The following is a 57,738-nucleotide window of genomic DNA, read 5'->3' as shown; positions in this document are numbered from 1 at the left end:
AGAAAAGGCTGGATGCAAATAAAGCAAGAGACACATACTCACCTCCTGTAGTCTGCAGGAGGGTGACTGAGGAGGGACATTCAGAAGGAAAAAGCAAGTCAGGAGCTCTGCGGAAGAGCAGAGACAAGACAAAAGCACAACATGTTGTAAAAAAGAGACTCTTTTAACTGGGGGCAGTTTAGAAAGAAAAGAGAGCCTTGGCTTACAAGCTGGAGCAGGTTCCACAGCTGGTAGGAAGGTCTCAGGCCCCTGAACCCATAGGCTCTCAACTGGCTGCAGCCCGTGTATACAGATGCCAAAGCAACCACACTGCATTTAAGAAAAGCTGAGCTTGGGATGCCAGCCAAGAGACCAAGACGAGGCATGTTTAATCTGTCCCTCCCCAGCGAGCGGGACCTTGAGCCACTGCATGTATGCTTGCATGCATGTGCACATCCCTCCCTGCTGGACCGAAATCCAGATTGAAATCAGACCCTCTGTCAGAGACAAAGCTGCTTTGCTGCAGCGAGGCAGCCAAAAGGGAGAGAGAAAAAAGCCTCAGCAGTGGGACACACAGGTAGGAGCTGCCCAGCTGTTTCATCTGGCCGTTTCTCTTGCTGCATTTTACAAAGGCCCGGTGACCAGTGATGGGTTCCCTGAAAATGCTGTCCTATGTTATCTCAGCACAGACCCACGTCCTGCCCATTAAGGTACAGCCTCCAGAAGATGGAGAGTTGTCTGATGTTACCCATCGCCTCTTGATCATCTCTGATCACCTCAGCGTAATTGGCCTAGGACAGTCCCCCCCTCAAGGAATGGATGGGAGACAGGAGAGAGCAATTGCCAATTTTAATGCGTCCAGTGATAATCAGGCTGGCAAGGATGTACAGAGCACAAAATCCGGCAGCAGGAGCACACAGGCAGGGAGCCGGAAATAATTACCATGATACTGTAACCAGAAAATACAAGGCCAAGCTATTTACCATACTAATTACTGTTTATCCCTGTTTATGGCTCCACATGGCAGTGGGACTGGCGGCCTGATTGGAGGTGTAAATGCTTAAAGGAACAAGCTCTGGATATTAGAATTAGATGCCAGGTCAAGGGAAAGTCTCTGCTGAGCTGAGGACAGGGAGAGATGAGCCGTGCATCCCTCTCTTCCTCTACTGGAAAGTTGGAGTTGCTGAAAGGAAGGCCCAGCTGGTCCTCCCAGGGCACAGTTATGGGGAAGTGCCCAAAGCCTGACACATGCTATTTCTCTGCTAATGCATCTCCTTACCTTCATCCCCCTTAGGTGTTTTTCTCCTACACTATTTCTCTTGGATGCCGCTACTGGAATAAAGATTTCCCCAAAGTGTTCCTTAATGTTCCTCCTTCTAAACTGCATCTGTTCCAACAAAATAAGATAAAGCTTCTCCCATATGAAAGCAGAGTTATTTTTCCAAGGCAGTTTTCCCACATCCTCTCTGCCTCAAAATCTTTTTCTTTTCTTTTTGATTTCTGAACAGGTTTGGAGTAGAGGCACAGGAAAAAGGGAGAGATCTGCTGCAGACTGCCCTGTTGTCACTGGCAAAGGTGAGCATTAGGACGAACATTCAGGAGCTCATAGCAGGAGCACCTGCTCCAAACCCTGGCCCACCGCTCCCTTCTGCATGATCTCTTGCTGGGATGTTCTGCCCAGCAGCAACCAGTCAGCCTCTGCTGCCTGTCCTCACCGCTGCCTGCTACAAAGCTGCCTTCACAACAGTGAAAGGCATCTGAAACACCTCCCTAACCATTTTTAATTTTTTTTTAATACTGTAGGCTACGTCACAGGGAAATACGTCTCTGGAGGTGCTGCCCACGCTAAGGAAGAGTCTGAGCATCCAGGCACCGGGCACTGCTGATGTCCCCAAAGCCTGGGTCCCTCACCCCTTCCTGCAGGGCTGATTCACTCTTACCTTGTACTGCTCCTCACTCACAGAGTCTCCCCACTAGAAGCTGTGCAGCTGGTGGGTCTTGTCTCTGCCCCTTGCACTTTATTCTTCAGCCCAGGGATTAAAACAGTACCTACTCTCATGAAGCCCTCTCTCAAAATAAAATCAGAAAGCCGTGTTGGCCCAAATCTGTTCCTGTACCTTCCCTCCATGCTACATTACCAGATGCTCTTGTGGAGCTGGGCATGTCCTATTCGCTTCCATCGAGGATGTTATATCTGAAAACCCCCCGGGAGACGATGGCTTCCCAGTCTGGAGGATTTGCCTCCCCCACTGCATCAGATGTGTCAGAGCAGCATTTCATTTACCTTTTCCAGTGATTTTTATCTGTCTGGCTATTAATGAGGAAGTTTAACTCACTCCTGGGCAAATTCCTGAAAGTCAAACAAGTCATGGTGAGGTGGAACAGGTCTGTAAAGGAAACAATCATAAAGTGAGACAGACTCCAAGCAGGCACTGACCCTCCAGTACATGAAGAACTATCTCCCCTTGGCTGATACTGTCCCTTGCAAAGGACCGTGGGCAACCTGCCTGCCACCAGCATGGGTTTCTGAGCACTAGCCATGTCACTCTCCCCAGCTTTCCCAGTATCAAGCACCCTGCTCCACTATGCTGAGAAGCCAACACAGCCACAGCCACCTCACCACAGTTTCTAAGCACAGACATAACCAAGTCACTGGTGCCTATCTGGGAAAGACATTTAATTTCCTTCAGATAAAAATTAACTCTTAAATTCCATTTGAGTCTGTTCCTCTGGTAATCTGCTTCTCCCCTCAATCCTCCTCCAGGATGATGCCCATGTTCATCCAGCACTCAGACTTTCACCTCTCGCATACTGCCCCCACCATCACCACTGCACAGAAGGATACCACCACACACCCTTCACAATCCAGACACTTGAGAAAGTGCCGTCATGAAAGTAAAATAATCTTCTCAAGGGGAAAAAAGACTACATCAAGACCTCACTCTCATCCTTCTCCCTCTTCAAAGGGGGCTGCTCTAAGCCATCCGAATTCCAGCGTTTCTAAACTTTCCCTCCTCTGTCACTGTGACAGACACAGCCATTCCCATAGCGCTTCCCCCACACCACTGTTCCCAGCCCTTCCAAACACTGCTCTCATAATGCCAGAAGATACCACAAGTGCATCTGCATTTACATTTTGGCCACAGGTAGGGGGAACTCAGAGCTGCTCATACAGTGTTTATGCTGGGGACGGACTTACCCTGGCTCTTGTACAACTGCATGTGGGAGCCGGGCAACTCCTCCATTCCCACTAGTCTGTACATAATTTACATTGACACAGAGTGGCTGTTGACCCCATGGACTATATAAGAAAGTCACATGCCCATACGTTGACAGTTCAAGCAGTACAGACTCACATCTTGGCTTGTAGGATGCAAGGGATAGCTCATGAAAGACTTAAGGGTAATCACACCCCTTGTACATGTGTTGTTCCCACACTCTCCTGGCACACACACACACTCTCTGGCATGATGCTCCTCATGGAGATTCGTGCTGCCTACTGCTGCAACAGAGGCAAGTGTCCAATGTCATTTGTTCCTAATGCTTGTGTGTATCTCGCAGCCTCAGCACAGTTGGCTGGATAGCCAATCTCTGCTCAGAGGTAGCTTAAGGAGGAGAGGGAGAAAGAAAGAGAGGAACAAAGGGGAAAGCAAGCAAAAAGAAAAGAGAGCAAGGTGAACAGGAGCCCGTAGAACAGAAAATAACAGTCAGGCAGAGCAGCAGCTGAATTGGCTGTGACAGGCAGATCCTCTCTGCACCTGGGATTCAAATGCGAGCTTATTTTCCTGGTTTCTTCAAGAGACGACAAGTCCTGACTACCTGTCAGCGTGCACCCAAGAGTTGTCACCAGCAGAAAAGGGGCCCCAGGTGCTCCCGGCCCACATGGCTGATGCAGGTATGATGGCTGAGGTCACAAGTGGCATTTCCCAGAGACAAGCAGTGAGGAGCAGAAGGGGGAAAAAAAGAAAAATTGAGCAAAAATGGAAACTAGAGACCTGAGACGACACTCTTGCCAGGACGCCTGGTGTTTCCAGAGGATGCAGTACAGCTTTGCTGCCTGCACAGCTCCTGTCCTGCTAATATGAGGGGCAGGGGAGCAGCCAAACACTCTATGTCTTCAGGCAGACACACTTCTCCACCAAGTCCGAGTAGATGCACAAGTGAAGACATTCACTGTCTTTCCTCAGCTTGCCAACTTGCTGTGGGGCTGTGAAGGACGTACTCCCAGAGACGTAACATCAGGCTGTGTCAGATCTCCTAACAGGCAAGCTACACCCTTAGCAGCCCATCAGAACAAGGGTATCCAAATCATCAAGTCATGCCCAAGCATGAGGGATCCACAGCGGATGCCTGAACAAGACTACTTTCACCCTTTAGCATGGCCCCCCTCCCCAGGACTGACAACTGGTGGGCAACGCAAAAGGTTGGGGCCACCAGTTGGTATTTTTAGCCTCCCTTCTTGGGAAGGAGCAGAGCATGTCACCTCACATTTCCCAGTGAGGCACCCAGCCAGGAGCCTTCTCCTCTGCCCTCCTGCTTGGCCACGCAAAGGTGCCACCCACAACTCACTACCTTCCCCTGCCTCCTCCTCCTCACCAAAGCACGCACACGTGCCCTTCCCTGCTGCAACAGGCTAAGTAACTCCTGTCAATTAAAAAAACTGTTTCCACTGGGTTTTTTAATATGAAAAAAAGTAATTGAAATTTAATGTAGTCAATCACTGAGCAACAGGGGAGGGTGTGTGAAAATGAGCTGGCATTGGCTCAGGTTCCAGCAGGAAAGAGCTTTACACAAGAGGGGACTAAGGGGATGCCTGGGGCAGCTGAGGGGGATCCGTACAGGAGGTTTCGAATCAGGGGATCTCAAATCACCAGACCTCCCAACAGATTTCTCCCCCATCCCATCCCAAGCATTACGTGTAAAGCCTCCAGGCATCCTCCTTCGATTACACACATACTCCAGTGAAAACCTCCCTTCCCATCCCATCCCATCCCATCCCATCCCATCCCATCCCATCCCATCCCATCCCATCCCAACCCATCCCATCCCATCCCATCCTATCCCATCCCACAGCTTGTAAGGAACAGGGCGCCTCTTTCCTGCCCTCTCCTCTCTGCTGCCAGTGATGCTGTGACCAGAGCCCCATCATGAGTTGGCAGCCACTGGCCTACTGGCACAAGGGAGAGAAGCAGAGGAGTCCTGGGGGCCAGAGAACAAGACGAGGCTCGTGAGTCATCGCCTCCGCAACCGCGTACCCACAGCCCCCGCTGGCTACCTCCACACTCCGGGAAGATGCTGAATATTCGATGAAGTGGGGTTTTTTTAGATCTGCTGAAAATGGCAAGGGAAACTCCACTGTCAATTTAAAAAAAAAAAAAAAAAAGAAAGAGAAAGATCACAATCTCATCGCCACAGCCGGTCTTACACCTTCCCTGAGGATATGTTAGAACAGCCAAGGGTGTGAGAAGAAAGCAGCCCATAGAGATCTGTTTCTGGCAGGCTGGGGGGAGGACAAGGGAACGGCTGTGGGAGGGTGCGCATTTTGCCATCTCCATCAGTTTGAATGGGTGTGGGTGCACAGGCAGCCTGGGTTTGCAGGTGAAGGGATGGAGCGAATGCCATGCTGGGGGAAAGTATCATCCAGCTACAGGTCTCAGCATCTCTGCTGTGGTTGCCACTAGAGGACCTCACTTGGGAAATGCGAGCTCCAATACAAGATTTTGCAATGCCAACCTGTCAGGCAAGGACAAGGCTCACTGGCTGTTTTCACACAGCGTCACACGAATCACTACAGAGGTATGGGGTGACAAGGGACTACATGGGGTCAGCTAGTCTCTCTGCTCTTCTCCCAAATCAATGAGACAGAAGCCACCTTTCACTGATGTTAGCAAAGCATGTCTTTACTCCTTAGCTTGGAAAGTCCCTTCATACCAGCAGACACAGGGTTAAATCTTCACAGTCAGTAAAACCTCAGCCCAGTAAGAGAGGTGGCACAAGCTCTGTCCCAAAGCAGAGGGCTTGGCTGGGGAGATGGAGGTGGGGGCAGGAGCTTGGAATCGAAGGCAGAGACACGGGGCAGAGGTTCTGGGCCGAAACCCCTCAGGAAACAGTGCCACGAGGACTGTGCAGGGGAATTCGAGTCCCACAGCACAGCTGAGGGAAGGGAACGTACTTGCATGTGCGAGGGAACAGCGAGGGAGCAGGATGGGGAGATTTACTGAAATGATAGAAATTTTCTTTTCGCCCACTCTCCTCCATCCTGTCATTTTCTCTTCACTTTCTCTTCTGGTCTCCGTCTCACCTTCTGTCTCTCCCTCTGTAAGCGCTTATTGGCAAGTTTTCTCCAGAACACAGCTATTTGGAATGTGTGTTCCTCTTCTTCCCTTACAATATTTGCTCTCTCACTCTCGGTATCTTCCTTGCTGGTGAAGCTGATCAGCTTAATGATGATAATATTGAACATGGGGAAATGGCTTCTTTCCCACCAAAGCCAGCTCTTCATTGCTCTGCTTTCAGGTACCAGACATTTCCATGCTCTTCCTTGTCATCTCAGACACAGAAACTCAAATATCACCTTTTTTTTTCCTCCACCATCTTCTCCACTTGGAAGGGAAGGACATTCTTTATCATATATTTTTAACCTGCTCCTTGAGAAAGTCTGAGATGTAAAATGGCTTATTTTTGTCCTATCCCTCATACCCAGTTAGATGTCACTCTTGGGGAACCCAATCTCCTCAAGTTAGTGGCTCGCCTAGTGTGGAAGTAGCAAGTGATATATTCCTTGTCTTCACGGGATCTAGATCTCTGCCCAGCCCCCAGCCCCATCACTTTTGTGCTCATAGCACAGATGTAACTCCCCCAAAGCAGAAGCTGAAGGTCCATGGTAAGGTCCTGCATTTTCCAGCAAAAGAAGCCCAAGATCACTTGTGCTGTGATGCATCCTAGTGGAGAGAACAGTGTGGGCTCCCCATCTTGCTGTGCATCACAGAACCGGCCCCCAGTGCGAGTCCACAGAATAATTGGCGTTGAAATGTATCTCCAGAGGCCTCCGGTCCAAATCTCTGTTAAAAGCAGGGCTAACTTCAAAGCCAAAGCAGGCTGCTCAGTGCCTCATTTGCTCAAGTTTTGAGTATCTCAAAGGATGCAGACTCCAAAATACCTCTGGGCTATCATCTCGCATCTGATCCACCCTCGTGATTGTTTTTTCTTTATATGGAGTTGGAATTTCCCTTGCTGCAACTTGTCTCTGCTGCTTATTGTCCTTGGTGCACACCGCTGCAAAGAGCCCAGCTCCATTTTCTCTACATACACCCCCCCATCACTTTACCAGTCAGATTCCTCTTAAATTGTTCTCCTCCAGGCTTAACAAAGCCAGTACCCTCAGCATCCCCTTGCATGTTACGTGCTCCAACTCCCTGATCATCTTCATGGCCCTCCACTAAACTCACTCCAGTTTGCCACTTTCTGTCTTATAATGGCTGGGGTAAGGCCTGACCTTACCCCACTTTGCTTGAGACCTTGCTAGGCTGAACTAAAGCCTGCTCTGAATGTTTTCTCTTTTCTTTATTTCACTGTTAAATGGATGGAAAACAGCCTCCAAGCTATCCAAGTCAATTCTATTCAACAGAAACCGCAATTCGGACCACCAGCTTCATAAGACTGTATCTAGATTTTACTATCAGCAAATCATATTCCCAGTCCAGAGGAAAAAACAATCCCCTGGCAACATCACAATGAGGAATCAAATGATTCTGTGAACCTCTTAACAGGGATGGGGAGCCAGAAAACAGACTTAGTCCTGTCTTCCCTGCCCAGCTGTCAGTGTGGTTTGGGAATTAACTCATCATGCTTTATTTATCAACAAATTTTCAGTAAACAGCCAAAACAGAAAGGCACATTTTTCCCCTGTAAAATGTACTCAGCCATATCCCAATCTCTCTCAGCATTTGTTTCCACCCAGCATCCTAAAACCCCTTCACCTGATTCTTAAACAGGAGGGAGACAAGCTCCAGGAGTCACAGCTGTATTTGGTAAAAGAAGGAAGAAGACACAGAGTCACACCATCTTGCCATGCAAAACATACAGAGAAAGGAGCAGGGCCTCAAGACCATATTGGGAAGACTCTACTCGCTCTGTGCCAAGGATAATTGATCAGAGGAACTCACTGCTGCAGGACATTGCCAACACAGACAGCTTGGCTGGGTGATTAACTGGAGGTGCATGGTTTTAAAAGCACAGATGGAACTTAGATCTTCCAGCAAGTGTGTCAACATCTAAGAGCTTCCACGTGGAAGTCTGTGAAGCCATTAGGGATTGCCTCCTTCCCAGCCAGACACCTCAAAAGAAGCATGTCATGGGGAGTAAAATGAGAAGGATTCACATCCTGAAAGACCTGTGCACTAGCTCTTCCATTTTGCCAGGAGTTACCCAGTGACCTACACACATGGTGGCTTGCCCTGTTAAAACAACTCCAAGGAGAACTTCAGTGATGCCCCAAATTCACTGGCGGGAAAGTGCCACGATTCCCAGAGAAGGGCACTATGATTTCAATTACCTGGAGGTATTTAAAAGGGATTCAGAGAGATGCATGGTCCCACCTATTCCAATTCCCCACCCTGAAGCTCCAGTTGCCATGGCAATGGTACTGACAATTTCAATGCATAAACCCAAATTTGCATTTTAATGGAACATAATTAGAATGCTGAGATAAACGATTCTTCCTCGCTAAAAGGTAACATACACGCCACATCTCACAAATATGCTCTACCAAGCAAGTATTGCACATACACGCACAAACACAGAGCCCATACATCACTGGGTTGTGGGAGCTGGGAAGTTGCTTTCCGTACCTTTGTGCCTAACTGGAAAGTTTTATATCTGCAGCACAAAACCACAATTTCCATATTAAAACAACAGATTTACCAGATGTCTGCTGCAAACTGACTATAGCACCTCCTGGCCGCTATCCTGCCATGCCATGCCATGCTTCCCCTCCCAGGTCCAAGCAGTGTCAGGCCATATCTGCTGTCCCAACACTGAACACTGAGATGCTCTGTATGACAGCAGCTCCCAGGGGCTCAGCAGCAGGGATGATTTCCCAGAGATGATGAAAAACCTGACCCTCTCCAACTATCCTAATATCTATATTCATTTCGTTTTGTAGCTAGATTTGTAGTGAGATGTGCTCTCCCTTGGTTATCTGCAATGTGCCCAAGTGTTTATTCTCCAGCTCTGGGATCAGGAAAGGAGTACTGTGTTAGCACCTGTCCCATGCTGTCGGCACAGAGACCAAGTAGTTACAAGAGGGCAGAAGGAGATTTTAAAAAGAAATATTTCCAAGACATCTCTCTTTACTTCATCAACAGGCAGGGAAGGGGAATGGAGGGGGGGAGAACCCATTCTGCACCAAATAGGAAAGCAGAAAATGAATTTCTCCTGCCCTTGATAAAAACTACATTCAAAGCAGGCAGCTGGCAGAAGTGAATAGAGAAAGAAAAAAAAAAAAAAAAAAATAAAAAAGGATAGAAGGGGAGAAAAGGAAATAAGCGTATCATAAAAGCTGCAAACTGCCTGGAAATTTCATTTGGCTTTTCAATTGGGAAGTGACATGACGCCTACTTGGGAAGGGGCAATCGCATATGGAAGAGGCTTACAGTAGCCGCAGCCCAGACCAGCTTCCCCCTGTCCTGCTGAACCCCGCTGGGCCTCCCAGCCCTCAGGGGACTGGAGGCAGCTCAACGAAAAAGGGGAGGAAGAAAAAGGGGAGGGCACAGGATCCAGCTCAGCCCATCTACCTCATCCCACCTGCCTGGGATATGGAAGCAAAGCTACAAGTCCTGCTGAGCAGCACTGACAGGGCACCACCAACACTGATCTGCTATCTGCCAATGCTTCGAGTAAATGACACAGAAGTTGCTCCCCAGGACCTCTATGGCCTGGATCTGCACTTTTATTCCTGCACAGAGCTTTCCAAGGGGTCCCCTTCAAGTGCTGCATCTTCCAATCAGCGCTGGCTAACCAGCCATGCCCGCTCCATTACATCTGCATGATTAGGCCTCAGAGGATTCCAGTAATCTCCTACTCTTCCTCCACCACCAGACCCAGCAATCAGCCCAGAGCTCAGCAGAAATCCAGTGGTGAAAAGCTCCATATCCCACACCTAGAGCCACCTGATCTCAGGACAGCTTCATAGAATCACAGAATCTTAGAATCATTAGGTTGGAAAAGACCTCTAAGATCATCAAGCCCAACCGTCAACCAACCATTATGCTCACTAAACCATGTCCCACCATGCCCACTAAATCATGTCCAATAGGCACCTGGGAAGACCGTTCAGAACTACTGCTTGTGGAAGGGAGATCCTGATTCCTCCACCAGGAAAGTCTTTTAGTCCTGTTCCTCTGGGCTGCACAAAAAAGAGCATGCCTTCCCCTCGCCACTCCCATCACCCCAGCTGGCAACCCCATTTAATCTCTCTGCCCTCCTTCATTTGCTAGAATCAAATATTAATTGGGCTGCGCTGTGATGGAGCGAATGTTAATGTGCCTTGGCATGCAATCAAGTGGAGTTGGATTCAGCCTCCAGCACGGCACGTGGCTAGAAGAGCACGGCAAGGCGAGCCTCCAGAAAAGGAGTCTCTGGGGCTCCCAACTGCTTTGGCCAGCCACAAAGGCTGAATGTCTTCGGGGTTCGCATCCAATCTCTTTCACGTCCTCTTTAGTACTGATGCACATGCACATGTAAATGCGCACACCCGGGTTGGACACAAACACACACATTTGCTGAGAGCCGTCCAACCCCCACGCAGTGAATCGGCTGTACAAAATCAGTGTAGACGGATGCTGAGGAGCTCACACACTGTACATCCCATGGCACCGCTTCCATTGCTCTAAGTACACTCAGGTAGAAACTCATATGGATGTTAACACATAGATGAGGTGTGCTTTTATACCAATGTAGATCATGGTGTACCCAGTAGGACAGGAGGCTGTATACCTACGCGCCACCAAACTGAAACACTTTCCCGGAGTTGATGGCTTTCCACATAACCATCATTCCCTTGTTTCTGGCTTGTAGTTGCTTCAAAATAAAATCACATAATTCTCCTAAAGACCACCTATGCCACAGATACAGTGGTTCATGGGGTATTTAGTAGCCAGTTCCTCTCCCTTAGGATATAGCTTACAAGTACTGCACAGTAGGGACCCCACAGAGGATGGAAACATGATCACAAGGTCCAGTTCACAATACAAAATTTTAGGACAAACAGTGGAGCAAGGGAGTTATCATAGAATCATAGAATCGTTTACGTTGGAAAAGACCTTTAAGATCATCGAGTCCAACTGTTCACCCAACACTGCCAAGTCCACCATTAAACCATGCCCCTAAATGCCACATCTACACGTCTTTTAAATGCCTTCAGGGATGGTGACTCCACCACTTCCCTGGGCAGCCTGTTCCAATGCTTGACAATCCTTTCAGTGAAGAAATTCTTCCTAATGCCCAATGTAAACCTCCCATGGCACAACTTGAGGCTATTTCCTCTTGTCCTATCACTCGCTACTTGGGAGAAGAGACCAACACCCCCCTCACTACAACCTCCTTTCATGTAGTTGTAGAGTGCGATGTCTCCCCTCGGCCCCCTTTTCTCCAGACTAAACAACCCCAGTTCCCTCAGCCACTCCTGATAAGACTTGTGCTCTAGACCCCTCACCAGCTTCACTGCCCTTCTCTGGACACGCTCCAGCACCTCAGTGTCCTTCTTGTAGTGAGGGGCCCAAAACTGCACACAGCATTCGAGGTGTGGCCTCACCAGCGCTGAGTACAGGGAGAGGATCACTTCCCTACTCCTGCTGGCCACACTATTGCTGATACAGGCCAGGATGCTGTTGGCCTTCTTGGCCACCTGGGCACACCACCGGCTCATGTTCAGCGGGCTGCCGATCAACACCCCCAGGTCCTTTTCCACTGGGGAAATTTCCAGCCACTCTTCCCCAAGCTTGTAGCACTGCATGGGGTTGTTTTGACTCAGATGCAGGACCTGGCACTTGGCCTTGTGAACCTCATGCAATTGGCCTCAGCCCATCAATCCAGCCTGTCCAGATCCCTCTGAAGAGCCTTTCTACTTTCACCCAGCTTGGTTTGATCTGCAAACTTACTGAGGGTGCACTCAATCCCTTTGTCTAGATCATGGATAGAGATATTAAACAGGACTGGCCTCTATACTGAGCCCTGGGGAACACCGCTTGTGACTGACCACCAACTGGATTGAACTCCGTTCACCAGAACACTTTGGGCACAGCCAGGCAGTTTTTTATGCACCGAAGGGTACACCCATACAAGCCATGAGCAGCCAGTTTCTCCAGGAGAATGCTGTGGGAAACGGTGTCAAAGGCTTTACAACATCCACAGCCTTTCCCTCATCCACTATGCAGGTCACCTTGTCATAGAAAGAGATCAGGTTAGTCAAGCAGGACCTGCCTTTCATAAACCCATACTGACTGGGCCTGATCGCCTGGTTGTCCCGTACACACCACGTGATGGCTCTCAAGATGATCTGTTCCATAACCTTCCTCAGCACCGAGGTCAGACTGACAGGCCTGCAGTTTCCCTGATACTCCTTCCGGCCCTTCCTGTAGATGGGCGTCACATTTGCTAACCTCCAGTCAACTGGGACCTCCCCAGTTAGCCAGGACTGCTGGTAAATGATTGAAGACAAGAAAGGAGAAAGGAGAAAGAAGAAAAGAGCTGGCCTTATAATTTAGAGGGACTCAAGTGCTGGGAGTCAAGATTAAGAGATAAAAGGTCAGGTTGAACGGTCATCCTCCCAGGAACTGCTGATCCTGGTTGAAGAAACAAGGGGCAGAAGGAGAGGACAAGGAGAGAGGGGAATACGCAACACAAGTCAAAAGACAGCTATCAAAAGAGAGAGGGAGTGAAAAAAGGAAAGAAAAAGAAGGAAAGCCCCACAAAATTAAGCAAGTAAAAGAAATGATAAAAGCATCTGCCACCATGTTGAGAAATGTGCATGCCGACTGTGGGACAGAAGGTCTTCTCACACACTGCACAGGGAGGCCTCATGTGAGCCAGACTCCCCACGGGCACTTGGATCTGCCAGCTCCCACCCTGCAGTCATGCCCCACATCTTCGGTAACAGGGACCACGTGGCTGGCTTGCCACTTGGTTTCCTCGGTGAGAGAAAAGGCCAGCTCCTGGCAAGCCTCCTTACACCACTCACCAGAGCTCCCCAGCTCCCACCTCGGCTTTGGGGGCTATCATGGTGCCTCCCCAAAGGTCCTCTCCACTGTAGCCCTGCCAGGGAGGCAGCGACGTGGCCACGTACTGCATGGAGGTGTGCTGCAGCCAGGGCTACAGATGGGTGATGGCAGATGGGGACAGTGAACAGTGATCCAGGACTGAGAATTAGCAAGGGACTTGCTGCCAAACCGGTATCGCTACTGGCAGGAGATGAGCACTATTCAGACAAAAGTCATGGTGGCAAATTCACACTAAGGCCCTGATGACTACCAGATACAGGCTGGGGTGTTCAAAGGTGGTGGTATGGAGTTGCACCCCAAGAACCTCCTGCATCTTGCTGGTTCTGTGCCTAAAACTTGCCAGGGCTGGGTAAAACTTACAGCAACTCAGTGTTTGCCCTGCAAACTTCTTCCATGCCCTGCCCCTGCTCCTGGCAGAGCCTTCCTAAAGCTCAGCACCCACCTCTCCTGGCTGCTGTGCTTGTGGCGGGTAAAACCCAGCCTCACAGTGACATCTAGTGAGGAGAGCCCTTGTGGCACCACACACCCATGCTAGAAATGGCAGCCTGGCCTCCTCTCCCGCTGGCGTTTGCTCCCCGGACATCAGAAGACAGAGGCAGAGCAGGAGATGTGGCCCTGGAGGAGAAAACAGCCCCACCTGGGGAGATTCATGTGGTGAGCATATGGGTGCCTGGTACTCAGCGCTTCCAGCGCTGCCCCTGCACCCCAAAAGAGTGGAGGTCCCCCAATCATATGCCAGTGGATTTTCATTGTTTTCTAAAAGAGTGTTTTCTCCACTGTGCTGAGGAGAGATGGATGGAAAGGGACAGAAAGGAAGAGAAGAGAAGAGAGAGCCAGATGTATAATTTAAAGGGTCTCAACTGCTGGAAGTCAAGAACAAATGGTAAAAGGTCAGGTTGAACTGTCACCCTCCCACAGCCTCAGAAATTGCGGATCCTGGTTGGAGAGGCAAGGGCTAGTCAAGGAAACGGGGAATAAGACAAGGAAAGACAAAATACAGCTATTAGAGAGAGCAAGGAAAGGAAGGAAAAAAAAAAAAAAGGGGGGAAAAAATCACAGAAGCTGAGTGCAGGGAGAGAGGTCTGGCACCACACTGACAAATGCAACATGCCAGCCACAGGACAGAACATCTCCTTGATCTGGGCAAGCCTCACATGCTATTCTGTACGCTTCTGAGCAATTCTGAAAAAAAAAATATCCCACAAATCAGGAAAAAGTGTGCATTGTGGCAACAAGCATCCAGCCTCCCTGCTGCTTGCAGCTAAATCCACAATGCTGCCTTGCTTCCAATTCCCACATCAGAAACAAATGGGGAGGGGATCAGCTGATCTGACCCACTCCTTTCCGATGTGGCCTGGCCATCCCCTGCCCTGCAACACCTTCGTGATCTCATCCCTCCTCCGCTTTCCCCTGTTTTTCTGTCTCCAAATGGCTCCCTCCCAAGCCTGAAGGGACTGAGGAACAGGAGGGGACACGATGCACCTTTAGCCACTGAACCAGGGGACATGACACACCATTAGCCTTGGGAAGATCGGGCCGGTGAAAGCATGGGATGGAGCAAGCAGGAGCTGCAGCAGCAGGCAATGCTGCCTCCAGCTCCAACAGCTCTGCTCTGCACCAAGCAGCAGAGACATCCACTAACAAGGCCTGCCTAAGGCAGCAAAAGCTCGTGACAGTCCCAGCCCATCTCCTGTCTGTCTCCAAACCCTTAATGGTTGGTGACAAGCATAACTAGCTAAACTTTGCTGCATCCTGAGCCAGCTCTGGGGCTTGTAAACACTTTAAGGCCCTGGAGCAGAGAGGCTGGGAACAAAACACAGAGCCTTCCGCCTCTTTGTCACTGCTTTGAAAGAAGCCATGTTCAACAATGACTGACATTTCCCAATTTCACATGTGCACAGCATGAGGATACTTAAGGTCTCAGCTCTAATACAGCTTCTCCTCTGTTTATTCCAAGCTCTTTACATGAGAAATCATTATTTCTATTGTTATCAGACAAAATAGATCCTTTCTGAAAGAAACAAGACTTTATTTCATCAAAGGCCACAATATTTGCAGAACTGAGAACCACCATTGCCTTTTTACAAACACCTCTAGCTAAAGTATGTTACACTCAGAACCTTGTCTCAAAATCCCCATTTCAATTTCTGTCCATTTTCTGTGCATTCAGCAGGGGAATATTTTTAGGGGTGAATTTCTGTTTCTGGCATGGAACTTCTATAGTTCTGACTGAAACACAAAAACAAGCTACAAAGAGCAAATCAAACAACAGAAGGGAGGAATAAAGACTAAGTTGAAAGCCAAAGGTGAAACAAAAGAAGAAGGTCAAGCGTCACACCAGGGAGGCCAGTCTGCAGTCAAGGGAAAGACCAATTCTAGAAGCACAAAAGGAAAAAAAAAAAAAAGATAGGCTGAAATCCAGAGGGAAGTAAAGAAAAAAACTAAAGTCAACAGGTAACAGTCCAGCTGCTTGAAGCTGATCTTAAAGGAAAACAAAGCTCCTGGTAAGCTCGGAGGCTCAGATGCTGGTAATTGAGGTGTAAGTCTTGTCAAGCCCATCACTAACTGTAAGCTTCCAAAGTAACAAAGGAAGATGTTCTGGAAGATTCTTCAAGGGCTTCCATCAAACAGCTTGTTAACTCCTGGAAACTGTGCTGATCCAGCCCTGGGATCCTTCTACTTCCTCTCTCTCCTGACAGTTAAAGGATAGTGGTGGGAAACAGAAGGAAATCGTTCCCCTCCAGCTGCAGACCTGCTTGCCTGCTCCACTCTAGGAGGCACACGAGAGCAGCAGATGCCCTTCTGAAGAGATTTTTCCCTTCAGGCAAAGACAGAAAGTATGAGGGCACTGGAAGTTCAGGCATTTTTTGCGAGTCTGGATGCAAAGCCCTATCATTTCTGACCATCAAAAACCTTGTGACACCAACTCTGTATTAGAGGCAAAATATTACTAGCAAAGTGCTTCTAAGCCCTGAAGAAGGACTTGTTTGTTTTTTTCCCAAATATAACATTTATGTTCTTAAAAATATTACCTCTCTCTACAAAGCGGGCTCTTACAGCTTCCGCAAAGCTACAGATGCTTGCCCTCTTCCCATCTGGAGCCAAAAAACAGCAGGCAGAGAACAAGGATATGTTTTGGGCTGAGCCTCCACACTGCCACTCAGAAGATCTAGTTTGAGCATTCATCCTGTCTCGGTTACTTCGCAAGCTACTTAATCATTGTGCCTCCTTATCTCATCTGTATAGGAGGACAATAACTCTCGTATTGTTCAGGGGCAAAGTTGAGTTCTTACTACAGCATCTAGTATGGTGGGAAGCTGATTTAATCTTAACCTGCGCCAACATTATCTGTAGAAGCTGTGCAAGGCATAGCCAGCTTCTCGGTGACCTGGAACAGGCTGAAAAGTGCATGGAAGAGGTAGGTATCTGCACTGGATTGAAAAAAAAAAAAAAGCACAATAAAAGGCTTTCTGTCAGTCCAAAGTAACTACACACTTACCCATACAAGTCTATGAATCAAAGCATTGTCCAGCCCTTGTTCGAATTCAGTAGGCCAGAAAGTCAAATCGCTTTTCAAAGGCATGTCACACAGTTAAAGGACAAAGGTTCCTATGTACTTGAGGTACAGAGCAGGCAGTGATCCATGGTTCTTTGTCAGAACAGTGACCACAACACAAACTGCTTCAAGTCGGCAAACACAGCTAAATATTAATGACAGCACCTTTGAATACTGCTGTTCAAGAGAAAATACAGAATATGGGATGTGGTGAAACTGGACAGCTGTCTAAAGCAAAGCATGGACCACAATCCACATGTGAAGAACCATGCAGAGGTGAAAATCTGTTACAAATCAGCTTGAAAATTGGTCAGATTCATTTTGGAAGAGAAAATACAGATATATGTCAGTGTGGACAATACCAAGTGTTCAAACATCAGGATCCCATTTCCCAAAATCATCAGACTGTTTTTTAAAAAAGCCCTAAACTAAATAAATGCTAGTGATTGTTGTATTTCACTTCTTATGCTGCCCTTAGCTTCTGTTTTCTAACATTCTTCATAATACTCCTTCAGACCAAGACTCCTACGAAACCCCCTAAATCCAGAAGCTGGAATATAAAGTAAGAGCAAACAAACAGCTATTATGAACTGCCACAGACAGCAATATGATTAACCGTGAATATCAATAACATCTTTGTTAGCATGTAGTACAGAATAACAAGGTGGAACAGGCCAAATGCACAATAATCTCAGACATCTTCCATAGCCTAGAATAACAGGGAGAAGAATAGCCACTCCAAGATGAACCAGAAACTTTATCAACATATTCAAACAGGGAAAATTTCCATTTTCCCAATGCTATAAGAAAGCAAGCAGAAAGTGAACTGATAATAGTCACATATGGAAGTTAATTAAAACTTAAACTGATCTGTACGCTGGGTTATTTGTAACTGAAAAGCCAGCTAGCTCATGGGTACCCACTGAGGCATGAGATTTAAAGAAAGCTATAAAACATGAACATTACTGTCAGAAATCTTTCAAAGATGGCTTAACTCTCAGAAACAAAGACATTCTCAACCTGAAACGCCGTGCCTGTAGTTTTCGCCATCCAAAGTTAGATTATTCAGGCTCTAAGACAGCAATTTATTTGGATGTTATACATTTAAATGAACACCATTTGACATTCATTCTGTCCCCAAAGCGCTTCAAAGAGCTAACTGCACTGATTTTTGAGGGATTACAAAGTGATGAAGTTTTCTTGGATGAAATTTTAATTTGAGCAGAGGCCTTAAAACCGTACAATGAAATACTGAGACTTTTTTTTTTTTTTTACTGACACAGGCACAAAGTCTCCTAACATTAAATTTTTAATAGTACATACTAGTTTGGAAAAAGCTATTTGTAGGGTCTGCTCAACTGCTTTCAACAGTGACTCAGGTAAAAGAAATTGATAGTTAAATGTATATATCATGATGAAATAAGGAGCACATCATCACTGTGGGAGTGATAAAGCCATGGAAGGTCCAGCAAAGAGAAATACAGCATTTTATATGCTGTGCTCAGCATAAAGCAGATTTATCAAAGACAGGGTAGTTGACTTAAGCTAAGGTCAGCAGAGGATATTTTGCGGTTTATGACATGTAGAAGAGATTATATGAACCAAACGCCTACATTCTATATATATAGATTTAAAGTAACATATAACACACAGGCAAAATCCAGTTCCTATTAAAAGATGATCATACATTCCTAATAGAAGTCAATAACCTGATCTTGTTTAGCACTGCAAGGAAAAGATGTAAGAGTAATTCTCTACTAAAATAAAGAGCAAGGGAAGATTCTGCACCTGTGTCTGCAGGAGCGTGACAGGTATTAGTTGTACCAAAGTCACCCAGACAGAGACATGACAGATGCTATTATCACCGTGTCTGGCAAGACCAAGCACAGCTGAAGCCAGAACGCAGTCAGAAGAAACATCAATGATCATGTCCTGAGAAAAGCTGCCAGATCCTGTTACAAGGAGCTGAAGAAATACAATGTATTAATAATAGCTACACGATTTCACAAAGTGTTAAAAAATCCATGACCCATGTTGGACCGTGATCTTTGGCAACAGATCCAAACCTGGGGAACGTGTCACACCACGAAGTGCGCATCCATTTAACTTCTTGGTGCTCTAACTAGCTCCAAGAGCCTGACCAGACTCTGAGGCAGGAGACTGCAAATGCAGTTAAAGAAAGTGCCTTGCCTTCCCTCTTCAGCAAAGTGACCCCTGTGCGCTCGTTAAGTTCTATTCTGCAGGTAATTGCTGACTAAAATCACAGCAAGTCTTCGCTCAACCTTGCTGGTCAAAGGAGGCGTTGCCTGTATTATGGTTTCTTGCTACCGAAGGTATTTAATAAGAAAGGAGTCAGATTTTCTGAGAACTACATGATTGAAAACTTTGTTAATTGGCACAACAGAAATAAGACAGTACCGGTAACGGTTAACTTTTGAGGTAGAAAATGGCGTATATTTTCCATCAACAGCATTCCATCAGTGATGCTTCTACCACGCTAAATTGTTAAACATGTTTTGGGTAATTGGTAACGAAGATGGTTTTGCATCAGGTGCCTTCATAAAGCATTTATGAGGTTACACCGTCCTGACACTAAGCACATGTAACAATGTACTAGGTGATCCTAATAAAGTTCAATGATGTAAATGCAGTGTTAAACCAGGAGAATAAGCTATGTGGAATATACCATGCAATATGCAACCACTAACAGCTTACAAAGGACTTGTAAATTGTATTTTAAGGGCCAAAAGAGAGCGTTTGACTGAGGATATATATTGGGAAACGCTTTCCCCATGGTAAGATCACTGGCAGCTATCATTTATCTCACTGACCAAGATAAAGATAATCTGAGCATACAAGCAATAACAAACCTTCTGCTGACTAGAATGCTCTCTTGTGCTTTCTTCATCTTCAGCAACAGGCTATTAACTCTTTGCTTGTTCAGCTTCTCATTTGCAAAACTATAATAACCTCCTTGTAACTTTGTTACCTTACACAGGGCTGGAGGGACAAACCTGGCAGGGAACTAAGAGCTGAGCAAGCTCTGTCTTCCACCAGCTACTAACAGAAAACAAGAGCATGGAGAAGTGTTATGCATTACACAACCAGTGACTGTCCCTCCAAATCAATCAAAAAAATGATTCAGATTGCTGTAAAATGAAAATTAAGAGTGAGAAGTGACACGCTGAACAAGCAGTAAAAGGTTAATGTTCCCCAGCCCTGAAGCCAGGAATGAGCATCAAGTAAGTCCTGTCCAAAAAAAATGTATTAGCCCCACCACACCAGCAGATACTGATATAGCGTGCCGGGATCCGTCCAGGGAGGGATTTGGAAGAGAATGAACAACAAAAAGACAGGCATTGAGGTGACATCTGCAGAGGCTGGAGAACAATTTCCAGAGAATGAATGTCTTTTAATGAACCAAGGTTTAACCGTTATCAGTCCCCGCTAGAGATCATTACTATGAGAAACAATGAGACCCGCTTGTATTGCTTTCTCCCTGCAGGACACGTCTGAGGGAAAATAAACCTCTCTCCCTCTTCTTCAGCTTGTTACTGCCAGCATCGGCTGTAATTGAATAAGCTTTATTCAGATGATAGCTAAATTTAGAGGATATTAGCATCAAGTCTCTAGAGGGGCAAAACCAGGGGAAGACAACTTTAAATAAATAGACTAAAGTAATACTGAATAATAGATGCAATTTACGGTGGAGTGAACCTCTGTGCCAGAGGAGTCTAGCACAGAGTTAAACCTGGATTTTGGGGCCTCACCAAGGCAAAACATGACACCGCTGGTGCCGTCCTCTTTCCTCCTAGCCTAACGTTATTATCATTATCTCTATGATGGCAAGGGCCCCTGGGAGCCCTGGCCCCATTGCAGTGTCCCCACCAGGGAGTAACACAGAGGGCCTGCAGGCCGGCTGCCAGGCGGGCGCGGCAGAGAGGGGCGACCAGAAAGGGCCACCAGCTACAACTCGGCGCACCCGCTTTGGGCGACGAGAGCTCAGGGCGGGCCTGCGGGGAACCTCCAAATAACATGGCGCCACAACATGGCGCCGCAGCCCTTCCCGCCCGCCGCAGCTCCCTCTGCGCAGGCGCGCCAGGCCTGGCATGGCGCCGGAAGCGCGGCGCTGCGGTGACGGAAGTGGTGTCACGCGCGGGCGGAAGCGTGGCGGCCAGAGGGCAGTTGGGCACCGGCGGGGTCATGTCGGCCTCGCTGTTGCGGCGGGGCCTGGAGCTGCTGGAGGCGCCGGGTGAGCCCGCGGGGACCGGGGGCTGCGGGGGCGGGGAGAGCGTGATTCCCGGCGTACGGCGTGAGTAACTCCGTCCCTCTTCCCGCTGCAGGCCGGGGAAAGGCCCCGCCGGGACTCCAGCGGGGGCAGGACGGCCCCGGGGCGGCGGGCGCTGCGAGGCGGAGGAAGAGGGCGCCGGAGCCCGGCAGGAACAAGGCCACGATCAAGGGCAGAGTCGTGAAGTCGGCGATAGGTGAGTCCCGGCGCGCCTCCGGGGGGAGGGAGAAGCAGCTTTGCCGCCCTCCCCAGCTCTCGCACCGGGTCCCCTTGTGGTGTCCCTCAGGCACCCTCCCTGTCGCTTGTATCCATCCCTTCCCATCCTTCTGGATGCCCTTCTGGTGTCCCCCACTTAAACATAGCCTGAGCTGTGAACGCACCCCTATCCCTGAGCTGTAGCGGTGTCTCTTTCTCCCGGGCCTTGCTGATCCTCCTGTGTCTCTGCTTGTGTGCTGCCTGGACGAGCAGCTGATGTGGTTTTTCCCACTCTGCTTTGGCCTAGAGGAATATCATAAGAAGAAGGCCGTGAATCACTTGAGAGCAAACCTTCAGTACATGTTGAAAGGACGATTTGTTGCAAACAAAGCCATCACAGAACAAGTAAGACTGTCACTTCTTTCTCTGGGGGACTGTTTCTGCTGAGGAACACAGATGAATGGGAATCTTCCAGCTTAGACCTTGTGCAAAGGAGTCAAGTTAGGTTTCTGTCTGCAAGTGGCCTTGAGGAATTTCTGTGTGCACCAGCAGATTTAAACTATTGTTGATATGTTGTCTCCTATGATCTCAGATACTAGTTAAAATGTGCTGACAACTGTTGGCTATCCCAAATTACCAAAGATACTTCATACCTTCAGCTGGCAAGGAAGCCCTGGTTCAGACCTTTTCCTTACTGTCAATCGAACTGGCCTTCTCTGTAGCTGGAGGCTGTTTAGCAAGGAACCAGATGTGCTGCTGGCTCATGTAATAGGAATTTCATACAGTCTTGAATGATGCTTTTCGTAACCTGAGAATTTATCCAGTGGTCTTCCCCAAAAGGTAGTCTCATGCCAGGATCTGAGGAGAAGAATAGCTGACACTGCTAGAATTTTGAACTATTTTTATGAGATACAGGCTGTTAGCTTACATAAACCAAGTGGTTTAGGCCAGTGTTTCTCAGGCTGGAGATTGTGAAAGGAGGTGGTGGTGTGTTAGAAAATGCTGAGGGAATTGCACCAACTTTTGGGGGTTTCAGGTTGTCTCATGGAGAAACAGGATAAAAGAAGGTCATAGTTTCAGAAGGGTCTGAATTGAAATCTCTGTGACAGTTACCAGAGAGTAGTTTTCATATTTGACTCCAAATACTAAGTTGCTATTAGCTGTTGTCCCAGTGACCTGCTTTGGTTAACATTGGTGATTACTTCTCACTTTTCTTTGGAGGCATCCCAGGATGTAGCAGGGTACTAGCAGAGTAGCGGGGATGCTGCAGGTGAGCTTGAAAATCACCATTACATGGTTTGGTCTAGATAACAATGAATGACTGTTGTTTTTTCCTTTTTTTATTGCCTGAAGGTTCTTGCTCAGAACAGAGGCAGGAAGTCCAAAGATCAGCCTCCAAAGAAGGTGGAAAAGAAGAAGCCCGAGGGCACTGTCTTTACTGAGGAAGATTTCCGTAAATTTGAGAGAGAATACTTTGGGAGACCATAAACAACGTGACAGCAATTCTTGCAGCTCCAGTCCTTTTGCAGCTGAGCACGTGGCATGCAGGAGTGGCCATTTCCTTGGCGTGTTTGAGATGGGACGTCAGAGATGTGCCTCTGTCAGCAAGTGCTTTGATGTCACACTTGCAGAGCAGCTCTGCATCCGTGCAGAACTTGTTACTGGCCAGCTAGAGCCACAGAGGTTCTCTTGGCTCTGAGATGTGCTGTCTCCCTCCAGGCAACGTGTCTTGCATTCTTAATGTAGAAGGGTGGACTAAGCCAAACATAAATCTTGTTCCCCTTCCTCAGGACATAAGGTTTCTGCTACCTCTGTTCTTTGGCAGGGAGCATTAAGTACTGTATCTGAACGGAGAAATGTTTTGGACCAGAAGTAAATGATCAGAAGGGAAGGATGCTACAAAAGACGGTTAAACCTGACTAGCCCTGCAGTTTCTGTTCTTATTACAGCTTCTGTCAGGTTTTTCAGTCGTTGCAAAAACTTTTTGTAAGTTGTTCCATTAAATAATTGTTGCAGACACTGCCTCTCTTTGCCTTTGTAATAGTGATTATTATGACAGGCTACAACTGATGAAGACAAACCATGTCACTGTTCTGATCCAAGCATCCCTCTCTTTAGGATGACTCAGTTGTGTGAATGGCCTCTCTGATTCATATTGACACATGTATTTAATATCCTCTCTGACATGCTCGGGCCTACAAAGAGCGCAGGTTGGAATGGAGATGACTGTTGTGCCTACTCGTGGTCTCCCCTCTCCGAGGAAGAGCTCTCTCCTATGCGGAGAAAGTTGTCCTTTGGATGCTTACATCTGAGCCCCCCGCTCCGCTGCTGGGTGCTGCCAGCTCCTGTAGCCCGGAGGGGTTGTGACCTCGATGTGAGCCTCGGCATGAAGTTAAAAACTTCCGAGCCAGAGGTTGTGGTGCCGGGTTTTTCCTATCGGACTACTGCTAAATTCCCGGCTGCAACAAATAGACGGCCCAGCAGGTGGGAGTGTTGTTCCAGACACTTCCTCCCTAAACCACTGTAAATGTCCTTCTGGGGAGCTCCTGCCACTGCCCTTTCCTGTCCCTTACCTGAGAAGATGGGAAGTGTGTTCCCTCTGGAAAAAAACAGGTAAGGAGAAGGACTAATGCCAAGCTTTGGTTAGACTCAGGAGTTGATTACAAGGGGCTTGGCTGACCTGAGCAGCAGCTGCCTCGATGTCAGCACTGGAGGGAATTTCGTATCCCTTCCCTGCCCTCGTGATTGTAATTCCTGGTGCGGTCCTCCCATGTCTCTGCCTCTGTTGTGTTTTTTGGCTCTTGTCTGCATGAGAGGGAAGGTCACCCAGATGTATGAGGTCCAGACAGGGGAAATAGTGAACATACTGAAGTGTGCGTGTACTGGAAATCGTGTAATAGCACGTGGGAGGGGATTTCTTGTAATAGGATCGAGTTCAACTATCTGCAGCCAAAAGTGGTAAATATAGAACAGTTCAAAGACCAATTCCTTTCTTTTTCAGTTTGTCCTTGTTCCCAAAATGAAAAAAATGTGTAAAAAAAAAAAAAAAAAAAAAAAGACAGAATGACTGCTTCTTGAAAGAATAGAAACACTATTATTTGAAAAAGTAGTTGAGCAGAATGTGGCTGCAGCAGCACGTGTCTCCTTAGAACCTCTGCACTCTGTGCCTGCTGCAGTGTACGTGAGCTGGTCTAACATATGCAGCCCCATGTGGAGCTGTCGTGGCGACTATTAACAGTGTGAAAAAGCTGACCGTGCCACAGCTTGACTTTTGAAAGAGATGTATTTCTGGAGTGTTATTTTGCTTCAAGCCCTTATCTTCAGTATTTGGCAGTTGCTTTGACCTTACAGAGGTCCTTCGTGTCACACCTTGTGCCTCCTCTACCAGTTGCTCCTGCACACCCTTGTTTCTGTGGTGGTTCAGCTCCTGGGCCCTTCTTCTGCAGGGCAAGGAAGGCAAAATCATCCTTTGTTGCTCCAGAAAGGAGCACTAGGGTAATGCGGTTCACTCTGTACAAAACCCAGCTTGTTCGCTTGGAAATGTAAGGAAACAGGAAAGCTGCTCTTTCAAAGTTAATGAGGAAGTTTAAAGTGGAGCCCAGAGCAGTTTTCCCCAGAGTCAGTAACACCCAGATCTGTGGAGTTTTAAAGTTTAAAGCTCTCATTACGGGCTGGAAAGACTATTGGGGCCAACACAAGTAATCAACATACTTCTTGTGGTTGGATGCCGTGGGGTGTTATATTGTTGAAGAGGGTAAAGCTACCTGACAGACTGGATTTTACCATCTGAAATCAAACGTCATTGTATGCCAATAGTATCCTTAGATAAATTAAACTTTATTTTGCAGGAGGAAGCAAAAGCAAGCAGAAGTGAACAGGTGGCTCTAGATGACCCATCTTCTCCAAGGGCAAAGATCTGACATGTCCTAGCCTTGATTTTCCCCCTCACTAGCAGAGCACTGTGAAAGAAGAACAGCAGAGCCACCGGCACACTGGGTAGATAAGGACAGGCGTTGGCGCCTGGGGGAATGTCTTCAAGCAAGAGGGGAGAATAGGTACCAGCCTGTTGCATGTGCCTGGTGGTAAGCTAAAGCTAAGCACCTTCCCATACTCCCAATTTTCTGTGTTATGGTCTAGTCGTGCCTAGAGCATGCCAGCTCCTCGGCTATGCTGGGACCCCAGGAGGTGGTTATCTCAGACGTAACCTGTGCCACCTCTCTGTTCCTTGCAGCCAGACTGTTCTACCCCGCATACGAGAGAAGAGGGGGTTAGGGAAGGAGCAGCTGCCATAGCTGCTTTTCCAAATTGGCCTCCAACCCCCAGTTCCCACACTGGAAGCTGACGCGCTGCAGCCCGCAGCCCTCAGACCTGCTGAATGGCATTTCTCTCCTGCGCAGCTGCCAGCGCAGTGCAGGGAGGCATCCCGCTGCTGCGGGGTGAGGGCCGCATGCTGGCTGAGCTCATCGGGCTGCTGGCTCTCTTCCCAGCTCTGCGACACCGGCTGAGGATCCTGCAGCAGAAAATAGAGGTAGCTGAGCTAGGGAAGAAGGAGGAGAGTGCCATCTTACAGTGCATCCCCACCCACACACAGCAGGGAGTTGGAATGGGAGGCGGCAGCAGCAGCTTTAATGTAAATGCAAATAAAAGCTCTGGAGTGTTATTAATGTGGTAGAAGCTTTCCAGGGAAACAGTTTAGATGAGGCAAAATAGTTCCCAGATGCTCAGTGTTGAGCTAGCTTACTGTAAAGAAGATTCATCAAGCCGGTTAATGGCCTGTTGCTCCCTCTGTTATGTGAGTGGAAAGCACGCAGGAAAATTTATTTGGGTGGGTACAAGCTAATGCAAACAGATACAGCCTCTGCTGTATCAGTATGTCTTTACTTCGTTAGTGTAGAAAGCAACAACAGCTAACATCGGCATTACATGTGTATCGGGAGAGGGGAGGACTGCAAACGTAAACCAATAAAACGTGGTTGCCCGGGACACTAACCAACCTCTTGCCTCTGAAATGACGTAGCAGTAACAAACCTGGCTGCCAACGAACAAAGACAGACTGTAAAACTTGCTCGGGCAAACAAGACTTAAAAGGCTGAAAAAGCTGTGGGGGAAAACCAGGGGATAGGGGGCGGTGTGTGCTAAAAACCGCTGGGAATCTCAGCCTCTGGTTTCTTTTTTCATGACTGACTTCCATTTCAGTCTTGCTGATGACCAACATGGCACCAGCACATACAACACTGATGAGCTCCTGAATGCCTTGAGTAAGGGACTGGTTATTGTAGAAAGGGTGCACAGCAGCAGCGCCCTGACTATCTCACAAAATAAAAGTTACAGCAAAAGGAAGTTTCTCATTTTGGACAAGAAGACCCATCAATTTGATTAAAAATAAGGAGTGTAAAAGAAGGCAGGTTGCCTAATGCCTGCTTACAGCTCATCATGTGGAACTGTTGCTAAGCCAGGCTGAAGGGTTGGTAAGTTTGAGACAGATTAAAGGTTCGCATATCTATCCATAGTTACATTAAATAGGATTAACAGTGCCAACCACTAACTGGTGGGGGCAGGGGAAATAAAAAGCACGAAGGCTGCTCTGCAGTTGTCTATAGGGTTACATGCACCTTTTTCTGAACAAACTAGCTGTTGGCAGGGTTAACTAGTAATCTATCCAAGCTGGTCTGTCCTGAGCTGCACCATTTGTTTGCCAGCAAGTTCATCTCTCTCCTTTAATGGGAGGCAAAGACTGGGTCACTTTCTCCAGCTGTCTGCGTGCCGCAATGGAGATGCAGAATAGTTACAGAACTAGGAGATTCCCTGCCCTATATAAATTCAGCTGACACGTCTGCTGCACTTGGAACTCGCTCCCTGCCATTTTTTAAAAGGGTGTGTACGTGTAAAAGAGAGGAAAAGAGCAGCTGAAGGAGAAACGAGAGGCGGCTAGCCATTACTTGAGAACATGCACCCCTGTAATAGGGAAATTGGAGCTTGTGGGCAGAGCTAGCTTCATTCAGTGGCTTGTGACACTGCATGAATGCACTGAAAATAATGCAAAGACAGCATACCTGGGATACCTGAGCAGCTGAAACAGTATTGCCTAGGTCAGGGGACCGAACTCCTCTGTTAATTCACAAGGCCCAACTTGTGGGCCTGAAGCATTTCAATAGGAAAGTCAGCAAAGATGACATTTTTTGGCCCAGCAAGGGATGCTCGTGGTAACACCCCAAGACTGTCTTTGCACTGGAAAGGAAGTATAACACCAATATATGTGCTGGACTGCACAGCAAGGATGTGAATACAGCAGGGGGACAGAGGAAGGTAGGTTGTGTCCAGAAGCTACTTGAACTGTATTAAGAAAAAATGAGTACACAGAAGGTGGAAATCATGCATGTAGGAAGGACAATATAGATCCTGTTGTTTCTGAAGGCCTAAGCCTATGGAAAGATAAACAAAACTGGTGTTACTCTGGCCAAAAATGTATAGATTTCCCACCCCCCAAAAAAAAGGCTTTCTGAATTAGAAACAGGTTCAGTAAGTGAAGAAGAAGGGTGGCTACCCAACACGGAGGGTTGAGAAAGCAAGGGACATCTCAAACAGAGAAAGTATATGGATATATCAAGAACAGAAGCTGAACCATACCTAAAAAATAGATGAGGCAATACTTAATGCGGCTGTGGGAAACATGGGCAAGACAGGAAATGTGTTTTTTTCAAGAGGCACGTGACTCCTCTCTGGAGACAACATGGCTTTGGGGCTAGGAGAGAAGAGGCTGTGACTGGACTACCACTGTGTAAAATTGTTTCAATCAATCAGAATAACCCACATTTTCTTCCTACCAGTCCAGCTCAGCAGCACTGGGGAAGCATTCATCTCCCAAAGGACAGCCTGTCCTTGCAACTATTTCTGGGCTTTCTGCCAGGGCAAAAGCTATTTGGAAGATTTTATCGTCCTTCTTTCTTCATTCTCCAAAGCTGCAGCTGGGGATTATTTTTGTAAGTGTGCTGCAAAGGTGCATCCACACAGGCGTGCAAAGATGTTGTCAGCAGTAGTGGTTTCCTCTTTTTGTTTGCAGAGAGATGTGCAAGCACCTGGGTCTCTCTAAAGGCAGGGCAAAGAGGAAAGTAATTATAAATAGTAGTAACAGCAGAAATGAGCTCATGAGATGGAGCTGTATGTTGGCAGAGCAGCTTTGTGAGCAGTAAACTGCTGGGGATTGTTTGGTTACATATGGGAATATTGGACTCCTGTTTACCATGAAGTACAAAATCAGCTAAGGGATCAGCAGCCTGAGGGTCATGCATGCTGTGCCTGTGAAATCCACTTCACTGCCCTTAATTCAGAAGAAGAATAACCAAGGCAGATATCCCATCAGCCGTGCAAACTTCAAATTCAAATAGCTTTTATATAACGCGGATTGGGGGAATTCTAATATTTCCAAATATGTAGAAGAACTGGGCTCCTCCAGGGGTAGGTAAAGCCTGCATTTCATGCACTAAAACCTATTTCTGGACACAGTATCACCCTGTAGGCAAGGCACAAGGATTCGATTGAAGCACATTTGTTCCGAGAGGCTGTGAGAAAAGGAAGACAGCTCCTGCAGTTTGCAAAATGTAAAAGCAATCACCAGGCAGGAGGCTATTACTCTGGGGTTTGTAATGTGATGGTGTCCTCGGTGTTCCTGCAGCAGGCTGGACAAGCTGCTGGGCTGCCGAGCCAAGTGGCACGATGCTGGCTACGGCTAACACAAGCTTGGAGAAAAAGTCGAAATGAAAAACACAAAGGAAGAGTCAGCCCTAATCTCCAGCCAGTGTAAAAGCTTAACTAAGTTACTAAGTATGGAAACACGGCATCATTTCAGCAGGCATTGCATAAGGTTGCCATATTGGCTGCCTCTGCAAAGCTGCAAGCTCAGAGCCTCAGCAAACAGTAACGATGCCAACGGCTCTTTAAGAGCAGGTTTCTGCTTCTCCTGCAAGGGCTCCTGTAAAACGTACACATGGACACAGGGCAGAGAGCAAAGCAGCATGGGTGTGTCATGCATTTCTTGTCTCCTGTTCCAGCTCTGATCTTCCTTCCCCGGAGTGAGTGTAATTTGGTAAATTGGAGCTACGTATTCTCTGGAGGGCTGTAGAATCATGTATTTACTGGCCAGCACAGACACTGCCTCGTCTGCCTGCAGAACATGAATTCAAAGAAAAATTGATTTTAGTCGGAGGTGGCTCACAGACAGCCCTGCCATAGGGTGAGAGATAAATATCCTAACTTTCCAAGCTTTGGGTGAGCTGAGTAATGGCTGCAAAATATACCCGCAGTCCCACAGCCCGAGCTGCTGCCAGGTTTAAGCAGAAGTTGCAATGGCTCTAAGGGAAGTAGCAGTGATTGCCCCATGTTTGGAAAGGGGGATCAGTTTGGGGAGAAGGGGAGGGTATTGCCCTGCACAGAGAAGCCACTTGCCCATACACTCATAGCAGCTACCGTGTTTTCTGTGGCTCAGCTGAGCCCAAGCACATTGTCACCTCAGGTGCAGATTTGACCCATCAAGGGACAGACTGTCCTGCTCATTGGGCTTTCCCCCTCTTAATTATCCCCACCCCTGGCCTGGCAGGTCCAGTTGATCTGAAGGAAACCTCCCAAAACAGAACAGTCCCTTGTCCCTGCACGCAGCCACCAGTACACCCTGCAGAACAACACAGGAACATTATGTGCCTGCCAGTTTGCAGTCCATCCCATTTATACAGCGCATAGGAGTCAGAGCGCCTGCCCAGGAGGCAAGAGATGGGGCAGATATAGTCCCATGAAGGTGAGGAGTCTGGGCTGAGACTACGCAACAGGGAACTCGCTGTCTCATGAAACCCAAGGTGAGGGTCTTAGTTACCCCACGCCACTTTCAACGTGGCACAGCCCTAAGTCCTGACAGGGAGCCTTTTCGCTGTAATTTAAGCGAAATTACAGCTGTAAGCGCAGACAGGTCAGGTCACCATCAAGGGCCTGGCCGGATCGGCCCTCCCTGCCAGCAAGCAGCTGCCTGCTGCCAGCAGTTACCTACTTCGTCGGCCTGCTGAAGGAGCCTTCACGCAGCAGGTCCCAGAGCATACGGCTGTTATTCTGTGTCACACATCAGCAAATGGCTTGGGTAATGAATAGGGCTGGAGGACTGCAGCACAAACTTGAGGACATAAGGAGCTTAAGTGCCAGAAATCAGCAACACCACGAGGCTGCAACTGGACAGGCAATTTTCTAATGCCATTATGGACGTCTTCCCTCCCTGCTCCAGCGCTCGCTGGAGCCCAGTGCTGGCTAAAGCCAGTCCTTGACGCCACTGCACGGCGTGTGTGTGTGTCAGCCAGGCTGGGACATGCAGGTACCTGAGCTGGGCAGCTTACTGGGTCATGTCAGTGCAAGTGAGAAGGAATCTTAACTCCTTGGGGAAGGATGTGCACGTCCGCATGCCAAAGCTGGCTCCAACAGGCCAAGCAGGGATTAGCTGCTGCTAAATCTGGGTATCAGTGGCCAAAATAAAACCAAAAACACCCACCATGCAAAATGATTAAAAATGGCATGTCCCAAATCCTGAAGATTCTATCAGCAGAGTATGGCCCCGCTGGATGTGGAAGTTCACTGATGTTCAGAACCTCACAGAAATAGAACCAACCATAAAAAAAATTCCCTTGCATTCAGTAGCTAGACTCACCCGCTAATAGAAGAGCACCAATTAGTATCTACAGGCAGAAACCACTCTGCTACTCGGGCTCCTCCCTGTCACCTCGGTGTTCAACTTCTCCGCAGCGTTTACTAAGACAGACACCATCACAGCAGGGTTGGGTCTTTCCACACACACACACACACACCCCCCCCCCCCCCCCCCGTTGCATCTTTCCTGTTGCCACGCTCCAGCACCAGAGCACCAACTCGCCTACCACGGCCCCGCTGAGCAAGGCAAACCCCAGGAGCCAGGCTGCAGCTCTCTGTAAACAGCCCCCACCCGCATCCCCAGCGCACGCACGCTGCTCCAGCACACCGGCACCTTCTCTGCACCGGCTGCCTCGGCAGAGCCAAACTGGCTTTTATGGACCAACTCGTCTCTTCCCTTGGTAGAAGAAAGTCGCTTGTTTCCACCTTGTAATTTTCTCTTCAGCACCTGCCTGAAGACTCCTCCAAGTCTTTCACTTCAGTGCACCGGTGTCTTTCATCATGAAGAGCACCAGGACTAACTCTACCCACTTGACCCAGTCCACACACCAGTGTGAAGGCAGCTCCTACCCCAACCCCACCAGCTTGGAGGAAACACTCCTGCCCATTTCAGAGGCTTGGGGACTTGCAGTGAGAAACTAGAAGCAGCCACTGAACACCACCGTTACTCGCTCTAGGCTTACCCTTAGCAAGCTCCTCATTTATTAAAACTTAAGATTCACAACTCACTTTTTTCCCCTCCATTCTGTAGCCAGGGCCATTCACGTCCTTCAGAACATCGGGGTTTGCAAAGTCTGTAGATAACCATATAGTCTTTTACTGACCTTGTGTATCTTGTTAACATCTAGTGTCACCTTCCACACACTCTGAAAATCCTTTGAATTGAGTAATGCTGAAACGCTTGGGGCACCTCAGCACAAACCCCCCTCCCCTTAGCACATGTATGTGTTTATTACCAAATGTACGTAAATCGCAGTGACGAGCCACTGTGTTAACTGAACAGATTCAAAGCACTCGGTGCACTTGCACCCCATCCCTTCCCCGGTGGAAGCAGCAGCACACAAGGCTGCGTTAATTGCACTCCCCTCTCAAGACAGCAGTACACCCTATAGCTTGTTGCATGTTCACACCTAGGCGTGGTGCAGGTTATGCTTGTTTCACAGGTACCCAGTTATCTCACACCAGACCAGCAAGTTTACTATAAAATAATTTATTAGACAGCAATACACAGCTTTAGCAGCAAGCTTATATACATGCACATAAAAACTGCTGACTACTCTATTCAGGGACTCTAGCTCTTTTGCCCTTGGCCTTGCGTACTTCTTCAATCAGATCTTTTAAGTACTGAATTTCCTTACTAAGGGAATCTGCTTTCTCCTTCAGGGCCTGATTCTTCTGCTCCAACTCTCTGCACTCCCCAGACAGCGCCTCCTGTTCTGCCCTCTTCTTCTGCCGGTAACGCGTGGCAGCTGTCTTATTCTGCTCCATCTTTTTCAATTTCTTATCCATTTTCTTTTCTCCTTTCATCTTTGCTGACACTACCTTCTCTGCAGGATGATCATATGGTTTGGACCGCACAGAGCCACAGGTGGCATCTGCAGGGAACTGGTTGTCATTGGGGGATCCAACTGAATTGGTAGGACTATGTTGGGGTGTTCCCAGGTAGGAGTCTGGGCTCATGCATATTCCACTATCATCAGAATGGTTCTCCTCCTCTTTCTCAGACTTGGCAATCACTATCACAAAGGTGGGGCCCTCCTGTTTTCTTTCTCCTTCCAGAACATCCACTTCACTACCTAGTTCTAAACTAAATGAATGGTCTGGAGTGGAAGTCAGAGACCCTGGGGAGAGGGGGAAAGACCAAAGGGAAGCCAATGGGGCCATTGGATCTGCTCCAATTGGAGATTCGGGGAGATGGGTGATTAGGTCAGTAATCAGTGGAGGTTCTTTGTTGTGAAATTCCTGGATGGTAGGGTTAAATAGGAGATCACACGTGTCTTCCAACGTGGCCATCAGCTCGTCTGGTGAGACGGTGGCTTCCAGATGTTCCATACCTAACAGGGCATCAAAATCAAATTCCTTCAGATCCATCTTCTCCACCATCCACTCCATGCCAGAGAAGGCATCCTCTGCACAATAAAAAAAAGTTTACCACTTCAGTAAACTAGCAACCAATGCAATTCAAGCTTCTGAAAATAATCTATCAGCTCATCTTTTAACATCTTCCCTCTCTCTCATAGCAGCATGAAAGAATTCAACCATGAAGAAAGAATCCCCTGCCATTCGCCTAAGACTGCAGGGTACAATGTAAGCCGTCAGCTGTTCTGACATTCCATCCCTCTTACTCCAAGACCAAAAAAATTCAAGGCCATTTGAAACGAACAGCCATGCTGGTTTCTTGTCACCTCTGCCAGTGAACAGTACCATAACTGCTGGTAAATTATTAAGAGGGCAACAGAATTATCACTACGCCAGTCCAGCAATCATGTAAGCAGTGTAGTACACACGCTTTCCAAGCAGAGGTATGCACGTGAGGTTGCCTTCATGTTTATGAAACCCTAGCAATTTATATCTTTTTAATCAGAATGTTTACTAAACACATTATGTGTCATTGTGATGACGCACTTTATGCAAATAAATACCTTACCCTGGCTGCTATCTATGGTGTTGCCTAAACTGTCCACAGCAAGCCAATTGGAGGAGACTGCCTTAGCCTTGTCGCTGGAGAACCCATGCGAACTGATGGGCTCGGCCACCTCCAGGTAGTCATCTAGGAGTCCCAGACTTTCCTCAGCCACCGAACACGGCTGGCTGAAGGGGGATAATGAATCCCCCAACAGCATCTCGTTGTTCAAGAGGCTCATCTTCATCAGTTTTTAATGCTTTGACGTCGAAGGATGTAGGCAAGTAGAGGGTCTTTTTGTCGACTACAGCAATGCTGCTGTGGGGTGCCTTGAAAAACCTGCAAATAAAACTTCAATTCATCAGAATCCATTCAGCCAGCACAGCAGCTTTTTAAAAAGCAATGCCACTTTGGAAGTATGGCGCCACTCTACAGACTCGTGGGACTTCGCCATTTTCGGGACTGCTGCTTGCCCGCAACGTTAACATCTTTACACTTTTAATTGCCGGCTAAAGGCTCGCCAGAGCCAGCCGCAGGCTCCAGGGCTCCAGGTATGAGCCCCCCCCCCCCCCCCGCCGAGGGCCGCCCGGCTTCCTCATGCCCAAAGACGGGCACCGGCTGCCGCCGGCCCCACCCACCCACTGCCGTGACTCACGCCCACGCCAGCAGCCGCAGCCATTTCGTGATCCTGCCGCCTGCCTCTCCCCACCCCGCCAGCGGCCGCCATTTTGTATCCTGCCACGTTTCCACCGCGCCTCCAGCACCGGGCGCCTCAGGCTGCCGCCCAGGCTTTACAGGGCTGCGCCGTGCCGAGCACCCAGGATGCAGCGATGGAGACGAGGTGGAAAAGGACAAAGGACCTTCTCGGAAAACAGGGTGTCTGGGTGAGAAACTGAATCGAGTGTCACACCCCCCCCCCCCCCCCCTTTATGGGGTTTCCAGAGGGTTATGAAACCTCTCCAGATCATCAGGGCAGGCTTAACTCTACAGTATTTTACGACGACAGTACTGCTGCCATCTTAAGAACAGCCCCCATTTCTCGACATACCAAACGATACTTACACTCTCAGAAACCCGATGCCCCACTTCCCCCCAGCTATTTTCCCCCACGCTAGGTGAAGAACCCCTCCCCCCCTTTCAACGTACTACTCCTACTCCTCCCAAAACCCCAGGAAATGAAAAAAACTTAAGCTTTTAGGAATCAAGTTTTCTTGAACCATAGAAGACAAAGGGATTTCTCCTAATTTCTCCCGAAATGGCATTTCCTGCCACTTCTGACACTCGCCGCCCCAAGGACACTGAGCCCCAGACGGATGCCCCCTCCCCCCCATCTTACTACCCAGGTACTTATTTATCCGCGGGGAGATATCATCCATTACTATACGAGTCATAAACCCGCCCCCAAAGCCCATTTGAAAGGGGGGAAGAAGGCGACTAGCACCACACAGGCGAGGGAATACCAGTCCCTCACACACAATACTCACGCCATGGTTGCAGATGCCGAGGATGTGCTGAGGCCGCCGCCGCTGCTGCTGCGCCTGCTGCACTGGCCGATGCCGCCGCTGGCCCTGCCGCCCTTAAAGAGCCATGGCGGCCAGGGGAGGGGAGGCTGCTCCGGTCCGCGCCACGCGGGAAGGGGCTGCGCGAACAGACACGAACACCACCTCTTTACCTCAGCCACAGCCACACAATGAGGTGGCATGGCGCCCCCACCGCCTTTATATAGGAGCCGCCTTAGGAAAACAAGATCCGGCTGTGAGGTGTCCTTCCGCCAAGCGTCACCTGCTTCTCCCTCAGCGCCCGCCGGCCTGTAGCCTATCTTTCTGGGCTTCTCTCCTGACATTCTGCTACGGATTAAACGCAGGAGCCTCCGACAAAAGCTACAGCTTCACAAGGGAGCAGCGTCTGCGGGACTATATGGTGCACATCCGCGCCATCCGCCTCCCCGCCAAGCGAGGCCGCGTCACGTGATCGGAGCAGCTGAGGACGCTCCCCCCCCCCCCCCCTTCTTTCCCGCGGGGAGCGTTGGCGGGGCGGGAGGGGGGCGTGTTTTAACCGCCAACAAAGACGCGGCCCCCGCTCGCACTGGAGGCATCACGCAGATCGCCACGTGGGAAGGGGGGCGCTCATTGGCTAGAGGCGGGTGGTTCACGTACACCGTGAGCTGTCATTGGCCAGGGCCCGAAGGAGGCCAGATGCTGAGGGGGAAGGGGAGAGGGGCGAGAAGGAGCATCTGGGCAGCAAAATGGCGCCCGGGGCGGAGGGGGGGGGAGTGAGAAGGTGTCCCTGCTGCGCTTCTCACCGCAGCCCTGCGGCTTCGCTGACCTGTCCCTCTGGAAGCAGCCTGTGTTCCCCGCCTTTAATGTCCAACGGGCCCTTTTGTTCTCTGCACGAAGCCCTACTGAGGTCAGGCCGGAGCTGGTGGGTGCTGCTCAGGCCGAGGCGCTGGCATGGCTCCCCTGAAGTGTTGAGGTGGCGAGCCGCCACGGCCTCCTGCTCCCTCAGATAACATGTCAGCCCAGGGCAGGGTCGGCTTCCCCTCCCTGCCTGCCCCACATATGTAGCGCATAGATTATGGCTGCTTTGGGGCACAGGCTGTGTTTTTGCGTGCGTGAGGGCACCTGCATCTCTGACCCGAGCCTGTCAGCCTCGCAGCAGCCATGGCGCAGTATCGACCCAGAGCGGTTCATGTGGAGCTTTGCTGGCGAGTTGCGCTGATGAGCAGCCGAGACCAGGAGTCTAATTAGTGCCTTCAACCTATGCAAAAGCTGAAAATGAAGTTGGTTATTCCCCAGCTGACAAGTGAAAACTTCCTCTTCTGCCATTCAGTTTCACGCTGACACAGTTGCTTCTCTGTGCAGACATTACTCAGGCTGGTGTGAGCATTAATAGATCACCTACAGAGCCTCACTGCTGTAAAGGACAGCATCACCTTGGAAAGTTTCTAAAGTGCAGTTTCACGTTATGTTTTATCTGATCTAAATCAACTCGCTGCTAGGAACTGCGGCAGCCCTCTTCCCCTCTTCCTTTCCACCAGCTGGTCTGGCCCTCAGTAAGCGAGCTCAGCCAGCTAACCCATCAGGAAATTGACGGAGGTCAACAGATTTCTGCTGGTTTTAGTCCCTTCATCATTTCACTCTGGTCAGACAAGCATCAGCCAGCTCTGGTGAGCTGGGAGGATCCATACCCGTGTGCTTTCCTCACTGTGTCAGAGTTACCCAGCTTCAAACAGTTGCTTTTCCACGTTGCCAACCTCACAGCGTGCCATCAGCTCTGAGAGCTGCCGTGGGTCCTTGCTTGTTCAAACATCACTGTCCTGCAGGTCAAGTTGCTCTCAGCTACTTCTGCAAAAGGCTCCACTCTTTTCCAGTTGAGGCCTCAGTAGCATTTGAGTAAAGCCATGGCCCTCACTGAGTTTGCTCAGGTGTAACTGCCTGGGACTTATTAAACAACTCGACTGATCATTTGAGAGGATGGGCATGACCCAGTTTCTACTTTTAGCAGTCTGCTGTCACCATCATCACTACAAAGCAGAGTATGTCTACTCCACATCTGTAAACTGAACACTAGCTGCTGAATGAAAAAGGCAATTTTTCCTCCATGTTGTTGTTTATTGTTTTTTGTTTTGTTTTGTGTTTTTGTCTAGAAGCAAGCACAGATTTTGGAATGACTCATTAAAATGGAGGAGGCAGAGAAAAACGTCCTCCAACACCAGAAAACACCACGGTAGCAACTGAGAGATCTGTGATGATTGATCTGATAAATACACCATGGAGCAGGCTGATCTTGCTTCAAAGCAAAATTTAGAGGATGCGTCAGCTTTTAAAGAAGCCAAGTGGGTGATTGGCTGGGTGGATGGGTGGACAGCATCTCCATGTCCTCAGTGGCTAAGGGAGAGCTCTCACATCCCCTGCCATGCCTGCTTGCCCCTCCTTTAAGCAAAAAGAAAAGGGTGATTTTACAACCATAATCGTAGCTGAATAAACAGAAATGCTATACACACCCAATCCTTCATCTTGCAAAGATAATTATAGATTGCTCTGAAAGGACTCTGGGTATGTGTGAGCAAGAATCACGCAAGCAAAAATGAAATATGCAATGAGGAACTTAACCCAGATCTGCTTGTTTCCTAGCTGACTGGTTTCCATTTTGTCTGTAAACTTAGGTGGAGATTTGTCTGCGTTACAAGCTCCAGACAGAAATTTTTTAACAGTCCCCAACCTGAAAAGCGAAATCAAGTAACCAGAAGCCAGCCATTTAGTGAACAGGGTATTTTTCCCTGTTTCCTGAAGGACTGCAGGGTTACTGTTGTTACATAATTTCATGGGCTACATCCCCCATTCCTTTATAAATCATCTCTCTGCATTTGCACATATTATATCAGAGGTTTCTCCTTTGTGGCTAGAGTTTTTGACCAAGTTTTTGACCGCTTCTTTAAGCCCAAGTAAAAATCCCTTGGGAATTTTTGTACCAAAAAAATTACTAAGCAAAGAACTACTAGCTACCTGCTGGTAACTCCAAAGTGTCTAAAAAGCGTTCTTTTCCGGTATTACAGAACATATTTGGGGCTCAGAGATGAAGAATTCTGGCAGCTCTGAAGAAAATTGAATTTACAGCACAAAAAGGTGGCTTCTGAATGAAGATTCATTTGCGTGCATGGTCAATGAACTCTTGCTGACATGTTAACAGCTTTAGCACCGTAAATGTTATTTTCCTGCCCTGGGTACTGTACCTTGGCAAAGAGAGCTCCTGTGATAAGTAAGATCCATCGTGACCCAGAAGCGACGGGCCAGCTGCAGGCAAAAGGAGCTGCTCGTGCAGAGCTCACTGCAGGATAGAGGCCAAAGTGACCTTGCTGGGAAGTGATGAACTGCCCTGATAAATACAGCACTGCAGAAAGCCACCTCTGGCCAAAAAGCAGCACCAGGAGGTGGAACATTTAATACTCCTCCATTCACCCTCCTCCTTCATTAAGGTGGAAGGTCAATACATGGGCTTAATTTATTTTCTTTTTTTTTAAAGTTAATGTTGCAAAGGAAAAGATGTTTTCTTCTTCCACCAGAAAGTATACAGGAGATAAACATGCTGAAATGTTACGTTATTAAGTACACAAAAGACAGGGAGGACGTAAATGTTTCCATAGTAACATCTCCTTGCACAGTCTAGACCGTCTGTATAGGATGCTCTCAGCGACTGTCAGTCGGGGGGAAGTATGCGTGGGCCCCGATGGCAAGGGAGCAAAGCGAGGGGGGAGCATGTATTGCTGGGGCCAGGAGGGTAGCCAGCAGAAGTAACAGAGATGGAGATGTGGGCTTTTTCCTGGAGTGCTGGGAAAGCCGCAGCCAGGGAGAAGGGCTGGCAGACGCTGCATCAGGAGCTTGCACAACCCCCATGGTGGCACCAGGCAGGCGGCTTTGGACCCCCCACTGAGCCTCAGTGCCCCAGAGAAGGGGCAGATGGGCTTTTGGCTGGCCCTGGGCCCTGCTGGGGTGGCTGGGGAGGAGGGGGCATAGCCTGCTTTGCAGAAGGATGAGTGTGAGGGCAAGTCCCCAAGGCGGTTCCTGTGATTATTTCTGTCCTTGGAGCCTTCCATCAGAAGGGACAGGAAGCCTTACCCCGCACTTAAATGAGCGAAGCATTTCCAGAGACCAGCAGGAATTTTTTCCTGGAGACAGTGTTGAGGGAAACACAACGGAGGAATGAGGCAAAGCAGCTAGACAGTTTGAGCCATTTTGACAGAGAATTACCTACAAACCCTATGGCACAGGCTAATTCGCAGTGCTCGGTTGCTTCTCTCCTCATGCAGCACAAACAGGTATCTGAAGGATCCTTTCTGCCAGATTCTCACGTAAGCTCTTTAGGGATTGCTTTATAGACATTCCATTTTAAAACGAGATTGAAAAGCAAATGTACGTGATTAAAGATCAGTCCAGGAGGTATTAGTGTCCATCTTTTATTACATACAAACAGAAAACAAGTTAGCCATATGCTATGCCTCGTTTGTTTTGGACTAGCACACCAAATGGAATCTCTAATAAATCATTCATTGCTTACCCATCCCCTCACTGTCTTCTGTTTCCATCCTGTTATGTAAATATCACTGACATTTGAAATGAGACTAATAAAAAAAAGGATTAAATCTGCAATTTACATTTGCAGCTTACAGTTCAATTATTTTAGACAGATATGGAAACAATCCTGGCTGTCCACCTACATTTTTCTTACTGAACGAACACAGGCATGCCAAGCACATGCTGATAGCTTGCAAAATGTGGCTCTCCAGAGGCTTAGTTACTCAGAAACAGCCAGGCTGTGGCCAGCTGCCACAAGTAAAAACATTGTGCAAATCTGGTAAGAGGGAGGTGAGTTTTAACTTGTAACTTGCCCAAGCATGAATTTTCTGAGTGAAGCTACAACTCGTTGAAAATGATGTTTAGCAAAAAATATGTGTGAAGGGGGGGTGGCGGGGGTGGTGGCGCTGACTTTTGTTCAGACAATCAGGTGATTTTTTGTTGTTGTTTTCTCATCATCCAACCTTGTTTTATGATGATGAAAGGACTTGGGGGTCAAGAATAATCCCTTGTGTATTAGCACGTGGGAGCAGTTTCGCACGCAAAAAAAAAAAGCCTTCCAGTTGTCCAAGCAACGGAAGAGAAGGAACATATCTCATGGCAGCTGAGGTATGTTGTTCTTCACGGGGCTATAGTTAACGTAGCCCCTGCTGCAGACTGTGTTCAGTGCATACCAAAACGCATGTACCTGTACGTTACCAGCATCTGCTGGAGTCACACATGCGCCACGTGCCTTGTGCCTTCCCGTGCAGAAGGACAAAGGTGAGAATGGCAATGGGCATCCCTTCGTTTTCTAGCAGTGCAACGTTAGCGAGAGCTGCAGCCTGACGAGCAGGTACGGGTTATGAGACTGCAGCATCGCAGCCAGCCACTGACACCAGTGGGTGAGTTAACAGCCTGTCGCCACTTCAGTGGATTTCTCTTTCACTGTCTCAGCGCCCCTTAGACTTGTCAGTGAGGACTCCTCGCTGTATCAGTCCAACAGCAATTACGCTGCTCTCCTGAACCTGACTTCTAAACTAGCAGCTTCGTCTGAAGCAGGTGGAAAACTTATTTGAGCTTGAGTTATTTCAGCCTCTGTTCAGTGAGGGGGGATGCACAATGGAAGGCTGATAATACCAGACTATACTCTGAGTGCTCCAACTGGGGATTTGTTTTTAACTTCACATTAACTTCAGAGCATCTTGATACGGCCAGGAAGAGACACTGCGAAGGGGTATACCCTATTAATGAAATAAAACAGAATCCTGGGGATATCTTGTGTGCGTGGGAGATCTCTTTGTTCCTGATGCTGGCAGGCAGCTTCAGCAGGAACACTGACAAACCAGGTAGTTCAGATGAAGCTCTGAAACTCATTTGGGGATAAATCACTGTTGAGGCCGAGGAACGCTGCAGACATTATTCAGTAATATTTCTCCACTCTTCATAGGCAGCAGCTGCTCGGTGGCTGGAATTTACCAGCAGACTTCGATCTGTTGAATATATACTTGTTTACAGAAGAGGAGAGAGAAATTCCTGGCGGATGTTGACACAGTTGTGGTATTATTCAGCTTATAGTTTTTTCCTGTATGGCTGTCATTTTCCCTCCTAAGGTCTCTGCGTTAGGAGATTTGGCAAACGGTGTCAGAAAGAAGATTCTTTCAGAAGACTTTGAGACTGCTCTGCTCCCTGCACTTGCACATGGGCTTGTGGGTGGCCTCAGCAGAGCCTCCTCAGATGTGGCCATGGGTCCCGAAGTAGGCTTTGTGCCCAAAGTATCGTATTGAGTAGGTGCTGTGGCTTTTCAAGTCTACTGCCCCTCTTACTGGTATCGCTGTGGCGCTTGGTGAGGGAGGTTTGCAGTTCTCTTAATAGGAGGAGGTTTCTGTGCTTGACTGCTGAGGGAGCTGGTTTGAGACTAAAGCTGGGTCCACCTGGGGAACCAGCTGTGGCAATCCACCTCTGTTGGGGAGGCACTGCTGGCCTGCTCTTTTGGCACTCAGAGGGTGACGCTTTGTTGAGCCCTTGTTCTGGGACTGTGATGACGGTAGACATCTCCTCTGGGTCTGAGGCAACGTAGGCACTGTTCAGCAAGGTTACATTTGAGCCATTCACCTTAGTCACGCGGTCTCAGTGAGACTGATTTGGATGCTGAGCACTGATCAGAAATACAGGTCTCCCCTAGGCAGGGCAGGCTCTGTCTGACCACAACAGCGTGAAGTCTGTCCCAGGCCACGAGGCTTGGGAGTCCAGTCGGCTGAAGACACCAAGCATCTTCCCTTGCAGTGCAAAGTGACGGACTGAAGATGGATCACTCTTCCTTTGATTAACTTTATCTTTTTACATAAGAAAGAAATGACAAAATTTAAAAAAAAAAAAAAAAAAAAAAAAGAAAAAAAGAAAGAGGAGAAAGGTTCCTAATCCAAATCACTAGCTCATTGTTCAAGGAAAAGCACTGGACTAGATGCTTTCCACTGTCTCTCTCACGGCCACAGGCAGTGATTTGGAAAAGAGAAGGTTTGTGCCTCGGTCACGCGCCTGCCTCAGCAAAAACCAACCTCCACTTGAATGCCAGGAAGCTGGGACCCCTGCCAACACGCTCTCTAACAAGCAACGTGGGAGCTGTGGCTCTGCGGGCTGTGGCATTACTGCATCTTGTACTACCTTTGCTTCAGCATAGCTCAGGCCCTCTGACAGCATATCACCACTGCTGTAAACAACCAGGAGCTGAACATAATTCAGATTATATTATCTATATAAGTGGCGGTAGTTATTATGTCTAAGGCCATAACTATCTTCTGTGCTAAATAAATTCAAGAGTTTGAAGGCAAAAGTGTGTCTCTGCCATACTGCTTCCAGGAATGATTGCTTCTTGCCTTTCAAAGGGGGTAAGGAGCCTGCCAGGGCATTAAGAGTTTTGAAGTAACATCTGTCATAACAGGTAAAGAGCCAACACGGTCTATCATTTGCCATCTATGCCCTTGTGTCTGTTGCCTTTGCAATGCTGAGCAGAGCGAAACAAGAGTCTTACAGGACTGGGACCACTGTAGTGGGACGTCTGCTAGGACAATGTATTACCCCTGTGCTTCTGTGGAACAGTGGCAATTCTATCACAGTGAGAAGCAGGGGAAAGGGGTGTGCGTGCACCGAACCGAGGGAACTGTTGCCTAAAATAAGAAAATCCAAAACAAACCCGAAAACTCAAGCAAGAAACTTTTGCCCATTATTTGTATGGAGAATGCTTTTCATGAAGAATGTGGTTAGAATTGATATATATATATATATATATATTTCCCCTGAGAAGCTTAGCACTGAGTCGTAATAGACAGATCAAAGAGCTACTTAGCCACTGGAGCCAGGGAAATTGAACCAGGGCAGCAAAATAAAAATCAATCTGACTTATAGTGTGTTTAAAATTATTTTGTTCAGAACTGACTTCTGCATGAGTACTTAGGAAAGCTTAAGATCATGAAAAGTTTGAGTTGCATGAACCAAACTCTGTCTCCCACTCCTCTGCTATTCGTAAAATGACAAGAACGCTTTTTATGTGCAGGATGATTTCAGATCTTCCCTGCCTTACCCGTTGGTCTGACCACCCGCTTTTGCCTTACCATTTGCAAGATTATTCCACAGGATCACCAACTGTTATAAAGATATTATTAGCCTGCTCACCACCACATTTCTGGGTCTGTGACTTGTGAATAATGCTGTCCTCCTCAGAGTATGCTTTCATACTGTGGTATCCCTGATTGTGTAGGGGACATGCTTGTTACATGAGAGCTATTTTATGAAGATGTTGACTCTTAAAAAAAAAAAAAGAAAAAAAAAAGTAAAAAGGGAGGGGGAGGGTATTTCTTGAATCTCTCAGATTGTAAACTCAGATCATAAGTCTGCCTGACAAGGATAAAGAAGATAAAATCCAGATACCTCAAACAGTTCCCCAAGTGTCTAGACTGCAGCAGTCCTCCTAGGGCTGGAAGCCAACACTGGGTTTCAGTGGAGGAGTGAGAATCCCCCATTTCTTGCTTGCTGCAGTGGTGAGTAAAGCCCAGCGTTTCAAGATCCAGTCCCAGACCCAGTGAGCCACATTGGAGCCATTGAATCATACCTAGTGCAGGTAGCGGGCCAACACACTTTTTCTTATCTGGAAGAGAAACTCCTTGGTTGGAAGAGGCTCCTCTTTTTTGCATGAGACGAAATTTAAAATGCAGCAGCTGTTTGCAGCTTTTCTGGAGTTTAGAATATTAAACCCTAAAAAACCCACAGAGGTGATTAAGTATTTGGAGAAAAAAAGAAACATTCATCCTACAGTTCAACACTTTAGCATGATAATCTCAAATTTGGGGTACAGTCACCCTCTCTGCACCAGCCTAAGATTAGCTACAGAATAGTCAGGCTGGAATTTATTTATTTATTTTTGAAACAAGGAGATGCAAAAATAAATAAGTAAAACATAAGCTTGGCTACGTTCATTTCCAGGACAGGATTGTGGTTGCATAACAAAGCGCACAAAATATTTTGCTTTTTCCAAAATTCACCTTCCTCCTAAGATGTTTGTTCCTCAGGCTAAGAACAAAAGAGATGCTGAGTCTTTGCAGCCTGGAGAACCATTTATGCTCTTCTTCTTTGTAGCAACCTTTTCCATACTTGAAATAATTATCATGACTCCCCTCAATTATTTATTCTCTACATTAAACGGACCCGTATCTTTTGATCTTTCCTCCCTATTCATGCCGGGACAGCTTTTATGCAGAGGTGCAAACCGCTGCATACATTAAACATGTATTGCAAGCTCTAGGCTTTCCAGGGGCATTAACCTGAGGGGGTAATACCTGGCACAGATTGCACAAAGCAGCTCGTTTGAGCTGTTCCCATAAGACTCCATATGACGTGAGATTGTGCTTGATCTCATCTCGTCTGTTTCTACCACAGAACAGATTAAAGGAAAAAAAAAGCCAAAAGAAAACAACACAGGCAAGGAGTATCAGAAAGAAGAAGAAAAAAAAAAAAGACATGTAGACTCCCTTTGTATCATAACATCTTTTCCAAAATAGTTAAATGTTAATTTCTGTGTCCTCATTAGAACAAGTCTCACAGGATAATGTTGTCACCATAGCACGTCTTCCCAGAATTAAGGAGCCTGGGATCCATCGAAAGTGGCATCACTTCATCCTTTACTTGACATCCAACACTTCTGCCCCACCTTCCCACCTATGCACATAAAACTGGGTCTTACTGCTTCAATACACCAGACGCGGGCCCCTGGCACCACGGCTTCCTCACTGCCTCAAGGCTGATGCTTGGATAAGAGAGGAGAGCTTTTGGCAGGGGAGAGGACTGGCACCTAGAAACCAACGTTGTGACTGAGCAAGGGCGGGGGAGTCCGTGCAGGAAAGCTTAATATTAAAGAGGCACAGAAGCCTGTGAAGCCACATGAAAAGCAGGTGCCTGTCCAGGCACGCGGGCTACCGGAGAAAGGACGGAAGGCACAGCGCCATAATTACGCATCATCTTGTGACTGGTGCGAAGGCTGCCAGGAGCCAGCACGCTGCAGGACCGAGCTGATTGCTCTCTCAAGACAAGTTGCGGAGCGCCGAGCGCCCAGGGGAGAGCAAGTGAATCAGCAAGGGGCATGTCAGTCCCCAAGCACTGGTGTGCTGCAGAATTATGTCAGCATAAAGGTGATGCGCTGAGACAAGAGCTCCTTTGTTTATAAACACGCTAGAGACAACCAGGTTACTGTGGAAAGTCATTTTATTTCAGAATTTCACACACTCTGTCACAGACCATGCACTTAAGACTTTCCCCTTTGCAAATCCACAGCCTCCAGGCCCGGGAGAGACGGCGCATCATCTCTTCACTTCTCACTGCGAGTAGCCACATGCTAAGAGTGAGGGCCCTGATGGCAGCTCACCAAGAGGCAGAAAGCAGCCTCTTGTTTCCATAATTGTTTTTTAAACACGGGAAGAGAAATCCATCTGACTTGAAGAACTGGCGGTGGAGCTCAGCAGCAGTGAAACCCCACAGCTGAGCGAGTTGGTCCTCGCCCCACGGTTACAAGGAACAAGACGACAATCTCGTGGGAAGCTCGCGTGAGCTAAGCTATAGCAGAACACACAGAGGCATTCTTGGAGCCCAGGCAGCAACCAACCGAACGCACGCTCTGGGCCTCTTACAATCAATTTGTCTCTGAGCTGCTCTGCCAGGGAGGTGGCCAGGAGCTGCCCATTTCACATTCAGCTTTAGGTCCTCCTGCTCTGTGCTACAGCTTTGACTAGGAAGGAGCCTACTTCTAGGTAAGACAGCCCCCCCCCCCCCCCCCCCCCCGGGCTGTACATCAACACGTGTACTGCATTTAATACTGAAAGGTGCCGGTTCGAAAGACTCTGCAACAGTCTGTTTGACTCACAGGCTGGGTACAGCATTAGTGTAAGTTTCCTGTATACTTGCCCTACTCCTTCCTCCCTGCCTCTGTTGCCCCTTACGCCTGACCCTGCTCTTGAAATACTCCTAGTTGCAGCGTCCCTGTGACCCATAACATCTTTGGCCTTTGCTGAGACTGCTGCTGCCAGAGCAGCGATTGCCCACTGTGGTGGCTGCCTGTAGGAAGTGAGCGTTTGCCTCCCGAGAACGGGCTTGTGGCTAGCTCAGAGGAGGGCAAAACCGAAGTAAGAAACAACAGAAGTGATTCAAGTGAAGTGGAGCAAAGTCTACAAAAAAGGCAAAAAGGCAGCTTCAGTCTCTATTCGATACACAAATTGAGCTCAATAGCAGCAAGAAATGGCCGTAAAATATTAATTCATTAGGTTGCCAGGAAGAAGTAAAAGCATTCATGTAAAAAATTCTATATACAGATATGTACGTGGCAACTGTTCTCAAGCCAGTTCAGACAGTGGCTTCCTCCTGTTTATGTCTCACCTTTTTTTTTTTTTTGTATCCATAGTTTTGATCATTCCAAACCATGTTGCTACTCGTTCTGTGTGAAGACCATGGCATTGGAGTCAGCACCAAGTGAGGGGTGAGATCACACTGAAGAAATGAAGTTAGGGGAAACCCCTGACAACCCAGATATTTTAATATTTTTGTTGACCTTCAAGTAATTAAAAGAAAGGGGAATTTCCCCCAGTGGCCTATAGGCTCGAAGTCTCATCTGTCTGCTTTTAGGGTAGGAAGGCTGACATCAGAAAGGCAGTGGAGAGCAGGGAAAGGAAGAAGGGAAAAAAATCTGGGAACCAGAGTGAAGAGCAATCAACAGCTGACCAACACCGACTGCTGCAAAACTTACAAAACACAAAATCATATAAACATAATTTCTGTTAACCTTTTATAGACTACAGACTTTATATATACACACAAACTTTGAAGTATGCATCTGGCAGTCTAGAAAACACCAGTACCCTAAGGATTAAATAATTTAAAATGCAACGTTGCATAATCACTGTATATGGAATACTATCTGAAACATTGGCTAAAATGGACGGATTGTCCGAGAAAGATGCTCCCTCCCTCCTCTCACCAGCATTGCCTCTAAAAAACAAAACAAGGGCTAAAGGCTCCACTCCATGATTCCACTCCTGAAACTCACCTTGAATCTTCTCTGTCAAAGTGGGGGGGGGGGGGGGGAAGTCCTGAGAGGAAGGGAGGAGAAAAGGATTCCTGCTCCCTCCAGATTCTGCTGCTGCAGTACCCCTCCCCATTGGCTGCAGACGCTGGACAGCAAGGGGAAAAAAGGTGCTAAACCTGGGAAAAGGCAACTACGTTTCTGTAAGATAGTCCTGCTGGTCTTTGGAGAAAGACAAAGTCCTAGACTCAGGGAGGACACCCTCCCTCCCGCTTTTTGAGGGCAGGAGGTCAGAAGGCTTAATGCAGAGTATACAGAGTCTACGTGGCTAGTTTAGGAGATACCAACAGTGCAGCAGCTGCCCCCCAAACCCGTACTGGAGTCCAGCAGCAGTTGGGAGGGCAGCCAAGGGAGAGGGGCCTGAGAGCAGCCATAAACAGCAGCGGGCAGAACTGCATTACCAACAGGTCCAAACAGACAGAATGTGAAGGTGTGCCCTCAGCAGCTTTCTAAGAGTAATTGTAAACTGGGAGCAGTGGAAAGTCAGTGCATGGGAATGAGGAAGGGGACGGAGAGCCTCAGTTCTGAGGTGGCTGGGGAGGGACTAAAACACACACTGAGAGGAGACAGCAAAGCCAACCTATCTCTGAATGCCAGCTCTGCGTATGTACCCTAATATCACTGTATAGGACAGAACCTTGCTGATGACACCAGTTCAGTCCTATCACCTTCATAGACTTAAGCGTTTGTGAAAATCTGGCTTACGTGTGCTTATCACAAAGGCCTTTGAGGCGTGCGGTCTTGCTTCCACCTCCTATAAACCAGAACAGCCATAAGCTCTTCGGGAAAAGATGAAAAAAAAAAAGAAATCCCCGTTCCCATGTGTGTCTCCCACCCCTCCCCCATAATCAGCCTCTCTTCCTCTAGGCCAGAGACATCTAAGGATGCACCCTGTTCTCCATTCCCAGGGCCATTCCCACCAGCAACACCCAGCAGATCTGGCTAGGCAGGAATGGCAAGCCCTGCTCCTTCGGCCTCATCACACAGCCAGACCACACAGGTTTCTTCCTCCCCTACGACAGCTTCAGTGAGAACTGTCCATACTGGAGGTTGTGTTGTAGCAGACAGGACAAGCCTCAGGCCTTACTCTTGCATCCAGCTTGCAAAGGATGTGAAGGCTCTGAAGAAACAGGAGCCATGGGCATGGGCATTCTCCTATTCCAAGCTCTACAGCCCTAAATACTGCCAATGTAATCATTATCCACTCAGAAATACAAAAAAGAACCCTATCCAAAACATCTCAGTCTGCCCTGCATGACTGGGTCAAAGGGGTGGGGCGGGGGGTGGGAAGAGGAAAGTGAGACAGTGTGGTACACCAGAGAAAAAGAAACATGGTGCAAAGTCAAACTGGAGGAAAGGACCTCAATGCAAGTCCGCTAAAATCGTCACTGGATTTACCAGCCCAGTTCCACCTTCTTCAGACCAAAATGGACTTGCTGCAGTAAGTGTACTACAGGAGAAAGAAGTGCATAGTTTGGTTTATTTTTTTTTTGGTAGATACTTAAACATCAGCAGAATTTATGTGACGATCTTACAGCTGCAGTTTTAACCTCTTTTCCCTAGCCAGTGGGTACCTGTTGGGGCAGATATGGTGGAAATGGACCAGTAGCACCAGAAATTCAGTGGGAGCACCAACTCCACAGCAGGAAATAATAATGAACCAAACAGAGACAGAGAGAGAGAGAGAAGTGGAGGAGACATATTTCGCAGTAATCAAAGTCCACCTTGGCTAAACCCTATCAACCCTTCCCTAGGTAAGGCCCCATTACGTCTGCAGCAAGACCTCTGGCTCTGACAGAGAGCTGTAGAGGGTATAGCCCAACTCATCCACTTCTTCAGGGGTGAGCTCTGAAAACAAGTTCACCTTGGGGTTCAGAGCACTAGGCAGGACACCTGCCTCCAAGTAGCGGATCAATCCCTTCAGCGCCTGCAGGAAGCGATCAGCCAGCATGTCCTGGGACCAGTCGGACTCTTCCTGGGATAGGTGCAGGATGACATTGGTGAGCTGGCTGGCAGTGAGGTGACCCAGGGCTGGGTTTGACTTGCATACTGCTTTGAAGATCTTCAGGCACAAGCAACGGCAGCCAGAATCACACTGGTCCAGGGCCCGGAGGCGAGCCGTTTCTGCTGGCCGCAGGCTCAGTCGCCACAAATTGTCATTCTGGGCCAATCGATGGGGTTTGGCCACAAGGATGATGTCACCCAGTGTCAGGGATGGTAGGAAGTCAATAAAAAGATGCCGTTCCGGATCATACTGGACTTCCAGTGTCAAATCTGCTGGGGGAGCTGCTGGACGGATCACATAATCCAAGAGAGTCCCAATTGCTGGCCAGTTGATGGAGCCAGCTACGACTTTCTCAAAGGTGTCTGCTACAGCTTTGGGGGAAAGGTAACCTCCCACCACACAGCGGTCCCAGTAGCTGCTCCCACGGGGAAAGTACTCCGGGTTTTCCCGACGCACCAAGTAGAAGCCAGGAATGTTCATGATAGTGTCCTCCCCGGGGATACATGACCACAGGTTCTGCTCCAGCATCAGAGGCACAATGAGCTGGATGTGATCAGCTGTCACTACCTTTCACAAGGGAAAAAAGTCAGTAAGAACAAGCTTTCTCTCTCCACACTCACTCAGTCTTACTCACCACCTTTAGACAGCCTTCTGTTCAAAGGAACTTGGAAAAAGGATTCAGCTGTCTCACCTCTCTGCGTGAGATTCACAGCCTCCCTTTGTCAAAAGACATTCTGAAGGACTGTTTCCCATCATCAGTGGGATAACTCCAAGGTATAACCCAAGCTAGTACTTATATGGTATGTACTATTTAGAGATCTCTAAATACTTCAGGACCTGACACGGACTGCATGTAGACAAAGCATTTTGCCTCCTATTGCTCAAAGTTCACTCCTTGGATGTGAGATGCAGCTGGCTCAGGGCACAGCAACACCACAAGATTTAAAGCAGGAGGCAGAGTATTAAGTTTCTAGACAAGCTTGAGCTGCCATGGTTTAATTATCCCATGCTACAACTAGGTACTGCCTTCACCTGGTCACTTTGCTTGGAAAAAGGTCATTAAAGATCCCTTTTCACCAATGGCATTAAGACCCCAGATCTAAGTTTCACTGGACACTCAACGCTCCATTCCAGAGCTCTGACTCAAACAAAAAAGGGTGCCTCTGAATCACTCACTATAGCCATGGGCATCTTGCCATCAGGGAGACATGCAGCAGGGACTGCTGTCCAATCCAGGTCTGTCATGCATTAAAAAAAAAAAAAAAGAGTAGGGAAGACCTACATGAATACACAGGAATTCTAAGGGAGCATCATGTATTCAGAAGGAGATAGAAGGGACAGAGAGAAAACAGAGGTCTACTGTAGAAACAGCAAGAAAAACAGAGCAAAAGGGAGAGACAGAGGAGAAGGAAGGAAGGGCTGAGATAATCCAAAGAAATAAAACAGCAAAAAGCAAATGCTTTGCAGACAACGCCAGAGCAGCCTGGTCACGCCTGTTCAAACAGTACTGCAGAAATCAACACCTGGCTCCACGGTGGGAAAGGCAACACCAGGAGCCTTATTACGGAGGAATGTTGTGCTGAGCCAGCACTGCGAACAGGGAAGCCTGGAATGCCCCTGCCTAGTCAGCCTTCTGAATAATAACCCATCAGACGGCCCCAGGAATTACCTGCAGATCGTCGTACAGGCTGCCGCTGAGGTACATGTCACGCAGGGGCATGTCCGGCAGCTTGGCACGTAGGAAGCTGCGCAGCTCGGCACAGATATCCACGGCTGCTTGCTTGGCCCGGGCCTGCTCATCCGCTGGGATAGCGACCTTCCTCCGATAATAAGCGAAGAGCTTTTCTTGCAGAGACAGACGAAGGCGGGATTTTTTCAGCTCCACTTGACTCCTCTTGGCAGATGGCTTGGGCTTTGTGGGTCGGAAAAAGTCTGCAAGACCAGAAGGAAAACTGTTGATCGTCTGCAGTGTTTCGCTGCGCAGCGATCCACGGCAGAAAATCCGCAGCGCGGAAGTGCAGCCTCCTAGGCCTTAAAAAGCTTTCAGCAGACATTTTGCATGCTTTACACAGGTACCAAGTCAAAAGGGAGGTGCTGAGAAACTTCAAAAGATACTACTACAAGCATCAAACCAGATGAAAACAAGTTACTAGATTTGGAATTCAGCCAGAACAAGACTAACATCATGAACAAGGAAGTAATTTTAATGGCTACATGGGCAGTACCTCAGTTCGATTTCATCAAAAATTCAGCAGTTACCAGTTCAGAAGCTTTCAACATGATGCCAGACCAGTGGATAAAACACTCTTGAACAACCATCGAGATCTCCTTAAGTTTTTTACATTATAATAGATTTTTACTAATTATCAGCAAAACCCAGTGAAATGGATGTTAGGAGTCTGATCAACACTTAGCAGGATGGTGAGCTGACAGGTCTTGGGGCCAAAGCTCAGGCAAACAGAGCGCCAGCGAAAACCTTCCTTAAACTTTCACTGGCCAAAGAACAGAAGGCATGCTCTTCGGCACAATACAGCAATACAACGCTTTACGCTGCCGTCTGCAAGAAATTGTTAAGAATTGTTAAGCAATGTCTAACTTTCTCAGATTCTCTAAGCCCCTTTTTTTCTGACTGGTTTCCTAAAGAAATGAGTCAATGCTTCCCATCTATTTTCCAGACTTCTCTTAATACAGACTAAAAGTTTCAGAAATTATCCATGAGAATTACGGAAGAACTACAGCTCTAAGAGATCGTTGGAAGGGCTGTGGTACTTAACGGGTGCAGGAGAAACCCCCAGGTCGGTGGCCCCATTAAGGCCATCAGCTGTTGCACATTTGTTTGGCAACAGGCACTTGGCCATGCAGCACATGCAGAACGGCTGACCAAGCTGCACACGAACCCATCTCGCCCAACCTCAGCAGCTGCTGTCTCTTGTCCCACTGGGGTCTTTTGGACAGATTTGAGGTTTTGTGTGAAAAGGAAACAGCCCGCAAAATCACGGAGAACCTGACTTCATTGCCTGTTCATGAGCAAACTTACTTTTCCATCTTACGTTTTCACTTATTTTTAAGTCAGGAATGCAAGAGGTTTTACTCCTCAATCGTTATCTCTGGGGACTCCAATCAAATGATCTAGACCCCATTTAACACAGCTGTCTAGTAATTTAACATCTCCTCAGCAGAGAATCCATTGCCATCCTGAAGCTGACTTTCTTGCAGAGAATCCAGAAATCAAGTTAAAAGCTTGATCCTGATTCTTATTTTAAATCTTCAAGTGTAAATCTCCTGAAGTGTCCAGGGATAGAAAGTAAAACTCGTGAGAAAAAACGACCAAACACATATAACAAACACTGACGGATTCTACGTTACTTATTAACCCACTCAGAAAGAAGACTGCAGGTCACTTTCTATAGCCTGATGAAGACCAACTCAGTGAAAAGCAGCACTAAACAGGCAAACAGCATTACAGAAACTATTATGAAAATGGTAGAAATAATATAGGATACACCATTATAAATTGGTGGACATTCACAATTTGAATATTTCCCTCTTAAAAAGACACAAACTGGAATGGTCCAAAGAATGGCAAAAAAGAAATTGAAAGGAATTGAATGGCTTTTTATCAGGGATGATTGCACAGAGAAATATTCACCTTGAAAGAAAAAAAGACTGAGACAGAATAAAGCTTAAGACCATGAAGTCATGAGAGGAATTACGAATGCAAACAGATCACTTATTATTCACTAGTTCCCAATCTCACTTCCAACTCTTGAAGTTACCAGTAGACCTGCTTATAAGAAAAACATCAAAATCCTGGCCTACACAAAAGTATTCTCCTTCCTGTGTTCCTTTAAATGAATACAGGGTTTATGGGCCTGGATGATTCTGGAATGCAGGAGTATCACCCTGCTCCTTACCCGTGTCCGCAGCCGAAGGATCCGTGGGAAGGGTCTGCAGGGAGCGGCTGAGGTTAGTCTTCATGTCCTGGCTCAGCAAGCGTGAGGAGGAACCCAGCCAGTTTGGTTCTTCCCAGCTTCTCTTTCCCGACTGGCTCAAGCGAGTGGGACTGCTGGGAGCGCTGATTGCCCGATCGTACATCTAAAGCAACATCACCAGGCACAGTCTGAATCGTTAGGGTCCAACGTTTGCCTCGTAGCCGGCCTAGCGCCAGCATCCCGGGTCTTTTTGTTCCCCACTCCTTCTTTCCGCTGCCCCTGGGCTCAGGTCCCACCCCACCGTCCCACACGCTCACCCGCTTGACGGCCAGCGTGGCGATGCCCAGCATAGCCGCTCCGCCCACGCCCAGCACCAGCCGGGCGTTGGACAGCACGAAGTCGATGGCTGTGCCGATGCCGTTGTCATCTTTTTTCCCTTTGCGCTGCCCAGCGCCCGCCATCTCACCTGGAAGGAGCAGGAGCGTTAAACAAATGGGTCAAAACACTCAACCCTAATGGTTCACTCCCTTCTCCTCCACCCCTCTTGGGGTCTTAGCACGGAGCCATAGGAAGGGACCACCTAACCCTGCAGCCTCTTTAATTATCTGCCCTCAAGGAGCTGCTTATCCCCAGACATGCCAAAACAGTACTGACCAAGCTCTGCAATGACAGCATTTCTTTGCTTCCAGCTCTGTTTATGGTTTGAAGGAAAACATCCTGAATTTGATGTGGGGCTTCTAATCATTGAAGCAGGTTTAATTGTGCAATCACCTAAGGCTTTTTGAAAAAAGAAAGTAAAATTTACCTCAGTAACATTTGGCAATAAAACCCCGTATACCATGTACAACTCGATGACCATTCAGGTCTTTTCCTTCTCATGTATGCTTCTCAACCAAAGCACGGCTTTTTTAATGTCCATTTATTCTCTTATTCTCAATCTAATGTGTGTAATTTTGCTCACAGACAAGGCAATGCAGGGATGGTCAACTGCTTCTCTGTGACAAACTAGAATCTTCTCAACAGTTGACAGGCAGTCTCAGAGTGTCCACTTCCAGACACTGTCATTTTTGGACAATGGCTGGTCCCAGACACCCAAGAATCAACAGCAGAGACCACAACACACTGCGAGAGGAACAGCTCCCTTGTTTTCACTGCCCTCAAGGCTGGTGCGTTTGACTCTCATCCACATCATGTATAACATGAAAATTAATATTTTCTTACATATGTACTTTTGTTTCTTCCAATTCCCATTTAACCTGATCCTGATATTTAAACTTAAAAAGTGTCCCTGGCCAACTACACACATAAAACACACTTTGCCATCACTGCACCCATAGGTGGATCCTGAGTGACCTTACATGAAAATGCCTGGAAACCCTTCCAACCTGACTCAAGATCTGTTTTCTAAGTCAGTTTCAACGGTTCAGAGCCTGCCTGACTTGAGTGGTTTAAAACTGCTCTTAAGTTTTTCTAAGGCCAAGCTACAATCTGAGGAAGAATGTTTCTCCCTTGATGAACCAGGAATTCAGTCACTCTTCATCCCTAGGCAGAAAAAAACGCACTTTCACAAAACTAACTGTAATAACGGCATGAAGAACATAGTTATATCATTGTAAATGACCTACCTGTGACCTAATGCATTTGTGAAAAGAACAGGAGAGCCCTCCTGGTGTGCCTGTGGAAGCACCTTCCAGACTGCCTTCAAGACAGTGGTGGGCACGGAATGTCAATCATCTCTTTTGGTTGGCATGGAGATTTTGGATAGAAGAGGGAAATATGTGAGGCCAAAAGGAGCTCCAGGGAATCCCTAAACCAGGCCCCCGAGTTTGCTCTGCAGGAAAGCTTGCCCCTTCTCCAGCTGCCTTTCCTTGTCCTCTAGCCGCTGCAGCCCCCGGTTCTTGCGGAACTCGCGGCGGATGGAAGCGAGGTAGAAATCCCGGTCGGTGTAGCGCAGCCCGCGGCCCTGGCGCAGCAGAGCCCGATAGAGGGTCAGGACAGCCTCCCGGGACCACGCTGCCATGGGGAACGGGTGCGTGGACGGCCGACCTAGAGAGAGGTGACAAACCGCGAGATTCGAGTCAGCGTTTCCCTCCCCGAGGGACGCAGTGGCCGTCGCCACCCCCTCCACCCCTGGCCCCACAGACCGCTGCTCTCCACGGCTCGGGAAGGGACAGGACAGCCTCTCTAACGGCGCACCGGGGACAACGGGATCTCCAAGGGCGCAAGGCCGCACGCCCTGCTGTGGGGGAACCGGTGGGCCCCGGGGCCTGGCCCTTCCCATCGGCGGCGGCCCCAGGGCCTCTCACAGCACCCGCTCCCCGCGGGGGTCCCGGGCCGGGGTCGAGCCCGCGGAGGCCCCGCGGGGACCAGCCGCATCGCACTCACCGGGAAGGACCGGGGTGGGGAAGGGGAGGCGCTCCGGGTCCCTCACAGCAGCCGCTTCCCTTCAGCGGACACGGCCGCCACCGCCTCCCTCCCGGCACCGCTGCCGGGGGTCACCCGGCAACATGGCCGACCCGCTTCCGGGTCGTGACCCCGGCCCCACCAATCAGAGAGCGAGCTCGCCGGGGCCCCAACCGGCCCGTCGGCGGAGGATTTCCGGCCGGCGCGTGCCCGGGCGGGGGCGGCGGCGCGGCGCTGTCTCCCCCTGCCGGCGGGGCGCCGCGCCCGCCGCCGTACGGCGAGCGGGAAGGGACGTTCCGCGCCGCCCGCCAGCCCGCCCGCCCGCGCCGGGAGGCTGCCCCCTGCCGGCGGGGAGGGGGACTGCCGCCCCCAGTTTCTCCCCCTTGGGTCTGGATCAGGGCAGGCTGGGCCGGGTGCTGGTCTGGTTTGAGGAGGCCGTGCCCCTCAAAAGGGTAACGGCTTCGGTGATGAGCTGGCTTCCCCGGCGGGGATGGCGGTGGGGAAGAGGCTGGGGCAGGCTGGGGGTTGGGGACACCCTGAAAGGGTGTGGGGAAGGGCTGAGGGGAGCAGGGGGCGAGTGGGACCCCCACGGTGCGGCCTGGTGGGACGGCCCAGGGTGGAGCAGCTGCTTCCCACCTTGGCTTGAGCTGTCACCACGGTGGAAACAGGAGTCTCCCCTTCCCTGTTAGACTTGCAGCTGCCCTTGAGGCCAGGGTGGGCACCTGCACTGGAACCCACCTCGGGACACCGGGCTTGCTCCGCCATGGAAGGTCTTGTTGGCAGCTTGGGCTTCACGTGCTGTAGCGGAACGGGCTGGGTTGTCAGCCTCAGCGTCTCCGTGTGCCTGCGAGGGTGCTCCCCAAGGCCCAGAACAGTTGGAGCACGAATAGTTTGTTGTCGTTCTGGCTTTGATGGGCCTAAATGCCATCAAACAAACAGCTTTGTGTGAGAAAGGGGAGCGTTCAGCACACTGCAGCAAGTCACCACCCACAGCACAGGCTGTTACAGTCGTCTTGGGCTGTGCATGCTGGCTGCCGAGGGTGAATAGAGAAGGTGTCTTTGGTGCTTCAGAGTAGGCAGAGAGCAGCGGGTTAATGTCTGAAGGTACCTCTGACTACCCTGATGCTTTTTACAGAATAACTTATCAAATTCAAGCTGCTTACCTCTGTCAACAAGGAACCCGGGGGCCTGGTCTGGAAGTCTCAAGGGCAGTAGCTGGCAGCCTCTCTGGGGTCTGCCTGAGGAGATGGAAGGAGCCTCCCAAAGCCAGGAACTTCCACCCCTCTGTCCAGGTGCAAATGCCCCTTCTCCATTCTCACCTTCTCTACTATATGCCTACTCTGGGGAGTAATTATTCCTCCTTAGCCATCTCCTCCTCCCCAGATCCTATGAAAATATAAAGCATAACCGCATGTGCGGGGAGAGGGTGTGAGGGAAAGAGCAAACTGTGTGTGACAGAGGAGAGCCACATCACTTCACACACTTCTCAGCAACACCAGATATGACAGTGATAGAACTGAACAGGAAGAAAACCAGAAGCTCCGGAGTGGCTTGCTCCGTGCCAATCTCCTCTTCTTCATTTGCTTTCTGAGATAAACAACCCCAATCGTTTCGATCTCTCTTTGTGAGGGAGTTTGCCGTGCCCCTAATCAGCCCTTTCTGAGAAAGGCTTGCTTGAACTGCAGACAGTATTCCCAGAGAGGCAACGCTAGTGATTTACATAATAGCATTATCATATTTTCCATATTATTCTCTCCATCTTCCTTCTGCATACTAATATCTCGTGTGTGCCTTTTTTTTTTTTTTTTTTATTAACCTGCAGCTACTCACATAGACAGGGTTTACGTGACAGCCAGATCCTTTCCTGAGTTGCTAGAGACCATCCGGAGCTTTGTAATTCTTACATGCAATTTATTTTCTCTTTTCTGACTTTGCATGTGCCCAGTTAAACCTTGACGAATGCTTGGTCTTGCCCATTTGCCACATTCGCGTTTCACTTACAGTCTTTTCTGATCTCCTGAAGAGTAATCACTTTGAGTCATCTCTTAAAAATGTTTGGTATATCGCTCATCTTTGTTTCCAGATCACCAGTTCAGATACTGAGCTATCTGGGACCTTGGAGGCAGCGTTT

At 48.5% G+C, this 57,738-nt stretch overlaps 4 protein-coding genes across 6 annotated transcripts; 1 reads left to right on the top strand and 3 right to left on the bottom strand.

Annotated features, from left to right (window-relative positions):
- The first annotated feature begins 21,015 nt into the window (after window positions 1-21,015).
- On the top strand, window positions 21,016-23,310 carry RPS19BP1 (ribosomal protein S19 binding protein 1). 2 transcript variants are annotated; one of them, XM_086469333.1, is made up of 4 exons: window positions 21,016-21,064; window positions 21,156-21,296; window positions 21,603-21,700; window positions 22,649-23,310. In XM_086469333.1, exons 1-4 carry the CDS (start codon window positions 21,016-21,018, stop codon window positions 22,781-22,783), a joined length of 423 nt encoding a protein of 140 aa, XP_086325459.1. In that variant the 3' UTR covers window positions 22,784-23,310. The 2 variants fall into 2 exon arrangements, with proteins under 2 accessions (XP_086325459.1, XP_086325452.1); XM_086469326.1 differs by having other exon boundaries at window positions 21,016-21,085.
- An 8,852-nt stretch (window positions 23,311-32,162) lies between these two features.
- On the bottom strand, window positions 32,163-35,553 carry ATF4 (activating transcription factor 4). Its single transcript, XM_086469318.1, has 3 exons — window positions 35,081-35,553; window positions 33,621-33,935; window positions 32,163-33,102 (listed from the first exon to the last, which is right to left on the bottom strand). Exons 2-3 carry the CDS (start codon window positions 33,841-33,843, stop codon window positions 32,252-32,254), a joined length of 1,074 nt encoding a protein of 357 aa, XP_086325444.1. The 5' UTR covers window positions 33,844-33,935; window positions 35,081-35,553; the 3' UTR covers window positions 32,163-32,251.
- A 12,562-nt stretch (window positions 35,554-48,115) lies between these two features.
- MIEF1 (mitochondrial elongation factor 1) lies at window positions 48,116-54,868 on the bottom strand. Of its 2 annotated transcripts, XM_009957487.2 has the most exons (5): window positions 54,830-54,868; window positions 53,522-53,670; window positions 53,187-53,367; window positions 50,942-51,204; window positions 48,116-49,839 (listed from the first exon to the last, which is right to left on the bottom strand). In XM_009957487.2, exons 2-5 carry the CDS (start codon window positions 53,663-53,665, stop codon window positions 49,033-49,035), a joined length of 1,395 nt encoding a protein of 464 aa, XP_009955789.1. In that variant the 5' UTR covers window positions 53,666-53,670; window positions 54,830-54,868; the 3' UTR covers window positions 48,116-49,032. The 2 variants fall into 2 exon arrangements, with proteins under 2 accessions (XP_009955789.1, XP_086325419.1); XM_086469293.1 differs by lacking the exon at window positions 54,830-54,868 and having other exon boundaries at window positions 53,522-53,684.
- A 135-nt stretch (window positions 54,869-55,003) lies between these two features.
- On the bottom strand, window positions 55,004-55,601 carry MIURF (mitochondrial elongation factor 1 upstream open reading frame). The gene is made up of 2 exons (XM_086469306.1): window positions 55,590-55,601; window positions 55,004-55,250 (listed from the first exon to the last, which is right to left on the bottom strand). The coding sequence occupies exon 2, from the start codon at window positions 55,222-55,224 to the stop codon at window positions 55,012-55,014; it is 213 nt and encodes a 70-aa protein (XP_086325432.1). The 5' UTR covers window positions 55,225-55,250; window positions 55,590-55,601; the 3' UTR covers window positions 55,004-55,011.
- Between the last annotated feature and the right edge of the window lie 2,137 nt (window positions 55,602-57,738).

Source organism: Leptosomus discolor, chromosome 1 (assembly GCF_034619465.1).
Source record: "Leptosomus discolor isolate bLepDis1 chromosome 1, bLepDis1.hap2, whole genome shotgun sequence".
Classification (NCBI taxonomy): Eukaryota; Metazoa; Chordata; class Aves; order Leptosomiformes; family Leptosomidae; genus Leptosomus; species Leptosomus discolor.
The sequence above is the reverse complement of the archived record's forward strand: the minus strand, read 5'-3'. Positions and strand labels throughout refer to the sequence as shown.

What these genes read in the sequence shown, in the direction of transcription:
- RPS19BP1 (XM_086469326.1), top strand. Translation starts at nt 21,016, where the DNA reads ATGTCGGCCTCGCTGTTGCGGCGGGGCCTGGAGCTGCTGGAGGCGCCG. An exon ending in AGTCGTGAAGTCGGCGATAG is followed by an intron (nt 21,297 to 21,602) that starts GTGAGTCCCGGC and finishes GCTTTGGCCTAG; the next exon opens with AGGAATATCATAAGAAGAAG. An exon ending in ACAAAGCCATCACAGAACAA is followed by an intron (nt 21,701 to 22,648) that starts GTAAGACTGTCA and finishes TATTGCCTGAAG; the next exon opens with GTTCTTGCTCAGAACAGAGG.
- ATF4 (XM_086469318.1), bottom strand. Translation starts at nt 33,843, where the DNA reads ATGAAGATGAGCCTCTTGAACAACGAGATGCTGTTGGGGGATTCATTA. An exon ending in CACCATAGATAGCAGCCAGG is followed by an intron (nt 33,103 to 33,620) that starts GTAAGGTATTTA and finishes TTTATTGTGCAG; the next exon opens with AGGATGCCTTCTCTGGCATG.
- MIEF1 (XM_009957487.2), bottom strand. Translation starts at nt 53,665, where the DNA reads ATGGCGGGCGCTGGGCAGCGCAAAGGGAAAAAAGATGACAACGGCATC. An exon ending in TCCTTCGGCTGCGGACACGG is followed by an intron (nt 51,205 to 53,186) that starts GTAAGGAGCAGG and finishes CTGGTCTTGCAG; the next exon opens with ACTTTTTCCGACCCACAAAG. An exon ending in GCCTGTACGACGATCTGCAG is followed by an intron (nt 49,840 to 50,941) that starts GTAATTCCTGGG and finishes CCCTTGTGAAAG; the next exon opens with GTAGTGACAGCTGATCACAT.
- MIURF (XM_086469306.1), bottom strand. Translation starts at nt 55,224, where the DNA reads ATGGCAGCGTGGTCCCGGGAGGCTGTCCTGACCCTCTATCGGGCTCTG.